At 30.9% G+C, this 72,089-nt stretch overlaps 5 protein-coding genes and 1 long non-coding RNA gene across 7 annotated transcripts; 5 read left to right on the top strand and 1 right to left on the bottom strand.

Annotated features, from left to right (window-relative positions):
• Positions 1-2,785: 2,785 nt before the first annotated feature.
• On the top strand, positions 2,786-3,989 carry LOC146918404 (uncharacterized). Its single transcript, XR_015016182.1, has 2 exons — positions 2,786-3,540; positions 3,656-3,989. It is a non-coding gene; the product is annotated as an uncharacterized LOC146918404 (long non-coding RNA).
• Positions 3,990-28,643: 24,654 nt separating this feature from the next.
• LOC146918403 (putative chlorophyll(ide) b reductase NYC1, chloroplastic) lies at positions 28,644-33,671 on the bottom strand. Its single transcript, XM_085720051.1, has 10 exons — positions 33,236-33,671; positions 32,462-32,540; positions 32,157-32,292; positions 31,826-31,900; positions 31,529-31,724; positions 31,064-31,132; positions 30,756-30,895; positions 30,131-30,253; positions 29,714-29,906; positions 28,644-29,167 (listed from the first exon to the last, which is right to left on the bottom strand). The coding sequence occupies exons 1-10, from the start codon at positions 33,590-33,592 to the stop codon at positions 28,982-28,984; spliced, it is 1,554 nt and encodes a 517-aa protein (XP_085576177.1). The 5' UTR covers positions 33,593-33,671; the 3' UTR covers positions 28,644-28,981.
• Positions 33,672-34,804: 1,133 nt separating this feature from the next.
• On the top strand, positions 34,805-38,951 carry LOC146918402 (uncharacterized). Of its 2 annotated transcripts, none has more exons than XM_085720049.1 (15): positions 34,805-35,128; positions 35,245-35,293; positions 35,473-35,497; positions 36,051-36,196; positions 36,311-36,578; positions 36,662-36,752; positions 36,835-36,959; positions 37,048-37,138; positions 37,236-37,398; positions 37,557-37,714; positions 37,805-37,925; positions 37,999-38,169; positions 38,258-38,299; positions 38,402-38,455; positions 38,552-38,951. In XM_085720049.1, exons 4-15 carry the CDS (start codon positions 36,056-36,058, stop codon positions 38,723-38,725), a joined length of 1,599 nt encoding a protein of 532 aa, XP_085576175.1. In that variant the 5' UTR covers positions 34,805-35,128; positions 35,245-35,293; positions 35,473-35,497; positions 36,051-36,055; the 3' UTR covers positions 38,726-38,951. The 2 variants fall into 2 exon arrangements, with proteins under 2 accessions (XP_085576175.1, XP_085576174.1); XM_085720048.1 differs by having other exon boundaries at positions 34,913-35,128; positions 35,245-35,269.
• A 909-nt stretch (positions 38,952-39,860) lies between these two features.
• On the top strand, positions 39,861-41,460 carry LOC146918401 (uncharacterized). The gene is made up of 2 exons (XM_085722051.1): positions 39,861-40,869; positions 40,949-41,460. The coding sequence occupies exons 1-2, from the start codon at positions 39,861-39,863 to the stop codon at positions 41,458-41,460; spliced, it is 1,521 nt and encodes a 506-aa protein (XP_085578177.1).
• Positions 41,461-41,533: 73 nt separating this feature from the next.
• On the top strand, positions 41,534-45,738 carry LOC146918400 (uncharacterized). Its single transcript, XM_085720050.1, has 7 exons — positions 41,534-42,156; positions 42,202-42,424; positions 42,517-43,404; positions 43,453-43,731; positions 43,890-44,108; positions 44,212-45,069; positions 45,158-45,738. The coding sequence occupies exons 1-7, from the start codon at positions 41,554-41,556 to the stop codon at positions 45,736-45,738; spliced, it is 3,651 nt and encodes a 1,216-aa protein (XP_085576176.1). The 5' UTR covers positions 41,534-41,553.
• Positions 45,739-58,626: 12,888 nt separating this feature from the next.
• Positions 58,627-60,258, top strand: LOC146918399 (uncharacterized). The gene is made up of 6 exons (XM_085722050.1): positions 58,627-58,646; positions 58,749-58,817; positions 58,909-58,953; positions 59,182-59,254; positions 59,343-59,882; positions 59,989-60,258. Exons 1-6 carry the CDS (start codon positions 58,627-58,629, stop codon positions 60,256-60,258), a joined length of 1,017 nt encoding a protein of 338 aa, XP_085578176.1.
• The last annotated feature ends 11,831 nt before the right edge of the window (positions 60,259-72,089 follow it).

Here is a 72,089-nt window from a genome sequence, read left to right as displayed (position 1 = left end):
CTCTATGACTTGACTCTAAGTGCCACTCACATTTGTTGTCTATTCATTCATTAGCCCCATCATTAACCCCCGAATGGATTAAGTAGTTAATCATATAGGAATGATCATCGATCATCGACATTCATCGTATAGCTGTGTTATTTCTTTATTGCGTATATTTTGTGCCAAGGGTATAATGTCATTACAGTGATACTAAATGTAAATTGCATAATTTTATTAAAAAAAAATGTAAATTGCATAACTGAAATGAATTACAAATAATAGAAACTCTAGAATCATAGGAGAATGATTATGATACCCTTCAAGCAAATAATTGATGCCTACCGAGCCCTTGTCTCAACGAGCTTATTTTATCAGCTGGCCCAATAGTGTTGATATTATTTGATGGGAATTTCTTTTATCACTAATTAATAGGTCTGGTTCTGTAAAAAAGAAATATATATATATATATATATATAGACACACACACACACATTTACACCTGGTAAATACATCTTGAGGGTTAGGGAGTTATCTACCGAAAAACTGTTTTATGTAATTCTAAATCTTTGTCCCGTGTGACACACGCAAGTTAACTATGATTTTGGAGTGAGAATTCTCCAAAATATCTAAATGACATCTAAAGATAGGTTTGTTATCAAACCTGCTTTCAACTACCATCAAACAAACATCAGTGAAGCAAAATTCAATTGTACCATCCATAGGTGAAAACCCAATGACAACTGTGTCAAGTCAAATCAAGACTCATGAACTTCTACTGAATTATTGACTGGCTAACGGGTTTTCGCTGCATGATCCGTACACGCTGCTTCCAGCATGAGATCCGAATGCCATTTCTCTCAACCTTATCATGTCTTCTTCGTGTTGTTGAGTATTGTATTCTCTGCTGTGTCCAGGTGTAACCCCTGCATTAAGATCTGCTATTGACACAGCTCCTTCTAGAACTCGCACAACCTATAGTATGTATGATTTTTAGACTAAAAAATGCTCAAATATAGAAGGATATAGTTGTATAGCATGAACTCAAAATTAAAAAATTGTCCTGACATTAATGGAGAGGTATAAAAAAATGTTTGGCAATTGTTTCTGATGAAATTAATTGTCTTTTCATTCCATTCACTGTTTATTACTCTTATATAGTTTTATTACATCTATTTCTCTACCGAGAATCAGTAGAAAAGTTTATTATTGACTAAACAACATGTTTCGAAATGAGTATTATTTAAAAGAAGAAAAAATTATTTTGAAATGAATTTAACTTTTTTTTTTCTTTCCTTTCCAACTATATCCTTCAATTAATAACTATGTACACAACTTTCAAAATAACTATGTCCTGATCCTGATAGAGAAGCATGAGGCGGCGATGATGGCGGTGACAGAGGCGGCGATGATGGCGGTGATTGACGTCCTGATAGAAAAGCATGAGGTGGCGATGATCGCTGTCCTACACGAGACATACGTCCTGATGGAATTGAAGCATGAGACAGCGATGGCGGTGCTACATGAGACGGCAATCCTGATGGAATTTGAGCAAGAGGCGGCGGTATTGAGACCGCATGATGAGGTGTGCCAGCCTTTTTGGATAATGCTTTAAGAGCTATTATATTATATATTATATTTTTTTGGTAATTATTATATGTTATATTTTTCTTAAGCCATAGCTCATGTCCTGGTTCAACTCTGAACAAAGTATTCACTCACTTGCTTGAAATAAAAATGTTTATGTTCTAGTGAATATAGAAATTCTATCATATAGGAGTTACACGCTGCTTCAAGCATGCGATCCGAATGCCATTTCTCTCAACCTTATCATGTCTTCTTCGTGTTGTTGAGGATTCTCCCTGCTGCGTCCAGGTGTAACCCCTGCATTAAGATCTGCTATTGACACAGCTCCTTCTAGAATTCGCACAACCTATAGTATGTATGATTTTTAGACTAAAAAATGCTCAAATATAGAGTTTATATTAATAACTTCATCACAAACGCTTAAATCATTTTTCTTTCTCTCTTCAGGACACTTGATTAGAAGTTAAAACAAGAAACTTTTTCTTAGAAATTGTGTATTCAACAAATTGAAACTTCATAAAGGAACTTTATTTACATAAAATTTATAAATTATTTTCTCTTTTAAATCCTTAACAAGTGCCCTAAGGCTAAGGACACTCGTTAGCATAAACCTAATTTTAACTACAACCACATCTTTCATCATCACAGGCTAGGCTTTTCTTCATGCGTGCTTCAGAAGGAGATTATAATGTATATTCTCTGGTTGATCCAAGGCTTCATAATGAATTTGACCCTAATGAGATGGCTCTTATGGTGGCATGTGCTGCAGCTTGCACGCGCCATTCATCAGTGCATCGACCAAAGATGAGCCAGGTAATGAATTTGTTTTATCGTTTACCCCACCTGTTCATTTTCAACCGTCGTTCCTCTTTTCAAAAAGGAAAATGCTCAATTGCACGACTAAAACCATCGTGCGTATCCCACGAATGCGCTGGCAACTAAGGTCCCCACTCTTTTTCATACAAAATGCTGAAATTAACCTTGGACTTGTTTTGTCCATATCTCCGAAATTGTTCTTCGTTTATTTGTAGTTTATTACTCCGTTTCAAAATGAATAGTAGTAATATTGTTTAAGATTTTTACACATATATTAAGTAATGCAATGATTAGAAAAGCATCACACCGCGATAGAGAAGCACGTCTTGGTAGAAAAGCATCACACCGCGATAGAGAAGCATGAGGCGTATGTCCTAAACATACCCCTAATTAATACTACTAACTTGTTTTGAAATATAAATAGTCAAATTTAACACACGTAGAAACAAAGGACAATTTGGTAATATTAACACACAAAACAGACACATTAATTACACTGACAACTTTTCTTAAAAAATGTGAAAAAAGCAAACGGGGCTAGATATAGGGACGGAGGGAGCAGCAAGTATGACATTTGTCATCTAATTAGAGTGTTTACTTTTTCTAATCTTTCTATTATTAGTAAGTTTTCCCTTATTATTTCCTTAATCTATTTTTCATTTTAATTTTGACTACCGATATTTTTTTTAATTGTTTGGAACTTGGAAGGGCAATAGATCCTACGTGTGTGTTAATGTCTTTGACCTTATCAACATTAACTCTCCCAATCACCCATGCCATCCATTCATTTGTTCCCTTATGCAAGCTAACCTTGGAACTTTAATTTCTAGGAACTTCAATTTTTGGCTCATCACATTTTCACTCCCCCAATTTATTTTTGCCTCATCCCATTTTCACTCCCCCATCATCTGCCGTACTCTTTTGAGACAACATTAGAACTCTGCTTTGAATTGGTAGCTAGCTTTTCTTTTTATTGATTTTACATGCACTCTTTTTATAGACACAATCATATTTTGACTAATTTATTTTTAAGTTTCATAAAGGTCTGGAGACAAAAAGGTCTGCCTAATTTGGAAAATAAAGCAATGTGGTTGAGATAAGTATATTGGCTTCTTTGTGTTTGTGATCACATCATTTCCTTATGGAAGTAATCTTGAGGTATGGTTCTCATTTATGACTTTAGATTCTTTTTAATAACTATGCCTGAGTTCTACCATGTTTGACTATCATTGAAATTTGAACTGTAATGTTTCTTTTATGGTGCAATCTGTAGGTAATATGGTGTGCAAGCCAAGGGCAGAGAAGTGGTTACAAGGTTATAGCATATTCTTGCCTTTATGTTCATCCCAGCTGGAACTACTTGAGTTGGTCACTAGGAGGTTTATGGTCTTTTATTTTAGAAAAATGAGAATTTATATGAAAATTCAAACACTAACACTTACACCAGGGATGGATGTATTCATATCAATACGTGGGCTAGTGCCCCCACTAATATTTCAAACATTCTCAAGCATATATTAATATATTGGCACTCAATTGTAATTCTTGCTCTCTCTATATGTTGTTTTTTTAGAATAATAAAATGCAAAGTGCCGTACTTCATAGTATAGTAAACAATATCATGAATGCTACTGAGTATGTTTATCTTATAGTAAATAAAAGTATTATCTATACTTTAATCGATTATGACTGATTATTCTTACTTTATTACTTATGTGTTTGATGATGAATGAGTTCATGCACGGATCAATAAAAATGCTATAATATTTATTTATTAATTTAAAAGCAGGAATTGTCTAATATAGATTCAGTCTAACGGTGCACTACCTAATATTTTAACAGATTTTAATAAAATATTTTTTATCCTCCATTTTTTATTGTTATAAATTTCATTTTTTTATTGAAATAGTAAAGGTTCACCTTTAAACCATTTTTTAGAAATTCATATTAAACACACTCTTAAATAAAAAGTAAGATATTATATTTTAGAAATTCATATTAAACACACTCTTAAATAAAAAGTAAGATATTATATTTTGAATAGAATTTAATTGAACCAACATATTATTATGTAAACAGTTTTACGCATAACTTTACCAAAATACATGGATTTCCAGGTTCAATTCTCCTTTAATCTTGATTTGATAATATAAATTTATCCAAATACCTTGACGAACGCTAGAAAACAAAAAACTCTCACCTTGATTTAGTTCAAATTCTGCTTCTGGTTCCTGAGGTGGCATATTTGATGATGAAGGTGGTTCCAGAGGTCGCATATTTGGTGATGTTGAGGGAGTTTTTGGTGGTGGCGATGAAGTTGGATATGGTGAAAGTGACGGTGCTGTGGTGGTAACAGTTGATGTCCAGGTGTTTCTCTCTCAAGAAAGATTGGAACGGAGAGAGCAAGTGAGACTTTGATGTGAGTGGGAATTATGAAGTGATTATGAAGTGTGAAAGAGAGAGTGTTTTATTGACTAGGGTTTTAAATCACTTTTAAATTTATTTTTTATATATAGTTTTTTAATCCTAATTCTGTTTAGGCATGTGAAGCCATATATATATAAAGCCATATATATAGTTTTTTAATCCTAATTCTGTTTAGGCATGTGAAGCCTCGATACTTCAAAATGGATGACGTATTGTATCATCTGCGTATCCTACACTGATACCTGTCTGATACTTGCCGATACGTATCAGGAAAGTATCCGAAGATTAAATTTTATTTTTTAAAAAAATAGTTATCTGATACTTCTCGATACGTATCAGGAGAGTATCTGACTGATATCCGCCTTGATATTTCCCAATTAATGTTAACTAAAATAACTTAAAATGTGTTCTTTTTTGGATCGATGTAGTATAGCACTAATAATGTTCCTTTTGGATTTATGCCCCGTTTGGTTTGAGCTTATTTTGAGCTTATGAAAATAGCTTATGTAAATAAATAAGCTTTTATTTTAATTTATAAATTCTCACTAGCGAAAATTGTATCTTCATAAACTGTTTTTTCATAGACTACCTTTTTTTTTTTTTTGAGCAATCATAGACTACCTTAAAAACTTATAAATAATACAAAAAAAAAAACTTATTTACTTGCATAAGTTGTATTGTATAAGCTCTAAAATAAGCTAATCCAAACGGACCCATAATATAGCACTGATAGTGCTCTTTTTAGAATATATTGCGTATGTAATTGATTAATTATCACTTTCTTAATCGTTAATATTTTTTATATGAACACTGCTATACAACACGACAAACTCAACACACGAAAGCCACACGACATGTTGAACAACGCCCAATTCACTTTATTAATGGATTTCTTTTTGGTTATTGATGCTTTTGTATATAGTAGTATATTAAAAAACAACGTTAAGCAATAACTGACATACATAACCCACTTCCAATGTTATATATTAAAAAATATTGTTACCAAAGCAATGGTGTGGTAAGACACGTATTTAGATAACCGAATGAGAAGTTTTTATGATTTCTCATAGGAAATATACAGCACAAGCAAAATTTATCATTTCTTGTTGAATTCAAATTGAAAAAAATAGCAAATGATAGTTACAAACTTGTTCGTGCAAATTACGCGACAAACATTGTCGTGTATTTCAGCATTTTCCTTTTTATATTTATGTTGATGTGCTACGAGTCTATGACTAGTTTCTTTTGTTGGTTAATATATCTGCATATTAAAAAAATGGTTATAATTATATTGTACATTTAATTATATAATTTTTTTTATTAACGTGTCCAAGTCGTATCGTATCTTGATTTTTGAAATTTTTCCGTATCGGCGTATCGGTGCAGTATCGTATCCGTATCGTATCTCGTATCCGGACTTCATAGGCTATTGTATTGTAGATTTAAATAAGTATTTTATCCTTATAAATATCTCAAATTTGAATTTTAATCTCAAAAATTTCACCTAACATCCAATAAAATAACTTTCGAATGATTTTATCAAAATCGATAGTGAAACATGATTTAATTACTTTTGTTTTAAAGAAAGTAATCTAACCGATGAAAATTAACATTAAAGAATTGAAGTTAAGAATTTGAGATGAGCAAATTTCAAGATCCTAAGATTTAAATTATTTTTTTCAGATTTTTTCTTAAATGTCTAAGAAAATATATTAATAAACTAAAAGAAGTCTCTCTAGCACAAGGTGTATCAGAGAAAATTGACAATCCACAAAATTATATTACACAACAACGTTGCCCAAGCATAAAAATCAGAAAATTGTCTTTAAACACGACCTCCAAGTGAAACAATCAAAATCAAACAATATGTAATGCGATTTTAACCATCGATACGTTTGAACTTTGACCTTTTCAGTTAAAGAATGAAGTTTTTTCATATTTTAAATTTACAAAACTATTAAGGTAACCATAGTTATATTGATTAGTTTTAGATATATTTGCTCCTATATGTTTCTACTAACACTGTACAGGCTTTGTATATAAACTTCAGCTGAGATGAATAATAAGTGAAGTTCATTCTTACCATTTTATAGAATTGCTTTTAAAAACATGAACAATCAATACAATAAAATAGGTTGGTGGTCTCGTTTTCTAACAATTATTTGGTCAAAAAAATATTTAATTCTCTTATTTGATGATGATAGTGACAATGCCCAAATCATGGAAACAGGTTTTATAGGATATTTCCTCCAAAAAAGCTAATTATAGGACATGTTAGTCCACGTATATTTTTTATTTTTGGTTCAAACTACCTAGTACCAAACCCCAGAGGTATTCTTGCATGATCACAGGACCAAATCAATAAAATTTGGACACACACACATAAAAAGATTCCCTCAAAATATTCAATCATCTTTTTTATCAATTTTCTACTTATTATTAAAAAAATATTTCTTTATGTGTATGTGACCAAACACTATTTATTTGGTCATGTGACCATATTAGAATTTCTCCCAAACCCCAATCTGAAAACTGACAATATGGAACCTTATGTCCGAGCCCACCTGATGTAAGAGTGTGAGAGTCACACTGTGTTTGGTTGAGGTGAAATAGGAAAGAGAGAAAGAGCAGACAGAGAAGGAGAGAAGTTCGGAACTTCTCCTGTTTGGTTGCAAAGAGAAAGAGAGAAGAGAGATAAAAACACGTGGGACCCACGCCTCTTTTGTCTCAGCGAAGAAATAGAGAAGAAACCCACTTTTTATTTTTATTCCACTAATGCCCCTGTGAAATTGTTGCAAGTTTGCAACATGGCACGGAAAAAAAAGGGAAGCATTGGTGTGATTAGTGATAATGTGTTCCTTTCCTAATATACAGTGACTAAGCAAACATTTTAAATTTACGTAATAATTGAATGATTGAATTACATAAAAACTATAATCAATTTAACTTAATTCAGTTAAACTAATTAGTTTAATACAGTGACTAAGCAAACATTTTAAATTTACGTAATAATTGAATGATTGAATTACATAAAAACTATAATCAGTTTAACTTAATTCAGTTAAACTAATTAGTTTAATTTAGCGAAAAAATAATTAATTTAATTGATATAAAGTTAAAATAAATAATTTAATTAATTAAAATAAATTTGAATAAAAGGTTAAATAATTTAATTTTTGACAAAGATTAAATAATTTAATAGATTTTTTTATTGTAGGGGTATCTTAGTACTTTTATAAATAATCAACACTTCTCTCTCTTCTATCTCTCTTTTCTCTCTTTTATACCAAACAACACATCAAATCTACTCCATTTCTCACATATTTCTCTCTTCTCACTCTCTCTCTCACCTATTTCTCTCTTCACAACTTCTCTTCCAAACCAAACACACCCTCAGTGTGATACAAAACAAACCCCACCTATACCGAACCTTCTTCCCAAACCTTTCTCAGTAATCATAATTCATAATTTGTGCCGTAACATGGTATGGTAACATGGTTATTTCAAAAAAAAAGGAAAATGCTAACAAGTGCCCTAAGGGCATTGTTTAAGCATCTAAAAGTAGCAACTTTTGCATTGGAAATTGTACGATTATAACTTTAACAAGTGTTTGACTTGTATTTTCAAGACATAATTTCCTTTTGTGGGTTCCTTAAACAATGCCCTTAGGGCACTTGTTAGCAAGACCAAAAAAAAAATTATGGTATGGTAACATGGTATATATGATCCTTTTGACTATGTGACATTTACCATGAGACACTTTTTTCCACTACGTGAAAGTCACATTTTTACCGCCACCTGACAGTTAATCAGGTTGTCAATGATATTATTATTATTATTAGGGCAATGCTAGTGCCCGCCGGGCACTAGATAAGGAACAATAAATAGACAATAAATAAATAGATATCACTTGCTTTACCTTAATTAGAGTGTAAAATATTTCAAATAATTAAAATTAATAAAAGCTATATTCAATATCTCTCTACCATCATCAATACTATATTCAATTATGCAGGTACCATATTCAATCTCTCTCTCTCTTTTTCCTATTTTTTTTTTTTTACGATGCGTTCAATTTATTAGGTAACTTTTTTTTTTTTTTTACGCTGCGTTCGATTTATTAGGTATTATCCAAACCTTTTTTTTGTCTTGTTTTTATATGTTATTTTTTTTAAGAAACAAAAATGATATATATTAACACAGGTGTTTTTATATGTTATTGTTTTTACATCTTGTCTTTATGTTTTTTTTTTTTATATTATTGTTTTTATTTGTAGATGATAAATAACATAATTGATGATGTTAGTGCTACAAAGACAAACAATAAATACAACTATTTCTTATTTTAATTAGTTGACTTATATATCACTTTAATTTAGGTAAACCAAATGAGATCCATTTATTTAATGTCTATTTAGGTAACATAATTTTGAAATATTCTTGGTTAGCAGCACCCTTATTATTATTATTATCTTGGTAAAGTTACATGTACAATTGTGAGTCTATATATATATATATATATATATATATATATATATATATATATATATATATATTTTTCAACAAGATCAGCTACATATTTTTATTATTGTTTCGATTCATGAACAAATGGATCTTAGTAAATACAATACATTATACATGTAAGGTGGCGTTTATGCTGGGAAAGCCATTTAATTTTCCCATGATTGGAAAAGTCCAATCCCACCTTTGATATATTATTTAGACAAAAATATATTATTGACTAATTTGCGTCAAAAAAATATATTATGGACTAAATTTTTATTTTGCAAATTTAAATACTAAATGAACCAACTTATGTAACATCTTAGTCCATAAGATGTTTTTTTACGCAAATTAGTCTAGCTCTTTTAGCATCACAAGTTTAGTCCTTTTCTCAATTTTCTGTTTATTACAGACAAAAAGAAGAATGTTTGTCCTATATATATGTGGATTTTAGTAACTCTTTCTTTATACCTTTTTTATGAAATGAGGATTTGTTTGTTGTGCACGTTGTTGGATGAACATGGAAAATATATTTATTTAACTTTGTTTTTTCATTTTAATTATGTCTTTATTTTGCTGCCAACTTGTATGTCATGTCACGCCGACATATGGATGAGCCTGCCGTCATAGCTGAAAGGTGTGCCAGCCATGGTATCCATTTTTTTTTGGATAATGCTTTAAGAGCTATATTATATTATATATTAATCTATTTTTTGGTAATGTCCTGATTAAACTTTGAACAAGAGTATTCACTCACTGCCTTGAAATAAAAATGTTTACGTTCTAGTGAATTTAGAAACTCTATTAAATAGGAGTCACCAACATAGCTATAAGTAAACATAAAAACTTATAATAAATAATTATTAATTAGAATTTAACTGGTATCATGATATGTGTACTTACTTGTTTTTCCACTATCAAGCAATCTCAAATCATCTTTTTTAGCATTATATTATTTGATTAATAACAATGTGTTTAATACAAATAGGAATTATTGTCAAAGAAAAAAAATACAAATAAGAATAGGAATAAAATCGTAAATATGGGGACTAACATTCAACGTATAGCCAGTTTAGTAAATTTTTCTCATGTAACATAAAATAAAACCCAGATTCACTGCCCCTTCTTTCCCTATAAAAAGACCGTAAACTTCAGCTTCATGAGCTTTTAGAAGACGTGAAGACTACAAGGTTTTAGCCAGTAAAATTTTACCCTAGTTGTCTAGTAAATAGTATATACGTCCCATAATATGTTGTGTCACAACAAATAGGCACAAAACCGACATCAATATTACACTTGATCCAAATTTTAGGAGGCTTTTTCAGTATACTTTATCTCTTATAATTGAATCAAAATGTGCTTAGGCAACATCACATCATTTTATGTGATTAGTTTTGTAACCTTAAGTTATTCAGTCGAAATTCGCTTAAAAATAACTATAAAATGATGATTAATGTCACTTTAATTAATAAAATAATCTCAACTATCCCAATTTTTTATTTAAAAAAAAAAGACACACATTGAAGGGTCCAACCAACACTCGTTTGATTTGGGCACACCATACCCTTTACTTGGACCTAAATACAATTAAGCAAAGTGATTGGCAGAAGAAAGCAAAAAACGAATGCAATTCAGTCTTCAATGTGGCGTTCACACGTGACTCTAAGAATGGATTAGGTTGTAAATCATATGTGATATGATCATGATTGACGTTCATCTTTTAGCTGAGTTAATTTCTTTACTGCATGGATTTTATGCCAAGTGTATGATGTAATCACAGTGATATTAAATGTAAATTGCATAACTGAACGAAATTTACTAACAACATGTAAAAATTGTACTCCAACATAATTTCGTAATCATCCTTATTTAAACTCATGATCTTATTTTTTTGTTACATGAGAAAAAGAGAAAAGGAAAAGAAAACAAAAAGGAGGGAAAAAAACTAGGTCTCCTTAGAAAAGACACACCTAAGGCATCATCCATTAAAGCATATGATAAATAAGAGGGATGCTCATTGATCGTGACAAGATGGTCTGAACTATTAACTCCTAACTTAGCGAGAACGTTTGCACATGAATTTCCTATTCAAAGGATATGGTGAATAGTAACTGTCCAAAGATATTTGCATAGTGATAGAAACATGGAGTGTTCTTTGACACCAATTGCACCACATGAAAAGAGTCAGAGTAACACATAAGTTTTTTATAGTTTGCCTCCCATCACAACTTGATTTCAATCCAGAGAGCTTGAACTCAGCATGAAGGATATTAGAGATCCCAACACTCCCGAAAAAACAAGTTGGAAACTGCCATCGTGCTTACGAATTAGACCACGATAACCTGCTTTTCCTGGATTCGTCAAAGCACTTCCATCAACATTGAGGATCATGGTGTACTTATCTCCATACTACCAACTCACCATCTTTGGAGTAAGAATATGAGGCACTGAAGGGTCAGTCCCAAAGGCTTGGTGGGTAAGTTGAAGTTGGGAATAAATAGTTGCAATTGTCGAGTGCATTGTTGGTCGTACATTATCAAAAAACTAGCTTGTTTCTTATGCTGCCAACTCATGATATTAATAATTTTATGTGTCTAATGATCATTTTGCAAACTATAAAACCCATTTTTCCTCTTTCTTCTCCTTATTATCTAATGCCCTTAAATATAGAAAAAAAAAATATGTATTACCGCATAAATATAAAATAGTAAATAGTAAATAGGTCATACTTACCGCCCACAGGGTCAAACATTAACAACAAGAAAGCCAATTCATAGCGCAAGGAGGATAAAGGAAGGGTAATGGGATTTAATTTTTTTTAATTACAATTTAAAACAATATTATTAAAAGGATAAAATAGTAAATAAAATAATTTAAATGAAGGGTAAAATAGGTAATGAAAAGGCCAACCCAAACTCATTTATTTTAAGCCTATTTTCTTTGTGTATAGTATACATGTACATAAAAATTTGTATATATAAGATAAAAAGATTTAATAGAAACATTAAATTAATTAATAATAATTTTTATTTAATATCTTTAAACATTCAACAATAGTAATAATTTAATTATTTTTTATATAATTATCGAAATATTACGTGATCCGTGCTTTTACTGGATATAAATAAAATAGAAATTCTATAATAATATGTGAATGATACCCTTCAGCCAAATAAATGACCTACTGAGGGTTGAAAATTGCTCTTCTCCCATACACTTTTGCTCATTCTGTAACGCCCCAATATTTTATAAAATTTAGGGAAAATTACAAAGACCTCCCTTAAGGTTTGGTTAAAAGACACATACCTCCCCTCTAGTTTTAAAAATTTAGTAACCTCCCCTCAATTTAACTCTCTTAACCATTTGTTAGTTTACTAACATTAGCTTGCCTTAATGCTATGAATTACCCCTCTCTATATGATTGAATGCATCTGCAACACTGATTCAACCCACCAATATTAATCCAAATCTTTAGACATGGCAACATGAAATGATGTGATGACACTGTATTCCTCTTCTACTTGTTTTCATTTATACTAATTAGTCGTAAGAAATCGATTAATATTCTTTGGTTAACTCAATGTAAAAATCTTTCATAACTCATAACAGACTAGTACCAAAATAAATTGTTGATACTTGAAATGGTAATCATGTTAACAATTTACACTTGCTCCCCTCTCTATTGCATCAGAACTCTTTTCGCTCTTTTCTACGAAAACTATTTTGTTGCTCATCAGATTATATAAATTATTTCTACATAAAACTAGAGGTCATTCAATTAAGGCATAAGATCATTCAATTCATTGATATAGAAACCAGATAAGTTTGAAAATGAGAAAGAGGGTAAACATTCACTTCTGAAAGATAACACTGTTAAGACTTAAGAGAGTGTTAAGAGAGAATGGAGGAATCAATCTATTTAATGAAAACTTAAGGGAGGTTAGTGTCTATTTTAAAACTAAAGGGGGTGTCTCTGTCATTTAAAGAAAACTCAAGGGAGGTGAGTGTAATTTTCCCTAAAATTTATATATATTCTTTTTAGTGATTTTCTTGATATTTATTTATTTAACAATTTATTTAATGTCTAAATGATATAAAAAAAATATACTGCACCGATTTAATTGAGGATTGACCCATTTATTCTTTCTTTTAGCCCTGTGTAACTTTCTCTTGAGCTTAACGTGCATCATTCATGATATTTATATACTTTGAATTTGGCAAGACAATTCTCATACTAAATGTAACCATTTTTAGCAAGAATGAGAAGTAGTTAGATGCTGAATTAAACCTTATAATATTGAGTAAATGAAATCAAATAATTTTTTTTTGAGAGCGAAATCAAATAATTATTATAGTAAAAAAAATAAAAATAGAAATAAAGACCAAATGTGTGTTGCGCTGATTGTCTTTAGATTTATATGCATCAGTTTTGATTCACAATTAGTGGTATTGTCTAAGTTCAATGTCATCTTTATTGCCATGGTTCTAGCTGTCAAACATAATGCACTTATTTAGATTTGTATGTTTCCTTTATTTCTTTCCTTTAAGCTTCTGTTTTCGATTCGGTTTGAGAGTTTCTAATTAGTGTCAATTAATTAATTCTCCTTTTGACTATTTATCTCTATTTGGTCCTTAACATTTTACTTTTTCAAATTCAATGTCTTTAAATCCTCATGATTATTCCTTGGTCAAAGGTATGTTTTTTTATTGTACTATTTTTTATTGTAAATAAAGAGAGGTTATTTTTCTTTAGGGTCTTGCTAACAAGTGCCCTTAGGGCACTTGTTAAAGATGTAAAAATAGAAATAATTGATAAATTTAAAGTAGAAAAAGTTACTTTTTAAAGTTTCCATGCATTGAATGCACCATTTCCAAGACAAAATTTCTTCTTTGGTCTTCTTAACAAGTGCCCTTAGGACACTTGTTAGCATTTCCCTTTTCTTTATGATGAATTTGGAGCATGCCTCTCTATTCGTCTTTAAATTCATTCCTTTCATCATCTACCTCACGCCGAACTTAACTCATCCAAAATAACTTTCAAGTCCATCAATCCATTTTGACAAATCATCTTGCCAAATGTTTATCTTTATTTCTTGTAAGTACCTCGTGGGATCTAGATTGAGTTTTAGCTAGGAAGTAAAGCCGTCCAAGGTAAGAGCTTTTTCCCCATACGTTCTTACTAAGTGCTAGGACTGTGTTTTGGAATAGTGGTAGAAATTCTTGTCGTTTGAAAGAAGATAATAATAATAATAATAATAATAATAATAATAATAATAATAATAATAATAATAATAATAATTAAAATATATAATTAAGAGGTAACTTTTATAATGACCCATATGATATTTTTGTATGAGGGTGTGTTGTTGATTTTTATTATGTTTTATGTTATTTGTGATGCTTGAGAATAAAGATGTAAATTGTTTACGATTTAATTGTGTGGTTGCCTTAGTGGCTGGATTTTATTTTGCATTTGCCTAAGTGACTAGAATATATTTTCTTTGAAATAATTATCATGGCATGACATCTGCATAGCCTGTGTGGCTTGCTTCATTATCATAACATTTGCATAGTCTGTGTGGCTCGTTCTTAGCCTGTGTGGCTTGTTTATATCCGGATCACGTAGTGATTAAGAGCATGCATCTCATGCATAATTTCATTTGAGTTCTTTTAAAATATGGCTTGTGTATTTTTATTTCTTTTTGATCGAGAAGATTTTATGCTATCTATTTTAGAGCACTGTTTCTTGTGCTTTGAGTATGAACCAATTTGGATAAGGAGATTGACCATTACATTAATAAAATGTTGTAGGTACCAAAGATGAAATATGAAGCTTGATGTGTGATGAAACGCGTACGGGGGCAAATTGGGTTTTTCAATGAAAAAGAAGACTAGTTTTTATTCAATTGTAATTGTAATTTAATTTTTTTGAAATTTACTATAAAGTGATATTTATCCCATTAAGAAGACAATTATATTTTTTTCTATAAAGCCTCGTTTTTCAAAAGAATAAATAATATTTAGGTAATGTCTTGGATTAAAATCCGGGACGTTACACATTCCCAAATGTTCTAACCAAAATACCCTCAATTCTCCCATACACTTTTGCTCATTCCCAAATTTCTAACCAAATACCCTCAATATGCCTTAAGTCATCTTCAATAGCATCAACGTGACTTCATGTTGAGCCAACATGCACGCGTGTTAACTCACGTTGGTTGCAACTTGTTATCTTTCACCAAAGCATCATGATGGCCAAAGAAAGTGTTGGTAAAGCCAAAGAAAGGCCAAAGAAGAATAAGAGGTGAACACGTGGGAACCATGATGTCCACTTCATCATGCTTCTCTTCTCTTCCTCTGCCTTCTTTCACCAAAACCAATTCACAACCAAGCAAGTAAGTAACAACAATAACTACCTCGTACCATGTTGTTTCAGACATCAACAATAACTGCCTTCCTCATGTCACTATATTTAACAAAGGTGATAAGCTTTGGTGAAAATTAAATTCCAAATTTTTACTTAGAGAATGATTTTTTTAGAGGACTTGGAGTTAATAAGTTAAAATCAAAGTTTAACTATAATTCATTTAAGTCTTATTTTTTCATTTCTGTCATATATTTAGCACCTAATAGGAAACCATATGTCATATCGTACATCGAACTTCAACAAATTAAGTTTGATATGTTACTACGAGCTCATTAAGACTTAGATTAAATACTACTATTCCATGAAAAACATCATAGAGACCTAAATCTACTAAGCACTAAAATGAGTCAAAAGAACGAAGCACTAACACATATAAGCTTCCCTAAAAAAAACACATATAAGCTGGTTTGTCCCATCTTGAGCATGTCATATAGAAGTCACTATTCTTGATTATGGAATCAATTAAGAGGTCTTACAAAAGGCATAAATACTTAGGTTCACAACATATATGTGTAAAAGCAAATAAAATCACAAGTTGCAACCCAACGTGAGTTAAATCATGGTTAACTGATGTCAGGGGAATTTTGGTCGGTTTACGTGGGAATGAGCAATTTTGTATGGGAGAAGAGCAATTTTCATTGAGGCCTTGTCTTGATGGGCTTATTGGTTCAGATGGCCCAATTGTGTTCATATAATTTGATGAGAATTTCTTTTTAGACCCTTCAATATCTTTTAGTCCTTTCAAAATTCTGTTTTTACATCTCGAGGGTTTGAGAGTTATCTTTTGGAAGACTCTTTTATATGATATAATAATGAGTAAAAATGTCGGTTACGTTAATTTGGTGTTTCAAAGTTTTCAAACTAGTCTATGTGCTCTTTAAACCTACTTTTCACTCAATTCTTGATGTCAAGCTATGTAATTTGTTTGGTTTCTCTAAAGTTATGTTGAATATTGTTAATTTGTAGGCAAAATTTCATTAAAAATTTGAATTTATTTTAAAATAAATAGAAAATATGATTAATTAAGAAATCTTCCCACAGTTGTTTTGCTTCTATAACATCAATTTATAACTAATCAATTTAGTTTCTAGAAATGGTCTCGGCATGGGGGTTTTTAAATTTTAAATTTTCTTTGTCCAATACAAAAAAAATTTAGGCGAGAGATATGATTGAGCACAACCATATAATTTACTTGAAGTTTCAATTACAAACATAATACTAGTGGCGGAGCAAGAAAAAGAAGCTTGGATGGACCACTAAATTATGAAACTTCTTTTTAACAGTATTGTTAATTTGAAGAGTTTTTAGTTGACACAGTTTAAAATTAAAACTCCACTCCACAAATTACAAGGTTCGTAAACATCAACTAACCGGTCAAGTGTAAACATGACAAAAATCACGCATATGCAACTTTTGAAACCACCGAAAACTAAAACCATTGAAAAGTTGTTTAAAATCTTGCAAAAAGGATCTATGATTTTAAATTTTTAAATTTTTCCGTGTGACCCACTACACAACTTTGTGGGGATTTTGGATGTGCCAAAAACTAAAATCATCGTAAAATTGTTTAAAATCTCGCAAAATAGATCTATAATTGTTACTTTTTTTAAAAAAAAAAAAAATTGGTGGTCGTGGCCCACCCCAGCCCATGTAGGGCTTCGCCACTGCATAATACTCCTAACGATAAATTTGGTTGTGCTGAACTATCATGGAACCATCCAATATGCTAGGAATGGTTGATATGTCTAGTGTGAGTTATAAATTTTACATTTGATGGAAAATTAGATGTTGAGAGACATATAAATGAGATGATCAATATTTATAATACGTTGAAGTTTTGGGTGAAGATGTAATATGCCAAACTACTCACATGTATGGTTTCTAAAGGCCAATGTGATGATTCCCAAGCCACTCTCAAGACCTAACAATGATATCAAAAAAACAATTCTTAAAGAATACAATAGACGATCAAACTGTTTTTGTAAAGGATACAATAGATGATTTGGAGAAGGTCTATTATCGTATGAATTGGGATTTTGTAAAGAATACAATTGACTCTGGCATGCCTTCCAATTTTGTTTATCTTATTTGACATTGTATTTCTTCTTCTTGAATGAGAATGGTTTGAAATGGGGAATCACTTGATGAATTATGTCATTCTTGAGGTGATGGTAGTATCTTTTTCATCTTGTTAATACTGCGGTCAATGAAGATCTTTACAAAACGATTCAACTTACCAGCGGGGCAGTAAATATCACTCATCTTGCTTTATCGGATGATATTGTTCCGTTTGTTGAAATTGGTGTCGAACAAGTTTAGATGATTTCTTGTTTCTTCCATCGATAATGGTTATCTTAGGTTTAAATATGCTTTTACTATTTTTTGTGTTCTAAACACAATTCAAATTATACAATTCACAGTTCAAATTATATAATTTGAAATGTGTTTTCATCCCTTTTTATAAGACTCTCTTACTTTTTTCACATATATTAAGAGAAGTGGATAATATTAATGTATCTATTCTGTATGTGAATTTTCCTAAAATATCCTTTATGTATTAATGTGTGTAACTTTAACTTTTCATCTTTAAAATATGACCGATATTAATAATGGCTATGTTTTGGAAAAAAAATTGAAAATGTATAGGTGTTTTTATTCAGGGACAAGATTTTTTTTTTTTTTAAATAAATAGTTATGATTAGGGATTTCTGGAGAATATACTAAAAATGAGATTGATCGAGAAGTGACGTATTGTTAATCCATGATGTTTTAGACGTCTAAGTGTAACAACTTGGCTTAAACTCTAAAATAAAATAAAAAATTCAAACAATATAATTAGTTGAGATGTGATATCTTGTTAATTATAATTGAACACGCCTCAGTTGTGATAACTTGATGATCTTAAACTCTAAAATAATAAATTAAAAAAATCAACAACAAGATCAGTTGAGATGTAACATCTTTTAAATCTCAGTTTGAAACGCCTGAATTGTGACAACTTGCTAATCTAAAATTTTAAAGATATTTGTTCTTTGATTATTTTGTGGCAGCGTAATGGTTCTTAGAATAAGGGTTTTCTGTCACTTATTATTCGTTGTTGTAACATACTTTTGATGCACCTCTGCCTTGGTTTTTTCATAAAACTTTCTCTGGTTTTTTCTTTCAAAAACAATCGTAATTATGTTGCTCTATCTTTTAGTTGTAGTTGTGTGTTTTAAGTGTTGTTTGATCAACGAAATGAAATGATAATTTTATTTATAAAAAAATTAAAATAGTTATTTTATTTATTTAAAAGGAATGTGTTTCAAATATTGAAACATTTGAAATTAACAAATTGACACTATTGTCTTCATAGTTATGTACTAGTTATAATATATTTTTTTAATTGTAGATGTGTGATTTAAGTATGGATTTGATCAGTGAAAATAATCTATTAAGCGTAAGATTGTAAGAAATGAATATGTAATTTATTTGAATGAAAAAAGTAAAGTTGATGTTTTTTATATGTAAAAGGAATGTGAAACAAACAATGAAACTTCTTTTTGTTTTTTTGACAAAAATATTGAAACTTCTGACATTAACAATAGTTGTGTACCAATTATCACATTTGTTTATATAGTGTTTGGTGAGTTGCCAAAATTTTGAGTGAGCATAAAAAAAACGACTTAAATAGTGGTCGAATAACATAACCATCTAGTTTTAAAATACGGGTATGGTGGTTTATATTAGTATGGCTAAATGTTTGTTTTTAGTTCTAATTTTAATCTCACTTTCTATAACAATATGTATGAGTTATGTTATGGTATTACTCTAGTTATTAATCCACCTCTTCAGGAAAGACTTATTATCAACGATGTTTTTGTTTGGTTATGACATCAGTTCCGTGTATGAAAACCGAGTTTTCTGTTGCATGTAATATATATATATATATATATATATATATATATATATATATATATATATATATATATATATATATATATATATTCTTCTTCTTCGATCTTCTCCTCATATCTTGTCCCCTTCAATTCAACCCTAATCCAAATTTTCCATTTTCAATTTTGGGTTTTTCTCTACGCATCTACCAATAAACAATAACCAATTCCCTTCAACAGCAAAAAAAAAATCAATTTTTTCTTTTGGGGTTCCGAATTTTCGATGTGTGTTTGTCCAAGCTCAAGTAAGAATTAGTGGGTCGTTGTTGTTTTTTGAAGATATTAGATACAAGTGATGATTTTGGTCATTCTTCAGAGAAAGATCAATGATTTTGAGAAAATAATATGTTGTATTTGAAGTAACCAAGGTGAATTATGAGTGTTTTGCATTGTGAATTTTGGTGATTTTGTTTATTGCATGTTGTTTTGGTAGTTACCCTTGAACCACCAAAGAGAGGGAGACTTGGGGGATCTCAACAATATATATATATATATATATATATATATATATATATATATATATATATATATATATATATATATATATGAATAATAGTTATGCATATCTCATGTTAATTTTTTTTTTGAAAGGATATGCATTAATTAGATATATAAGTTGGTGCAGTTAAAAATAACAATGTATGATTTGTCATATACTAACATTAAATTAACATGTTAATTTTTTTTTTGAAAGGACATGTTAATTTAATGTTAGTATATGTGAAATCATACATAATTATTTTAATGGACCAACCCATATTTCTAATTAGTGCATATCACAATAATAATGAAATGTATTATCACTATAAATCGAATATCAACAATTGTAATTAATTGCATTTAACAGTTTTTATTTGTAAATCTTTTTCTCTATTATGAACAATCAAATTCATTTGTATGACATATTTTTTATTTATCTATTACAGCACAATCCATATTATATTCTTTTGTAATTGTAAATTGTAAATGCATCTTACAATTTAGTTCTTAATAGCGCTTCTCAAGCGCTAAGAAAGCTCCTGCTTTCTGCAAAGTGCTATAACAAGTTATGAGTTGCGTTTTTAATAGCATTTATCCAGAAACGCTATTAATATTGTGCTATTAAAAGCCAAAATTGTGGTAGTGAAATGCTTGGGACATTCTCATAGATGTAAGTTAAATTTTGATTAATATTGATCATTATTATATGTTTTACTCTATTCATATTATCTTTAACCTCTATCGCTCTACTTGGGTCCTCTAATGATTATTGATTAGAATGAAACAGAATACACGTGAGATTGTTGATGTGGTAGCTCATGCGGACGTCAAGGGCATGGATTTAATACAAAAGAATATCAAAGAGGTAGGTTGTGTTTGGTAACACCTATAAGTTAGCTTATAGCTTACTAAATTATGTTCTAAGCTTGTTGGATCAAAACATGATGTGTTTCGTAACAACTTATAACTTTTTTGAGATCGTATTTCAAATAGCGTTTGGGCATATAGTTTATAGTTTTTTACATTTTATTCCATTTTTAACCTTATTGTTTTAATTTTAACATATATTTGAAATTTTTGTAAAACAAATAACCGCCCACTAACCCCACTTAAACTGCCAACACGTCTCCTACGAACTTCATTTGATGATGAATCATACAAATTTTTATCACGTAAGTATTGTTTTTTTTTAGGAAAGCATACTTTGAACATAAACATGGAATGAAATTAAAAAATGCACAAACAACACGTCTGATACAAACTTCTTTTGAAGATAAATCATACAAACTTTTTTCACGCAAGTACTGTTATATAATCCGGAAAGCATACTTTGCACATAAACATGGAATGAAATTAAAAAATGCACAAATAAAATGAAATCCAAAATTATGTTCAATACAAAATCCCAATAACATTTCAATGTAAAAATATCAATTCTCTTTTTAATTGACCTCTTGTTTTTGTATTATTTATGAGTTTTTTATTTTTATTTTTAATTAATGTAATTCAGTAAGCTTTGATTTTAGTTTCAAGTGGAGGAGGACTATGGTCTTGAGAAGGTAGGTAAAAACTACCGCCAGTCGATGACCAAATGGTATGCAGAGCGCAACGAAGTAACACAAAGTGTTAACAAATTTTGGTTAAATGTAGAAGTATCTTTTTTTTAAGGGAAATGTGGTAAATATCTGTTAATTTATTATTGATGTTTATGTTTTTTTTTTGGTTTTTTTATTGGAATTGTTAGTAAATGTCTTGTTTACTCTATTTTTATCTTGTGGAGTTTTTAAGTCACAAGTATTTTAGTTTTATGTTTACAAAGAAGGGTTGTCTTCTTTTATTGCGTGCAATTAAATTTTTCTTATTACCGCAACAACATTTAGATTTCCTTTAGGATGTTGTGAAAATAACTTGTTTGATGCTTCTTTATACATTTATATTTAATTTGCACTACGAACTTGTTAATTGATAGAAACCAAACTAAAACGTTTATATATATAAAACTAATTGTTATGCATATCTCATGTTAATTTTTATTTTTTTTGAAAGGATATGCATTAATTATAAATATGGGTTGGTGCAGTTAAAGATAATTATGTATGATTTGTCATATACTAACATTAAATTAACATGTTAATTTTTTTAAAGGACATGTTAATTTAATGTTAGTATATGTGAAATCATACATAATTATTTTAACTGCACCAACTTATATTTCTAATTAGTGCAAATTACAGTAATAATGAAAGGTATTATCACCAACTTGCATTTAACAGTTTTTATTTGTAAATCTTTTTCTCTTTTATGAACAATCAAATTCATTGTATGTACAATAACAATAATAAAAAATTGTTTTTATAATCACTTTAAAATATCAAAAAAAAACTCAATGGATTATACACGCAGTGATTGCATAAAATTAATCATGAGTCAACATATGGGTTTAGGGTTTTGTTTTTACCAATTAATTTAAAGAATATAGTGAACCTAACCATCAAAGAACTAATGTTGAATAATAGACAAGATCCAAACTAGATTATGTATTCGTGGATGTAAACAACTACCCAAATTTATCCGTGTGTCGGAGAAAAAATGTTTTATTAACTTTCTATTAATACATAATATTGTCTTGTTGTTAAATTGAGTCTAAATGTTGTACAAGTTTGTTTCAATTGTTGATTTTATTATTGAAAACAATCTATTAAATATAATATAACTACAAATATAATTCTTTTAATTACAAAGAATAAGATTGTAATGATATGATAGATTGAGTCAAGAAGTTGTTGTCATACGTTAATAATAATTAAAAATATATTTTTATTGCTTTATTTTTTGAATTATATCAATGTTAAAGAAAAGATCGTTAAAAGTTAATAATAATGTGTTGGAGATATCCAACTTACATTATTTACCAAATTTGAAGATTTTAATAATTGTTTTTGATTTTAGGATTTGAAAAAGAAGGAGAATGAGTTGTGAAGCTATTGATGACTGCATATGAGTTAGAAAAAAAAAAACAGAATGATGTTTGCATAACTCATATCCCTTCAATGTCTAATTTTTGGTTGAAAGCTATAAGTTACTTCATCCGGTCCTTGTTTAAATGTTGTTTTTAAGTTATTGTGGTTAGAATTTCTTACTCTAACTGTAAGAAATTTGTATGAGATGTCGTGTTGTAATGATTTGATATTTATTAAGTATTACTATTACAAAAATTATAAATTATTGATGTGTCTAAATAACCAAAATTGGGTCTATATACGGATTAGGGTTTAACCAACAACCATGCATAACATCGACCAGTTGAGAAAAAATTTATATGTTTCTAACCAATAAGCAAAAAGATTGTTAAAATTTGAAGATTTTAATTTTTTTTTTGTAGCCTTCAATTTAATTAAGATGTTTTGATTTTAGGATTTGAAAAAGAAGAAGAATGAGTTGTGAAGCTATTGATGATTGTATATGACTTAAAAAACATAGTATGACGTTCACATAATTCATATCCTTTCGATGCCTAATTTTTGGTTGGAAGTTGTAAGCTACTCTATCCGTTCCTCTTTTTAAATGTTGTTTTTAAAGTAGAATTTTATTATGGTTATTATTTTCTAACTCTAACTGTAAGAAATTTGTGTGAGATGTTGTGTTGTAGTGATTGACTGTTTATTAAGTACTTCTATTAAAAAAATTATAAATTGGTTATGTGTCTAAGTAACCAAAATTTCGTCTCCAGACGGATTAGGGTTTAACCAGCAACCATGCATAATATCGACATGCTGAAAAAAAAGTTGTACGCTTCTAACGAACAAGTGAAAAGATTGTTAAAAGTTAATAATAATGTGGTGGAGGTATCTAACTTTTCATTATTTAGCAAATTTGAAGATTTTAAAATTTGTTTTTTTTTTGTAGCCTTCAATTTAATTAAGATGTTTTGATTTTAGGATTTGAAAAAGAAGGAGAATGAGCGTGTAAAGTTATTGATGACTGCATATGAGTTAAAAAAAATAGTATGACGTTCGCATAACTCATATCTCTTCGATACCTAATTTTTGTTGGAATGTGTAAGTTACTCTATCCGTTTCTCTCTTAAATATTTTTTTGAAGAGGCTAAAATGAAATTATATTACCACCACAAAAAGGCCTTCCTGGCACAAGATGTGCTAAGGAAGAAACACCAAAATCCAAAACATTGTCAATACATTTACAAGGCAAGGCCAAACCGCTAAAGCGGACAAAACACAAAAAAAGAAACTAATAATTAGCCAATGCCTAAGATGGTAAACGGACTAAGCCACCAAGCATGGTAATTGAGAGGAAGATTGACATGCTTCCCCTTCAACCACGTGAAAGTTACCGACTTAATCTTATCAACCACTTGCTGGATTGAGCAATTTTTCCCATTGAAGACTCTGTTATTCCTTTCTTTCCATATTTCCCACACCGTTGCATGCCAAATAACCTGTAAGATAGAACGCTTCGACTTGGCAACACGACCAATAAAACTAAACTGATTAAAATGGCTTATTACATCGAAAGGCATAACTGAATAAACACCCAACCACCTGAAAATAAAATACCAAACAGCCCCAAAAAAATCACAATGAATAAACAAATGAGATGATGTTTCCATCTCCCCACAACCTCCAACGCAAGCCTGTGCATCCATAGCAATAACCTGACGGCGGAATAGATTGTCCTTGGTAGGAAGTCTATTCCGAAACAAACGCCACGCAAAAATTGTTATGGTTATTAACGCAAGCCTGTGCATCCATAGCAATAACCTGATGTTTCTCTCTTAAATATTGTTTATAAAGTAGAATTTTATTATGGTTATTATTTTCTAACTCTAACTGTAAGAAATTTGTGTGAGATGCCGTGTTGGAGTGATTGAATATTTATTGAATACTACTATTAAAAAAATTATAAATTGGTGAATTGTTTAAGTAACCAAATTTGGGTCTCCAGACGGATTAGGGTTTAACCAACAACATGCATAATATCGACCAACAGTGATGAATACTATGATCAAAATGAGAAGAAGAGGAATTACCTTGTTGTAGCTGATCAAAAATTTATATACAGTAACTTCAACAACACATCTTAATCTCAATAAATGTATAATTTTTTTTATTTGTGACGTAACTTGTGCAAATCACACCTTAGAATTTTTTTTTAACAAAATACCCAAAGGATGCAACACAACTATTATTTATTATCGATGCTTCTTTTGGCGGAGGATTTATTGAAATAGCCTACAATAAGGTTGTATTATTTATAGCTCACAACCTAATAAAGATTCAATTGGAGGGAGTTTGTGTTCAATGTTTATCAATTTATTTATGGAATATATTCAACCTACTCTCAAATAACTAATAGTGAATTGATAGTCAAAATCCAAATTAGACTATGTTGTCAACGATGCAAACAACTTATTTATCATATTTGTGTGGTGGAGAAAAAATGCTATATTATTTTTCGACAGAAATATATGTAGATTAGAAGAAGTTTATTATCGACGAGTTTCTGAGCCATGACTAGATTGGGTCTAAATGATGAAATCGTATGTTTCATCTGATTTATTTATTTTTGGTGTAAATCGTGTATCTTCCACGTTCAACTGTGGAGTCTAATCCCTCAAGATTTGTATGACCTAAATAGGCGACAAACTTTCCATAAGAGTTTTAATGGTGGTGCATGCGCAAGGCTAAATTCAAATCATGACATTGATTATGTTATAAGAGACCCGTGATATCTTATCTAAGTGCTCGTGGATATAAAAAGTAATGATGTTTGCGCTATTATTCCTCGAAACCTTGGCATTCTCCATACCTAACCACCTCATGTCATCATGGCCAAAATTAATCACCTCAAACTCTTTCAATTTTAATATAGATGATACTTTCATTTGGTTTGACAACTCTAATGAGATCTATACAACCAAGGCATGCTTTACCTAGCTTTTGAAGAAGAGGGGAGATAATGCTCCCACGCTCTCATTGTTAGGAAAGTCAACTATATTCTATGATTCTTGTTATTATGAGAGTTAATTGTATCCCTGATTCTAGCTGTAAATATGGTAACAGTTATACTAGTCATATTAGAATAGCTTGATTGTAGGAATAGATTGCTGAGTTATAGCAGCATAACCATCAAATTAGAGATATGTATTCGTGCATATATTGCCTCTATGTTTATGAATAAAATCACAACCAAATTATTTCCATCTTCTCTTTTCATTTTACACTCATTGTCTTCACATGATAAACTTTTGTATTTGGCTGAAAACGAAAATCAAGGTTTTGTATTTTGCTCTTCAAATTTGGTGCCATAGTGATAGAACAAACTAGAATAATATGAAAATTGAGAAATGTGGAACTTGAAAGAATTTGGGAGAATAACAGAAAAATTCTTATTGAATGGTGAATAGAATACTTGCATACAATCACAACTAAGGCATAGAGTACTTATATACAAATCTGTAACAAACTCTAACTAACTTGATGAGCTCTAACTAACTGAATTATTAAGCTTCTAATACATAGTCCAATTGTTTGTATGAGTTTTGTCACATAGACATGTGCTCTTTTCTTTTGTTTTGTTTTTAATTTTCATATTATTGTACTTCGATACTTTAGCGTCGTTTTCAAGCACGACATGTTGGTTTTGACACTTTGCTGGTTTTGACACTATAAAGTCAGGATGTCCATTGCCCAATCTCCATTTTGAAGGATCTTTTGCGAACGACTTACATGTTTGTCAGAAAGTTGAAGATGTATGAATCGAAGCCGGATTGTGGAAATTTATACATGACAAATTGGAACATCATATGGTTTTATGACATTATTGTTTTTCAGCTTCTAGAATACAACATACTTGTTGTATGTTTGTCATGACTTTGTGGTGTATCTGAAGGCGGAGAAACAATAAGCATTGGAATGATGTTGGAATACTCCCTCATGTGGCTGTTAGAACGACGCACAACACTTGGATGGAATGGAAGCAGGTTCATAAGGAACACGATGCAACAACTCGAGAAGATTTCGGATTAGTTGCAGACTGCAACATCAACTATAGAATTCGATGGTAAAGACCCAAAACGGGTGCTCTGAAGTGTAATATATATGCGGCAAGTTTTAATGAGCAAGAGTGGTATGACATAGGGATGTGCTTGAGAGATGATAAGGGTGAATTTATAGCAGTAAAGACTTCTTGATTTCGAAGATTACTACAACCTTGTGAAGTGGAGGCGTGGGACTTAAAGAAGCCAATTGGCCTGGTAGCATGAGCTTAACTTAGATGTGTACTGAACTTGACTTTAAACAAGTGGTTGATAGCAACTATAACAAACTTAGTGCCAATTGTAATTTTGGTGTCATTTTAGAGATTCAAAAAATATTTAAATGCTACTCTTCTAAAAACCACCTTTTAAAATGTGTTCACTCTAAAGTCCACCTTAATGTATAAGTTTACTCTGTCTCATCCCTAGATTCTAAAAATGGAATTGCACTTCCGTGACATTGGTCAATTCAAATGTGACGGTTGTAATACAATTTTTTTAAACAGAAAAATATGTAAAAGAGATAGAGAAAATAGTTTTGTAAAAAAAAAAAAAAAGATAAAGAAAATAGTTAAATTGATTTATGTGTCACAATTAAATCGGACAATGTCAGTGACATTCCCGTCTTAATGATACACATGTGGAGACTCTAAAAATGATTTTAAAAAGGAAAACATGAAATAAAATTTTATTTTATTACAAATTCATAAAGGCGATTTTAATGTTTTAAGAAAATATGAGTTATTTTGTGCTTATTTATCAAAATAAAATGATATTTAAAAGCTTTAAATTGTATCCAATCTTCTAGTTTTTTTCTTTCTTTTTTTATGTTTTCCATAAAATATCTTTACTAGTGTTAATGTTACTCAAGACGCATTAGACACTAAATATAGACACATCTCCCAATCATCGACCTCTGAGACTTCACATAGTAGGAATCTAACTTATTTTGGTTGGCCAATCCTTCACTTTTTAAAAAACCTAAATGATGCCTTGTATGCACACTGAAAGAATTTCATGTTCTCAAAAATTAAACCAATTAGATTCAATGATAAGATACGTAATCAATTAGAATATGATTATCACAAAGATAAGAAGGCTAGTCTCAAAAATCACATGCTTCACATTTGTTCGGTGAAACAATCATTGTACTATGATTAATTCATTATCCATACACTTGTCAGACCACATGTGCTGCCTTAACATAGACACTACAGTGACATCCAAGCATGAAAATGAAATCCTTATTTATCATTTTCAGTGACAACAATAAGTTTTTTGATAGCTTGGATAAAAAAAATATATTGATTCAACATTGTTGATATATTTTTTTTTTTTTTTTTAAGAATTTTCAACTTTTATCTTGTAAAAAATGTCCAATCTAAACATTCAGAATCAAGTTCCTGATAATAAACATGAATGTAAACAAATAAACTTGGCAAAAAGTATGAAATTTCATATAATGTCTACAATTTTAATGAAAACTATACATTACACAGAAAATACTATAACTATAAGCATCACAATGGGGAATGCTTGATTACATGGTGTCACGTGGAAATCTATACATGAAGCTTACACAAGAGACAAACCACAAAAGATTATACAAACAACTAAAAAAAATGTTAAAAGATAACTGTTTGAAGAAGTTTATGTGGACATGTTGGAAAAAATGATCCACTTTGTTTTATGGTTTAGGTTCATTCTATTTTGTTTTTGATGATTTAAGGCACAAATTGCATGCCTCTTCAATAAATTGCATGCATCAGGATATTATGTTCCAGGCAAATTGCTGCTAGTGCTAGAAAGAATTATGAATGCACAAACAACTGAAAGTGAGAAGACTGATAACCATGTGTTCTCTGTGTACATTTCCATTGCATCGGTGAAGGAAAACCGTGCGCGGTTTTCGGCCCAGTTTCTAAGTCGGTCTGCTTCGGCTGAGTATAATGCTCTTCCCTGAAACATGCATATAACTCTTAAGAATTACATTGAACCACTTCTATTTTTAAAAATTACTATCAAACACTATGTGTCTGTGTCGTGTCCTGTGTCCGTGTCAGTGATTCATAGGTAATTAGTAGCCTAAATTTCACTTTTGGTCCCTTCAGTTATTTTTAAGTTTCATTTTGGTCTTTTCTATCAGTTTTATGTTTTAGTTCGTAAAATGTTTCTGTCTTCTTTTTGAGTTAGGCGCCTAATCAGCAAGGTACAAAACATAATGCCGCGTATGAAACATTTGACGGACTCAAACAGAAAACTGAGAGAAATGATGCAAGTGTCTGATATTTGTAACTTAAGGGACTAATATGAAACCAACAAATGTCAATGGGCCAAAGTGACCAACGTTTGTAACACAAAAGGACTAAAATGAAGGAAAATATTTATGTGACCAAAAGTGTAATTTAGCCTAATTACTATATTCAAAGATGAGCATTTATATGATAGAATACCAAGTAATTAAAGTGTACTGGTTTCAGCCTCAAAATTATCGCCATTACATACCTCATCATCAAACCAGCGACCTCGCCGTAACCAAGCAGTGACCAAGGCAAGCAAGATTCTAGGAGGAGTCAAGTAATTGATGGCCTTGCCAGTTCCTTTAACGACTCGCATCCGTGGAACTAATGTTCTAGCAACAGTTTCAGGAAGCTCACATATGATATTGAACATTTGCTTGTTTTGGATAGTTGAACCACTGCAAAAAAAGCCACATTTCTAAGAATTATTAAACAATATAGTAACTTAGATCAGAGAAAGTTACACAAAGAAACACAAGAATGCTATTCGTTATAAGATTAAAAAGGACGAGCTGAAAATATAGTTGACGACAGAAAAAGAAGTTGGTAATTCCTACACAAGAAAATTCTGGAAAGCGGTCCACACGAAAAAACAATAAACGTTTGCAAATAGAGATGTTACCTTAAAAGAAGTTCTGTGAGAACCATGCCTGGAGATGCTGTATGGACACCTACTTTCGATCGCTTGCACTCCGTCAATAGTGATCCATGAAATTGTCTAAGGCCGCATTTTGTAGAACCATAGCTACACAAGAAATGAAAAGGAAGTAAGCATCATCATCAGGAATCATTATCCGCCATGACTTTTGAAGAACACTCATTCATAGATACACGCAATCACGCATATTTCGAGTAACATATAGAATGTCTCACTTAGTTTCAGAAAACATTTTCAATTTTCACTATCTTAAATTTGTGTTCATTTTAGACTGTAAACAACATGATAGAAGGCTCATGTGGTGAATATATGTGATAGAGAGAAGATAGGAGGATAGTTGGGGAGAATTCATTTTCAAAAACAAGGAAAAAAATTTGGCATTCTCAGAATTTCTTAAAAATGTTGAATCTGTTTTTGAAAATTGCAACAGAAAATAGTGAGAAAAATATAGATCCAATAATCAATCATGTTTATTGATTGAAGTGAAAACACGAAAAAGTGCATGAGCCCTAAAGTTAAATAAAGCTCGGTGGAATGATTAACATCCTCCCATTCGATAAGAAACTACTGTTGTCAAGAGAATACTCACACGGCTGTCAGAGGTGTGCTAGACCCTCCGGAACCTGCACCGTCCATATTAAATATATGGCCTGGCTTGGTTTGGTTTCTCATAATACGCATGGCTTCTCGGGTACAAAGGATAGAACCTACCAAATTTGTCGAGACAATCTACAGAAGAAAAAAAAACAACTTTTCAAGTTAAGGATGAAGATGAAAAAACAATCATTCATGAGAAGAAATTTTACAACATCTCATTCTTAGACGGAATGAAAGAAAACTTAACTTAACGGCCTTTATGTTTCAACAAAATAAAAAAGAAATTATGCAGTTACATACCTGTTTGATATCTTCGTCACTGAATTGAAGCAATGGTCTAAAACCTTTATTTGTTCCAGCATTGTTTATCTGTTGAGTAGTTTGAATAAAAAAACAACATGAAAAATTAGATTAGGACCAAAAAGCAGAAACCACACTCAGCAAGAAATAAGGAATCCAATATAAAACTTTCATTGAAGCGATAACAAAATTGATAGTAGGGTCCATTAGCACAACAATTTCCTTGTGCAAAAAACTAGCTCATGTGATGCTCAATCTATGCTAATGCTCAATCTATGCACAACAATTTCCTTTATGCTAGTGTGCAAAAAACCACACTCATGTTATGCTAAAGTGATTGAATGTAACCACATGTGTCAGTATCTTGTTGGTATCTAATACCGACACGTGTCAAGTGTCAAAGACACATTCAATCTCAAGTGTCAGTGGTACATAGTGCTCAATAGAAAGAACAGCCACACTTACCCAAATGTCAATATAACCAAGTTCGCTGACCGCAAAGTTTGCCAATCTCTGAACATCATTAGCCTCACAAACATCACAAGCAATGCCTACAACTTTTGCTTGAGAAAGCTTTGTCAAAGATGAACCAACTGCATTGGCAATGCCTTCCTTTAGATTTTCCTCAAGCTCTTTGACAGTTGCTTGCACAGACTCAGGGCTGCCTTCACAAAATTTGAGAGTGGGAGCAACAACACGTTGTGAGAAACAAAATATATTAATTTCATCGTTATAAAATGTTCACATAGTTTGTGATACCACCTTCGTGAAGTAACAATTACACAATCTCCCGAAAGAAGAAACTCCCGTGCCAATGCTTTGCCCAATCCCCTTGTACTGCACACAAAATTTACAAGATGCAAGAGTCAATATTATGAAAGAAAACTTAGATGTAATCAACTTTAATCGGTATGAAATATCAGTGTTAATTTTTTTTTATACATGCATCCAAATACAGCGCACCACGTAGATAATCGTGTAGATATTTTTGCAAAAAAACTGAAAGATACTACATAGAAGAGTGCATAGGCTCATCAAAAAGCAAAAAATGTTGGAAATCGATTTCTAGAATATTATCGGTGAGTGAATTTACCTTCCAGTTATGACAACATTACGTGGACCTTCGCGACAATAATCTTCCAACACCCAGTTAGCACCTATCATTGTCCCGATGATAACTCCTCCAAGCCAACTATACCATATCAGTGCATCCATCTGACTATCTCCACCTTCACAAAATTTCCAAAAAATCAACGTCACATATGATATGAGGCATCTTGGTGAGATATGATTGAATGTTAGTGTAAAACTTGTTTACACTATTGTCGGAAACTTGACTATAAGTGCAAATATTTTCATATACACATTCTAAAATAGGAAAGTAGAATATATACCAACCTGACATCTGAAATCCAATTGCAAGGATGACACCAGTGCTCATCATGGTCACAATATATCTTCCAATTTGTACAGCAATCTTGTTTTCACAAATACATAACCACACAGTTATATTCAACATTCAATACCACACAAGATTGAAAAAAAGAAAGAAACAAGGAAATAACACAAGGGCTTCAATACCACACAAGATTGAAAAAAAGAAAGAAACAAGGAAATAACACAACAAGGGCTATTTGGATTTGCTTATTTGAGCTTATCTACAAGATTAAGCACTTGTGAGACTAGATTAAGTACTTGTATGCGAGACTAAACTAAGTACTTGTGAGACTGTTTGGTTGGAACAATTCATGAAAACAAATTATTTCTGTAAGCTATTTTCAACTTACTTTCTGTAACTCTCCGAGATAACTTAAGAAAACAAGTTATGGATAAGCACTTATTTTATCTTTTGATATAAAAATAAGCTATATACATAAGTTTCCAAACTCTCCAAGATAACATATGAAAACAAGTTATAGATGAACACTTAATTGTATATCTTGTTTTAGATATAGCTTATCCATAAGCACTTATATCCTAAAACCATTCAATTAAGTTGTTAATCCAAACAGAGAATCAAGAATGATAAGTGCTTAACAAAAAACTAATACATAGAACCTCATCAACCCTAACAAATAACCAATACATATATGATAAGTGCTTATGCTATATAAAACAATTAATTATCCAAACAGATTAAGAAAAGATATAACATCAAAAACAAGAACTCACCTTAGATAGAACTTCATCAACCCTAACAACAGCTTGTCTATACTCATCATCCAACTTAGAACCCATCATAAAATTCCCCAACAAAACATTTCTAAAATTACTCCAAAACCCATTTTCTATTTGAAGTTTCACTTCCTTTTTCTTCAAATTTCTCCACTTTTTCTCCTTCAAACCACCACCACCACCACCATCTTCACTCTTGAAAGCCCTACACTTTCTCAAACACAACCCACCAAAATTTTGTCCAAAACCAAACACCCCAGATGAAGAATTTGAGCTACCAAATCCATTTCTTAGCTTATGTTTATTCAAATTACACTCTGGAAAAACTTGAAGCTTAACAATTGTAGTAGCCATGTTTAAGATTAAGATAAAAAGTTCATAAAAAAAATGTTAAAATATTATTGATGATATTTGATACATACATAAATGTGTTGAATTAATGTAACATGTTTGGTTTATTTATTGTTGTGATTTTGGTGAGAATTGATAACTATGTTTTTGTAATTTTGTGTGTTGTGAAAATATCTGATTCATTGGAAAAATGTAACATAATAACAGTAACGTAAGAAGGAACATTATGGAATGTGATGACCACACGTTAAGGAACCTCATCATTATCGGTTATGGACACGTGGCATTGTGGGTCTTTAGACACGTCACTTTTTTCTTTTGTTAGTGTGTGAGGTGAAAAATGAACACTTTTTCTTTTATATTTTTATTAGATCTAAGATAGAAAATAGAAAATAAATTATTGTTTTTTCATGTTAATCGTTCGTTTTGTATAGAGAGAGTCATTAATTTGTTATGTGAACTTAACTTAATTGCTAGAGACATTGCATAATATATATAGAGACCGAAGTTCAAACCAGATTTAAAATATGTGAGTTTCATCCTTCAAAAACAAAAAAATATGTGAGTTCCAGTCACTAGAAAAGAGTTTAATATTTTAAAGTTCAATTGATAGATAAATAAAATCTTATTAAAATTATTTCATTTAAAAATATAATTTGAACTCTTTCGAACGAGAAAAGAAGTTATTTTAGATTAAGAAAAGAAAAGATATATAAATTAGGCCATTTAAAATTTTTAAGGGTTAGGGAAGGTATGGATGTCATATTTTAAGCACTTTTTTTATTTTATTTTTTAAATCGTGGCCAACTATTGAAATTAGTTAATTAGTTTTGTTTTTTTATTAACAAAAACGTTAGTTAAAGAAATTGTCTTAAATTAGAGAAAAGAGAAGAATATAAGTTAGCCTTTAAAATGTTAAGGTTAAGGAAATGCATGGATGTTATTTTTTTAAGCATTTTTTAATTATTTTAAATCATGGCCAATTATTGAAGTTAGTTTGTTTTTCTTCTTTTTTGGCAAAAAAAGTTAGTTAAACGATAAAGTTAGGGGAAGAAATGCATGTTAATGAATACATTAATCTTTTTCGGTTGTTGAGGGAGAATTCATAATCTAGCACAGATGTAGCCTGATGGTTTTCTTTTAACATGAAACTTATACGAAGCTTCCATCAATGTTTATTAGCTACTAATCTCTGTCAAGGAATTTGTGGAGCAATCTCTTATAATATAAGAAAGGAGTGCACGCTGCACCACAAGGCGACATTTGGCTGCGGCTTTGCTTGGCACATGGATAGCTTCATTATATGCCACGTGTCCTGTTGGGTTTTGACTGTTAGCTTCCAAAGAGAAAAGGGTTTAGCTCACGTGAAGAGGGAAAGGAGGGAAATATTCACAAAGATTTTGAAAAGGATTTGGAAAAAGCATATGTCACTTCATTGGGGGGAGTGGGTTGTACTTTGCAGAGAAATGTATACTCCCTAAACTTCTATTCCTTCCAAACACACTTCATTCACTCTCTCTCTTCACAATCCAAAATCTGGTAGCTCTCTCTCTATCTCTTTTCATCTCCATATTTTCCCATTCATTTTCGATTTCTATCCTCAAGCATTTATTAAATTCATCTCATATTGTTCTTATTTTTTTTTCATTTTGCAGGTTCCTTCAAGAATTCATCATCCTGGTATATATTTTGTACATTTTCCAAGTAACAACTTCTTCTTTTTCTGCTTGAAATTTGTATATAATCATGTTCTTCTTTTCATTTTTGTTCAACCTTTATTTGAGAACAACACTTCCATAGACCGGTTGCATGCAAAGGTTCTAACCTGAAAGAACATGTTATTTTGCATTAACTAATACAAACTATTTTTTTTCATTTTGCAGGTTCCTTCAAGCATTCTTCATCCTGGTATATATTTTATACATTTTTTCAGTAACAACTTTTTATTTTTATGGTTGAAATTTGTATATAATCATGTTTTCATTTTAATGTTTGTTCAACATTTTTTTTAGAACAACACTATCATAGATCGGTTCCTGCTTGCATGAAATCAGTTTTCCAAAGTAATCTTTTGGGAAAATTTCCCTCCTGAACAGAGCATATCAAACATGTAAAAGTTCAAAATTTGGTTGTGTTACATGTTTATTTTTGAAAAATATTGCAAATATACTTACTAAGCACAATGCCAAAGTCAAACTTTGGTTGTTTTACATGTTTATAATTCAAATATTTTACAAATTATATCAATAATCACCATGTAAAAGTCAAAGTTTGGTTGTGTTACATGTTTAACTTTAAAAAAAATGGAGTTGGGTGTCTAACATTATGTAGAGACAAAGTTTGGTTGTGTTTCATGTTTAACTTTCAACGTGTTATTCCTGCTATATCATTATAATAGATGTATTCATAATCACGTTTTTCAAATCATTCTGTTGCTGTTGAAAACATGTTTTTTTTGCAGCAACAATGGCTAGGCCTTTCCAAAAGATCAAGAACCTCAATGATTCCAAATCTCTGTGGAAAATTGCAGTTCGAGTTGTTGACATGTGGACTGTTGCAAATTCAAAGAACAAACAACATATTGAGATGGTGTTGTGTGACAAAGAGGTGGTTTTGACATCACTAAACTAAATTGTTACAACATCACTCATCTATATTTATTATTTAATACAAACTATTTTTTTTAATAAGTATGTATAATTCACTTCTAATTGTCATCAGGGTGATCGTATTCAAGTCATTGTTCCAGCGGAATTAAAAGATCAGTTTAAGGGTAGAATTGCTGAGAACACTACCTTTACTCTGCAAAACTTTGATGTCGAGAAAAATGAGATGTCCATAAAAGCAACTGATCATCCATTTAGGTTGGTGTTTAATGGTGGAACAAGTGTTGACAACATTGACAAGCATGACATTCCCAAACCATCCTTCAACTTTAAGGACTTTGATGAGATCAAGAAGGGAGAAGTAAGGCCAGATGTCCTGATAGGTAAATTGGACATATTTTCCCTTTTGCAGTTTGTAAAATTACGACTAAACATTTTTTATTAACATTAATTATGTGTTTTATAGATGTCATTGGAGCCTTTCATGAATTAGGATACACTCAGACTCAACAAGGATCTAGGAAAATACAAATCAATTTCTGGATGAAAGACCTAAAGTACATTTTTAATCTTTTTAATGACATTACAAGTCATTTAGTTTCTATAACAAATTTTCATCCATATTGTCACTATGTACAGGGGAACATTATTAAGTTGTACATTGTGGGAAGACTTTGGTCTTCAATTCCTTAACTTTACCAACAAAGCTGAGTCTGGACCAACTATCATTCTTATTCACAATGCTAAGATTAAGGAAGCCACAGGTTATTAATAATGAAGTACTCAATAAATATTAGTCTTGAAATTCCTTACATGATATGCTTTGTTTTTAATATACTTATCATTCTATAGAAAAGTATGAGCTCGGGGTCTCTAATGCATGGAATGCTACCAAGCTTTTTTTCAATCCTGATTTCCCCGAGGTCCTTGAATTCAAACAAGGGTAATTAATATTTACTATATAGTGGTTTACCAATTGAATGATCAAAGTACTTACTCTTAATGTTTATTAACTAAAAATTTATTTATAACCTGTATAGGTTGCCTCTTGATGACCCAGCATTCTCACAGACTCAGCAACTAAGTCTCTCTTCTCAAATTGCTAGCCCCTCTTCGTCAAGTATGACGCAATACTCATCTATTGAAAGGTTCATTGGCAGTGCTGTTGTTCTACCACTGAAAGAGATTATGCAACTCACGGAGGTATTTCATATTCTTGCTTAATTCATAGTCAATTCACAGGTTAGAAATAAATTGATGTTTATTACATTATGTAATTGAGTAACCTGTATATACAATGAACATTGTTATTTGATTAGAACTGAAGTTGTTGCCTTTTTGCTTTTGTATATATACCGAAGACAACTGTGTGTGTGACTGTTGTGAAGATCAATCAAGTGAAACCTTCCAAGAATGGGTGGTACTACAAAGCATGCACCAAATGCAACAGGGCTGCAAAGGGTGATACTTTACCACTGTTTTGTGACCAAAAACATGAGACCAATGCTATCAATCTAAGGTACAAAAGAGTAATGTAGTAGGTTAATTCCTCCATTATAAATATTTGTAATTAGAACTGCGTATTCAGTTATTGGAATTTGTTATGCAGATTTAAGTTAGAAGTGGAGGTCGAATATAATGGAGTTGCAACTAAGTTTTTCTTCTGGGATCGTGAGTGCAATGAATTGCTTGGAACTACTGCTGCTGATCTTCAGAGGGTCATGATTGAGGTATTGGTTATCACCTTTGTACCTTACAGGGAGATTAAATACTGATCGTATCTTATGTATATGTTGCATATAGGCCGGTGTCACAAATCCCTTGGAATATCCAGTTCATCTGGACCAATTGGAAAACAGAGAATTTGTTTGTAAAGTTAAGTGGCAGCCAACTTGGGACAGCTGTTCTATTCAAGCAATTAAGGAGGATGAAGGCTTGGTTGAAAAGATCAAAGCATTGTTCCCAAAGACTGAGGTACTCTTCTAATATCAGTTTCACAACTTTCATTAGTGTTAACAAATTTCAAAAGTAGTATCATGACAATGATTTTATTTTACATTAGGAGGATGATATTCTGGCTGTTGAGAATGTTGAAATTGCAGAGGTACTGTTAAGTTAGCTTTCACAGAGTTATATATCGCTGCCACAGGGGAACCATATACAATGTTGGATTATTTCTAACAATTGTTCTTCGATGTTTCCACAGATTGCAGACACAACCACTCTTTCTCAACTTCAGACCATGTCAACTATCCCAACTGTAAGTTGTGATAATTGTTTGACAATTTCTTAAAATTATACATCCTTTTTGTTTTGTCATTCATTGCTAATTTCATCCTCATCAATGTAATTGCAGCCAACACCATCTACTATAAATCAGAATGAAACTGAAAGCCAATCTTCGCTCACACCAGGCAAGAGAGTTGCAGATGAACTTCCTACCAAAGATTTCGAAAGCCCAGATACGTGCTCAACCAAACAATCTTCAACTAAGATCAGGAGAAATATCAAGAGAGAAAAGAAAGATTGAATTATCATATTTGTCATGCACACTTCTATATAACTACATCAGCAGTACTTATTATCTAATTAACTTATTATCTAATTAATAGCCGTATGTGGCTCTAAGTACTCTATTATTTTGATTGAATATCAGTTAATCTGATATTTCAGCAACCTCAAACATTGTTGCATTTGGTCTTATCTTACCTAAGAACAACTTCTATTTAACATATACGTATCTCTGTTTAAACCTATGCTTATTTATCATATAAACCTTCTTTATAAGTTAATTTTGAATAATTATCTATCTAACAATTTATTATACCTTTGAATTAGCAAAAATTGTTTCATTATAGTTAATTCCATACAAGTTATTTCATAAAATAATATTCAGCTATATCATATAATAAAAGTACGAATATGATGTTATACCAGTTAATTATTTAGAGGAATAGGGAACTTTTCATAAATTATTATCATTATTCATTTAAATTTTTGTATATAAGGAGATTTTCAAAGTCTATCAAGCAATTACATTAATCATTTAAATTTTTTATAAACATGTTTATGAGAAAATTATGATAGTTATTTTAGAAGTTTATATCCATGTTGTTTTTCCCTTACTGTAGATATCTTATCGAAATTTCTTTCTTTGCCTCATAGACTTATTCAATCATTCATATTTCATAGTTCATGTTTACTAACTACAACAATTATGTTAATTGAATTCTAACTATGTCTGCAAAACCATGACCAAACATCTTTGAGAGAAATGATGAAATAGTACAATGACCAATACAATCCATACCCAACATATCAAATCAGACTTATGTGTAGCAATATATATAATAGAGTTTGTCATCATCAATAAACCTAATTGAACAGTAATGTCTTATCCTACTTTCTCCTACATTATATACTCTACCAAAATCTAACTGTCCTTTCCTTCTATTACTATTTCCAAGAAGGTTTTGTAGTACAGTTGTACCATTTTATGGGTAAATGTCAAAGTCTCTTTTTTTAAAACAAAAGATGTCAAAGTATATTGTATTATAGTTTGAGTATTCCAAAATCGTGGATATTATGTAGTCATAGAACAACATCAAAACCTTTATGGGATCACTTTTACTAACTACACACAAGTTCTTAAAGTACAATACAATATGGATCCTCTTCAAAATAGTCAACAACAACAACAGTCGAGTTCAAGAGAAAGAAGGAAGAAAGCCTTAGAAGGAAAGAAAATATGTGTGACTACTAAAATTAATACACATACTTCTGCAGTCATTCCAAAACAAAAACTCATTAAACCTATTAGTTTGGCTGAATCATTGCTTCAACAATCAAATGCAGCAACAGAAAGAGAAAATAGAAAAAGGGTTCTATACAAAAATAAGGCACTTGCTGCATCCAAAAAAGTTTGTGTTCCCTCTCCTAAACAAGCTATTCCAAAACCTTTCAATGTCATCAAAAATCTACCCGAGGTCGCAGCTTTAAGCAGAGAAAAAAGAAAAAGAATTATTCAAGAGAACAAGTTAGATGTGCCATCAACAGGTCCTGATAATCCTTACTCTATATCCAAACACTCATTACAATCCAATGTTATACACTCTCAAAAAGAAAACTCTACCGCTTCAAGAGATAATAGAAAAAGAGTTTTTGATGATAAAAGTATTTCACCATCTAATTCCATCCATAATACTCCCATTACATCAAAAAAAACCATTGCGTACACTACTCCTTTATCAGATATTACAAATGCTCAACAATTCTTTTTTCCTGAGCAGACTCATGTTACCAAAACTCTGTCGCAGAATACATTTACTCAGCCCAACGATCAAAATCATAGTAAGATGTCTCGACAGTCTAAGAGTGGCATAAACCTTCTCAGCAAATTTGCAGCTACAGCAAATCCTATTCCAACCTCACAAGTCGAACCAAATGATGTCATTGCCAATGAAAAAAGTCCAGGAATTTCAATTCCATCTTACAGTGCAGCTTCAACTTCAGCACATGAATCATTTGATTCCAATATTTCCTCTGACTCAGACACAGATGATAGTGGAAGTGATTCCGAGGAACTTACGGAATCTGATTCAGATTCTGAATATGATATATCTGAAGAAAATACAAATGCCACAAACATACAAGGAGGAGAACCTTCATTACAAGGTAATATGATTGTCAAGTCATTCATACATTCTTCATTTATTTATATGACATATCCACTTATGTTGAATTCTATTTGTAGATTATTTTGATGTCGGAGATCCTGATTGTATTTGTCAACAATGTGGAGCAGAAATGTGGTATTTAGAAAGGAAACATAAATCTAAGTCTACATCAACACCCTTATTTCAACTGTGTTGCGGGAATGGGAAAGTCCAACTTCCTCTTCTAAGACAACCTCCTCCTGTGCTTCAACATCTACTCTTTGATCATCAATCAGAAGATACCAAAAATTTCCAACAAAACACAAGAATGTATAATTCAATGTTTGCTTTCAGTTCAGCAGGCATGAAATTTGATGATAAGGTTACTAAAGGTAGAGGGCCACCAACCATGAGGATACAAGGACAGACATGTCACAGAATTGGTAGCATGTTACCGCCAGATGGAGAACTACCCAAATATGCCCAACTTTACATATATGACACCGAGAATGAGATACAAAACAGAATTAAAGGATTTGGGTATATATTTATTTCATGGAATCAAAGTTATGATAACATGGTTAATATACATAAATCATATACCTCTTGATCATTGTATTTATAAACATAATCATTGTCATTTCATTTTTTCAACAGGAATACCAAAAATATTTCTGAAGACATTGTCAAACGATTGTCCAAAATGTTGGATGAGAATAATGTTCATGCAAAGTCTTTCAGGATGGCACGTGAAATCTTAAAGGGAGGACATATCCATGATTTGAAATTAAGACTTATATCAGAGAGGAAATCTGATGGTAGGATTTACAATGAACCTACGGTATCCGAAGTTGCTGCTTTCATAGTAGGTGATGTTGATACGGCCGATAAAAGAGATATTATTTTGCATCAAACTAATGGTCAGCTCCAGAGGATTGATGAATTTCATGCTGCTTATTTAAGTTACCAGTATCCTCTCATTTTCCCTTATGGTGAAGATGGTTATAGAGATGGTATATTGCATAAATATAGAGCCGAGGTCATAGTCACAAGTAAAAACCGTCTCACTATAAAAGAGTGGTTCTCATTCCGGATTCAAAGCAGGAAAGGAGAGGCTCGAACTCTGCTATGTAGTAGGAGATTGTTACACCAATTCATGGTTGATGGTTTTACAATGATTGAAGCAGAAAGACTCAATTGGTTGAGAAGAAACCAATCAAAACTCCGAGTTTCCAAATATCATCGGTTAAGCAACAAAACTGGCAATGATGGACAAACATCTCAACAAAAAAAAGGTAAACGGATTGTTCTTCCATCTACCTTTGTTGGAAGTCGAAGATATCTGGATCAGTTGTATTTTGATGGTATGGCTATATCTAGCAATGTTGGTTTCCCAGACATATTTATCACATTCACTTGCAATCCAAACTGGCCAGAAATTCAAAGGTGTCTCCTCAAGGATAACTTGAAACCTCACGATCGACCTGATATCATATCAAGGATTTTCAAGATGAAATTTGATGCATTAATGAAGGACTTAACAAAAAATCACATTCTTGGAAAAGTATTGGCATGTAAGTGATATATTCCATTCCCATGTGTTCCTTTCATTTGTCAAGAGTTAGATTAATTCAGATAACTGACAACCTGTTATATTATTTTACAGATTTGTATACTATTGAATTTCAAAAGAGAGGGTTGCCACATGCTCACATTCTAATTTTCCTACATCCATCTAGCAAGTATCCAAACCCTGCAGATATCAACCGAATCATTTCAGCTGAAATACCAAATCCAGATACTCAAAAAGAGCTTTATCATTTGGTCAAAACTCATATGATTCATGGCCCGTGTGGATTATCAAAGTTGTCGTCACCGTGCATGAAGAATAACAAATGCTCTAAATTTTTTCCCAAAAATTGGCAGGAAGAGACAATTGTTGACCAGGATGGTTTTCCGGTTTATAGGCGAAGAAGTTCAAATGCCCACACTGTTACAAAATGTGGGATTACCCTTGACAACCGGCATGTTGTACCTTACAACCCCATGTTGTTGCTAAAGTACCAAGCTCATATAAATATGGAGTGGTGTAACCAGCGTACATCAATCAAATACTTATTTAAGTATATACACAAAGGTTATGATCGTATAACTGCCAGGGTTGTTCCATGCAATCTTAATCAAGAAGTTGAAATTGATGAGATCAAGCAGTATTTAGATTGCAGGTATGTTTCTCCAAGTGAAGCAAGTTGGCGAATGTTTTCTTTTCCAATTCATGGTAGAAGACCAGCTGTTGAACGCATGTTCTTTCATTTAATTGGCGAAAATCCAGTGGTGTTCACAGACAATCAGAGAATGGAACATGTTCTTGAAAAACCAAGTGTTACCGAATCGATGTTCACTTCCTGGTTTAAAGCAAATGCAAACTATTCAGAAGCGAGGAAATTGACATACGGTCAGTTTGTTTCTAAATTTGTATATAACAAGAAAAACAGGTGTTGGACTCCAAGAAAGAGAGGGTTCACCATTGGTAGATTGATTTGGGTTCCACCATGTACTGGAGAGTTATTTTACTTAAGAATGATGCTCACGGCTGTCAAAGGTCCCCTCACCTATGACCAATTAAAAAATGTGGCTGGCGTGCAGTTACTTACTTTTAGAGAAGCTTGCTTTGCACTTGGCTTTTTAGGAGACGATCAAGAGTTCATTTCAGCCATTGGAGAGGCCAAAGATTGGGGATCAGGTCATGCATTACGATATCTTTTTGTCGTATTGTTATTGTCTGATATAATGGATAGACCTAAGCATGTGTGGGAAAAGACATGGCATTGGTTGGCAGATGGAATACTATATCTACAGAGAAGGATAGCAAATAATCCAAGTAAGTTGTTACTACCATGTAGTTTCTCAATTGAGTCTATAACCATATAATATACGGTTATGTAATAATCAGCTCATACATATGATTTTGCTCAACTTTACATTGCTATCATTTGAATGTTGTCAACCTTTCATAGTAACAATATATTATTCAAACAGATTTACAGCTAACAGAAGAAGAGTTAATGAACTTAACTCTTCTTGAAATTGAGAAGATCTTGGAACAAAACAGAAGGAGTTTAGCAGATTTCAAACCTATGCCTTATCCAAAGGATTATATCACAGCTCAATTAGGAAATAGACTTATATATGATGAGAGAAACTACAATGCTCAAAAGTTGAAACAAGAATTCGAGAATCTGTACAAAGCGTTGACAGGTGGCAATCTTAATTAAAGTTACTCTCTTTTTACTAATATTTTGGTGAAATTAGTTTTATTACTCAGTAATGTAATTAATGGTTATTGTTGTTTATGTCATAGATGAGCAAAAGACAATATTTGAAAAGATAATGAAAGCTGTTGATGAACAAAAAGGTGGAGTATTTTTCCTTCATGGATATGGTGGAACAGGCAAGACTTTCATGTGGCAAACTCTTGCCAGTGCATTAAGATGCAAACTTAAAATTGTCTTGACAGTTGCATCAAGTGGTATAGCATCACTTTTACTCCCAGGAGGTAGAACTGCTCATTCAAAGTTTAAAATCCCTGTTCCAACAGAAGACAATTCAACCTGCAATATTGAATTTGATAGTGATCATGCTGAGTTACTGCAACAAACAAAGTTGATAATATGGGACGAAGCTCCAATGACTCACAAATTTTGCTTTCAGGCTTTAGACAGAACTTTGAAAGATGTTATGAGTGAATACAGGGACTCTGAAAAAATATTTGGTGGAAAAGTTGTTGTTTTTGGCGGCGATTTCCGACAAATATTACCTGTCATTCCAAGAGGGAATAGGTCTGAAATTGTTCATGCTTCCATTAATGCTTCAGACATATGGGATCATTGTCAAGTGCTCACTTTAACAAGAAACATGCGTTTACAGTGTGGATCAAGTGAGTCGGAAAAACATGAAATGGCCGAATTCTCGAAGTGGATTTTAAACGTAGGTGAAGGAAAGATAAATGAACCAAATGATGGCATTGCTGATATAGAGATTCCAGATGAGTTGCTAATCAAGGTTTTTGATGATCCAATTACTGCAATTGTAAATAGTACATATCCTGATTTATTGGATCATTATCAAGAGTACGACTTCTTGAGTTGCCGAGCAATCTTAGCTTCAACTATTGAAGTTGTGGAAGAAATCAATCAATATGTTCTTGGATTAATACCAGGTGCTATATTTTAATTTGTCTTTTACTACAACATCATATATATATATATTATATTGTTCATACACTAATAAATCAACCATTATTGCAGGGGAGGAAACTGAATACTTAAGTGCTGATTCTGTTGATAGATCAGAGGCTAATGATGGTAATTTCTATGAAGTACTTACACCTGAATTTTTAAATTCACTTCGTACTTCAGGTTTACCAAATCACAGAATTAAACTAAAAGTTGGAACTCCAGTTATGCTTATGAGGAATATAGACCAAGCACAAGGTTTATGCAATGGTACGAGGTTAATCATTGCTAAGCTTGGAAAACATGTTTTAGCGGCAAAGGTTATGTCTGGTAAACAAAAGGGGAATTTGGTCTATATTCCGCGTATGGAATTGTCACCTTCACAGTCTCCATGGCCTTTTAAATTGATTAGGAGGCAATTTCCCATTATTGTTTCCTATGCAATGACCATAAACAAGTCGCAAGGTCAATCTTTGGATTGTGTTGGTCTATATTTGCCTAAACCTGTGTTTAGTCATGGGCAGTTATATGTTGCTATTTCAAGAGTTAAAACCAAAAAAGGTTTGAAGATTTTAATTCTTGATGAAGAAAAGAAAGCTACCAATATTACAACTAATGTTGTATTCAAAGAAGTGTTCCAGAATGTTATGTAAGTACTGTTTTGTTGAGATGTTTGTATTTTGATCTCTCTTTCATGAATATTATTCAGAACAAGTGTTAATTACATTTTTCAATATGTGTACCAGCTAAAACAGCCAGACATCAAGCTTGAACTGCAGCCATATGAGGCATATCATTTTCTGGACAGTTAACCAATCTTATGCATGTATAACATCTTATTGTATTATATGAAAAACTATAGTGATGTTATTACATGATAGCGTGTATCATCATCATAGGATTTCATCTATCATGTTTTATATCATTAGAGACCATTACAATTAGCTCCTGATTATTATTATATAATCAGTTATTATTCTATAGGTAATTATCATGTACAAGTTTATTATAATTATTATTGAAAACATGTCTTTGGATGCTGCTAGCATATTTTCTAAGAAATTTTAAGATTGAATAAGTCAAAGCAAAATATCAATTATTTTGTTAACGTGGACAAGTTAGTTTCACATAATAAGGTGTTGTGCTATAATTAAGAAACATTTTATTCATTCAGTTAGTTTCTTTTGATTTGTAATATAACATTCATTTTGACCGTATCATAAAATTAGTTTTGCAACCATATTCTCTATGTTACATTATATTTTTTCATATTACTTCTGTTATGATAAACTATAAAACTACAATTATACTTCCTTTTTATCCTAAATGGAGTATAATATAACCAAATATACACATAATATCATCAAGTAGTGCTGTCAATATAACTTCCATTTGGCAATTGAAGACAAGTTCTAAACTATTCACTTACATACGTTTGTCAAATATCCATCCACCTCACATACAAATGAATAAGATCCATGCAACACCATCATTTCTTTTATGGTTATATACTCACCTTATTCACCAAGCACTTCCACAACTTCAATCTTATACTCCTTCAAAGACCTTCCCTCAAGAGTTACTCATGTCTTTTACCAGCCAACATCAGAACTTAGGTAGCTTCTTCACTGCTCATATATCTGATGAGGTATGTATCATGCTACATCATTTAAGAAATCAACTACATCTCTTACATGTTAATTTACATTTTTTCAAAAACTTATGCATTATGTTTCATATCATGTTAAACAACACCTCCCTAACTTCATTGCAGCCATACGGTGAGCTCGACCCAAGTTTTGTACAACAACGTTATCACGAACTTGGAGTTAACTTTATTGTCATGAATAGAAGATGCCGAATTATGACTGTCAAGTTCAACCTGAGCTACCGTCATCCACTTATCACCGAAGGATGGTCTGAATTAAGATCTTTTTTGGGAATTCATGGCAACAAAATGCTTTTAATGACTTACCTAGGAAACAATCGTTTTCTTATAGATATAGCTCAGCCAACAGAACTAAACCCCTTGGAATTACCAGCTTATCACACCTATCGGAATGTTGCATTGGAACCTCGACCATTTGAAGTTACACTCACATCTTCTAAGAAATATAAATTAGTAAGTTTCTTATTATATGTCATTTAGAATCATTTTTCGGATTATTATAATTCACATACCATTATGACTAATTTGTTTGATTGTTACTACTTTTGTAAGACATTGAGGACAGATTTCGCAAACTATGTCAGAAACACCGGATATGATTCTGTGCGAATATATGGACCAACAGGAATTCCAATAATGTGCAATGTTCTAAAGAGGAACAAAGGCAGAAGATCATGGACTGAATTTGGAAGTGACTGGAATTTGGCTGCCACAGTTAATAACTTTGTCGATGGTGATGTTTTGAAGTTCCGATTTGTCGATCATAATCGTTCAAATCTGATAAAAGTTACGAAGATGTAATTTGTTTGTGTATTTCGTTCAAGTAAATTAGTTGAAGTCTGCTACCTAACTTATGTGTCTTCCCAGTTCTGTATGCTAAATTAGTCATGTTAAGTTCTTTTTGAATATGCCTAAAATATGTATTAAGTGTTGCATGTATGATAGATGTTCTAAAAAAATAGTTTATGAAGATTATATAATAAATAATGACTTTAAGTTATGTTGATAAAAAAAAGTATATGAAGATCATACATTTCAGTTCGTGATAATACCTTTCATTACTTATTATCACAATCATAATAAATAACACTATCATTAGTTCAAGATATTAATCCGTGACAATATTAAGTTATGTTGAAAAACCTTTATTTAGGTTGTTGTCCTTTTCCTAAATTATGTTCAGTCATTTTTCTAAATTATTTAGCAAATGTAGCAGCACAAGTCTATGTATTAATGAATGATTCATAATGGTTATGTCGTAAACAAATTTGTGAACTTTAATTTTTATTCTTAATATAATTTTAAGTAGTTGTAGTTAACATATTTATATGTTTGTGTATTTATTAGTACAAAGCTTATTATGGTATTTGCTATCGATATTTGTCAGTATAATTACATATATGTGGACAGCTTTATTAATTGAAAAACCCAATTGATTTTTCACTGGAAAATTGACGACATCTTTATAGTTATATAAGGCTCATATAATGAACAAGAGTTTGTGTATTTTACATTGTCTTTTATGGTAGAAGTTTAAAGACGGAAACTTCAAAAATTCAATCCTCCTGTAGCAGCTTCATGATATGGGTTGTTCAATTATATGCCAATAAATAATTAATATTTGCATCATACTATCAATGTATAGCAGATTGGTTAGTTCCAAAGTAACTAATGAAGAGACATGCTACAAGGAATATCAATTATAATAGGCATTAGCCATGACAAGTTTGTATATATGCTTTAACCATATCTTTTTATGTGATATGATCTAATAGAAGATTTGACATAGTGATATCAGTCATGTCAAATTTGCTTACAAGTTTTATATGTGGTTTGCTTTAGTCCAATCTATCATTCAATATTTCACATGGTCTTAATTTTTCATGTAATTTTGATTAATTGGTCAATCAAAAAATAATTGTAACGTATCAGAGAATGCATTGGCATGTTAATCACTTCTATTGTATCATTTTTGTCTAAAATGATTAACTCCCGGTTTTACCACCGACATCTTTTATATATCACATTAAACGTTTACTAAATTTATTTTACCTTCTTTCAATTAAAATTTTATTTATTTCCAATTTTTAAATTATTTAACAAATACGTCAAATATAACACTATTAATAATCCAATTTCTAAATTTTTTTCCTTATTTAAACTTTGTCTTTATTAAGTATATATTACTATATTCTCTATTAATAGTTATCTTTACAAGTTGTACAAAAATTCATTCCTTAGTCCTAATATCCATGTAAAATTATTAATTGTTTATGCTTGAAAAATTTGCATTTCAATCACATTTCACAACTTTATTTATAAGATAAATTATAACTATGATAATAAGTATATTATTTACTATTAATCTCAAATTTAGTATTAATAAGTGCCAACACATGTTGGCTCAGTTGGTAAGGAACGAGCCACTTCTCAGATGAAGGTTGTGTGTTCGATTCCCGCTGCCGATGTGATGACGGTGTTGGTGGGTAATCTGTAAGTTCTTTAGTAAGTGCCCTTTGGGTCCGGATGCCTGCCCTGACCCTGGTAGTTACCGGAGCCGAACCCACCTAAAAGATTTTTTAACTAGCAAAATTTAGTATTAATAAGTTTGTTTAAACGTTTTTTCTACCACAATATCCAATACAACTTAATTTTAACCTTTTTTTTTTTATACTTCTTATCGAGAATATTGTATCCAATACATATACAATTTAACTTTAATATATTTATGTCACAACTCATATAAGTAAGCAATATATTGGTTATAAAATCTGCTTATTCTCCATCTACTTCTCAAACTATAAATTTTCTCAATTTTACCTTATCTCTTTAGAACTGCAACATGTATTCAACATGGCAACCAAGGAACTTTGGATGTTTTTTAACTGCTCATATCATTGATGAGGTAAATGCATTATTTTTTTTTCAAGTACTTTGTATATATTCATCTTTTAGATATGAATCCTATATTTTTATTGTTCAATACACTATAAACTAACATATCAATTTCCTTTGTTCAATTCAATGGCAGCCTTACGGTGAGATTGATCCAACTTTTGTTCAACAACATTTTCCACAACTTGGTGCCACCTTAACTATTATGGATACCAGAGGCCGTTGCATGAATGTCGAGTTCAATCAAAACTACAATCATCCATTAATTACAAAAGGATGGATTCGTTTGAGATCTTTTTTTGGTATCAATGGCAACAAGTTTCTTTTGGTGACATATCATGGAGACAATCTATTTGGTATTGATGTAGGGCAACGCCAGTTCAATCCATTGGAATTACCAACTTATCATAGCTATCGATACAGTGCCCTTGAGCCGGGACAATTTCAAGTTACCCTCACCAAGTTTTCTGCCGAAAAATTTAAATTAGTAAGTTTCTTTATATTTTGCTTAAAAATTCCAATTCATTAGTTTTTGTCAACATAAAACAGGATTAATTTAACATCTTTTTACAACTTTATTTAGTCATTGAAGAATGATTTTGCAAACTATGTGAGAAGCACTGGATATGACTATGTGCGAATTGTTGGACCTGACGGATTTGAATTCAGTTGCAAAGTTCTGAAGAGGAACAAAGGCAACAAATCATGGACTGAATTAGGGAAGGACTGGAATTTGTTTACACTGTTGAACAAATTTAAGGAAGGAGATGTTTTGAAGTTTCGATTTGTCCATCATAAAATCTCAAATATTATAATGGTTGCAAAAATGTGATTTGCTTATGAATCTCTGCCAATTAGTATCTTTGTGTTGAAGTTATGAACTTTCCTTTATTTCCATCTTATTAGATTGTCTCATATATATGTTATGTTAAATTCTGTTCGTGTTTAAGTACAATGGTATGTATTTCAGATATATGTGTTTACATCTATCTATCATTGTCTCTGTAACAAATATAATGTTGAACAATTATATGTAATTTGTTTAGTATTATAATGCCATTTTTATTATGCCTCCAGTTGATAAGTCATCCATACCAACGACATTTGCTTAGTATTGTATACATTATGGTAAGTATTATTTTATTCATTGATTCATATAATTAACTATAGTTTTTTTATAATACAATATTATAGAAATATAAGAAAACTAGATATACCATTGTAATTTGCTTTTTAATAATATGAAGGATTCAAGATACATACTTTCCTATACTCTAATCCTACTTCTAATCGTATATTAAAAAGGACGTATAGTTATCTTACAATTTGTCATATTTTTAAATAATATTGCTCATTAGATCTATGTTTTTACTGCACTTAATTTTAGTCAATCAAAAATCATAGATAAACAATTGTAATTTATTTAATTATTTAGTAATATTTCAAGGTTGTTGTATCTATCTAAGGTTTTTTCTTTCACATTGACTTATAAAGAAAATTTGTTTCACTTCATTATATTTTATAACATCACTCTACCATCTACTTAACAGATCATCAATGACCACTATTAAAATTATATCCTGAATTCTTTTCATATTTTTGCCAGATTCACTATATTTTTTCCTCAATTTGATACTAATTTCTTTTCACATGTCCTGAATTCTTATTTTAACTTCGATCCCAAACAATTAAAATTTTATTAACATAGATCAAAATTTATTCTTTTAACTTACACTTTGATGATATACATTTATTGGGCCCAACCCATGTATTACATTATACATTGATAGTGTTTATAATATAAAAGAAAATATCAATTCTATTTATATTTTACAATGTATAAAGACATTGCAATAGAGAATGCATTGCCAAAAAAATCGTATAACATTATAATCATGGAGATAAACTTCGAATTTTACACCAACATAACATGTAAATCACATTTAACTTTATGATGGAAGTAAAGTTTATTCTCTTATTTTAAATAATGCACATTTTACACCAACATAACATGTAAATCACATTTAACTCTATGTCTCATTTTTTTTACAATCTCACTTTGTACTTCCATTTTTAGATTATAAATTAATTACATAGTCCCTCAGTCCCGAATTATAAGCAAAAAAATTTAAAAAAATCACACTTATTAAAAAAACTAAACCCAAATGTATTTTAATTATAGTTTTTTGTGTTTTTATTCGAAAAACTTTTATAAGAATGTGTAAACATAAATTTCATTGACTATTGTGTTTTTATTCAAAGTATTATTTAATTTTCATTACATTTTAGATTGAGATCTTTTTTTTTTGAGAACCATTATATTTTTAAATATCAGTATTTATTTCCTAAATACATCTCAGTCTTATAGTTCCAACATTGTTATAATAAATTCATGCAACCACATTTATTTCCTCATCTTTTTCCTCCTAAATTTATACATATATATAATTCGGGGAAATTGTGTGGAACATTTTTTTTTTATTATCATGTGAATGAACTATATACACCACACGCCACTTTAGAGCATCAAATGCAATTTCAAACTATTACAACTCTTTAAAGATGGTTACTATACAAGTTACCTTTATTAGTTTCTTTACTACTTGGATTTCAAAGGCTTCATCATGAAAAATTCTAAGATTCTTCTTATTCCCAAGGCTATCTAAAACTAAGCTACTAATAGTACTGTCATAGATATAGTAGGTATTATAGATATGTACTTTTCTGCACTAACCTATAAAATAGATATATTCATTGATGTTACCTACATCATATGGTCTCATTCTCATTGTTTAATTGCTCTTCTAATATAGTCCATCTGGTCACATTTATAAGTAATGTCTTTTTTTATACGCGTTCTATAATTTGCGTCTGTTGTCGATATATTAACCAAATACAACCTCCGGTCACTAATATAAACAAAAGTTTGATTTTTAGGTTCATTCATTAAATGACGTATGTAGTATATAATAAAGACTAAATACATCATTTAATCAATTAAACTAAAAATCACACTTTTCCTTATATTAGTCACCGGATGGTGTACATTTTCTTCATATAAATGTGACCACCAATAACGTTTTACTTATATTTTCCTGCGAATTTCTTCATCGGATTTTTTAAATTTTTTTTCATTACAATAACAAACGAAATATATAGATCATTTTCTATTATTTATTTATTCAATAATTTTTAGTGGTCAACACATTATTTATTTAACCCATTATGTAAAATCTCTTTTCCCTATTCCTTTATTCCGATTCCACTCTAAATTATAATTTTTCACATTCCTTTGTTTACCACATCTCTATACTTATCTACCTCTGCTTTATTCTTACACAAATAGTTAACACAATCAATACAAACACTATTGTTGATTAAACATATCAAAGGCAATCAATCAAATTTCTTTTTTCTCATGAAGATTCTACATATCAAACACCATTCTCAAAAAAATTATTCCAACTACTCTTACACTCTACAACCAACATTTATATCCTCTTTGACCACAATCTTTAATCCATCTAAATATTTTCTACAATCTTTTTACGGAAATTTACCATTTAATCTCCTCCTTAACTGATATCCACTATATACAATATGAATAAAAAATAAGAATTTTCTTTAAATCTTCAACACTTTTTCTTTGTAGTTTTCCAATATCTTAACTTAAGACTTCATGTCTCATAATATATACATCATGTCTTATAAATAAATATCATTTTAACTACTTACATATTCCAAGATTCTCAATCACTATGTTATATATGTTCTACCATACATCACGTTAAATACACTAATTAATATTCAATATACCATTTTCCAAGATTAATCTATATCACATCATTCAACATCTTCTCTATATAAGCCACAAACTAATTACAAAATCCATTATTATCCATTGCAAACTCAACAATTAAATTTCTTCCTACTCATTTCAAGTTCCTTTTGATCAGCATCACAATGAATCATTCCATGGTTACAAGACAAAAATTCTGCCCAAAACCCCCCATATTAGATGTTTTCTATCTATGTCATGTTCCAAATCAGGTAGTTTTCTTTATTTTTTTTGCCTCATTTATATTATTTTTAATATACCTTTAATGTTATTTTGTTAAATTATATCATAAAACATTCAACTACACTTCAAGAATTTATAGTTTTTTTTCATATTTCGAATTTATCAACTACAACTTTATAAACTACATCAAATATTTAATATTTATGCCTTTCTTATGTAGGACTTTGGAGAACTATGCCCTCATTTTTTTATGAAACGTAAATTCAAATTGGCAAAGAAACTAAGATTTTTCCATGCAAGTGGAAGAATACATATCATTTATTTCAATCAATGCAGCACTCTCCCTCTCCTAACCAAAGGATGGACTAAATTAAGAGATGTATACAAATTCAGAGGACATAAAAATTTGTTCTTGCAATACTTTGGTCGAAACACATTCCAATTTCATATCTGCCGAGGTTATACATCTCCAATCTATATTCCAAGGTTCCATAGTAGAAGCACATCAGATGGATGTGCACCATATTATGATATAACTATCTCAAAGTTTCATGTTGCAACTAATTATCAATTGGTTAAGTTCCTTCTTATACTACTAACATCATAACTATTCAATCAATTCACATATTCTAACTTTGCTATGTCATTCTAAAACAGGAACTTGACAACCACATTGGAGGTTATATTCATAACATGGGTTTTAAGGAACTATTATTGATAGGAAACAATGCAAAAACAACTAAATGCTCAATTGAGAGAAGTAAATACTCGAAAAAATACAAGATCACAAGTGGATGGAAACAATTTTTCAAAGCTAATCACTTCAAGGAGGCAAACGAAATCAGATTCAAGTTTTCTATTTTTCCACATATTTGTACTGTCCATGTATTTAAGAAAACCTACTTTCTGTGTTTGGATTAATGTATTAAATCAGAATCATATGATCTATTGAATGTAAACATTGAAATGTATTTTTGAATTATAACTTTTCCTATTTTATATTTAATTACCCTATAATTCTTATATCAATCATAATGTTAACCAATTCATTTTAAACACAATGCTTATTTTGATTATACAATTTATACTTCATTTTATATATTATACATTATAATTTACCTACCTAAGAATAATTTTAATAATTTAAATTAAATATGAACATTGTCTTATAACTATATGGATTATATTTTTTAAATTATAATCATGTCAAAATAATCATTTTTACAAAATATGGTTACTTTTACTTTCGGACATAATGACTTTATAATGAATCACAATTATAGTACACGTTATATTATTTTATACCTAACATAAAAAATATAAAATATTAGACTTTGCATCATTGTTTTCTGTATATATACATCTGGCTATACTAACCCAAAATCATACAATTTAAAATGGAACCTATAACAAACTTTCTTCAATCTGATCCTATGGACTATGTTCATATTGCACAACTATATACACAGGTCTAACATCTTTTTAACCACTTCTTTTCATTCATATCAAATTATTTTTACTATAATACTAACTCTGTTTTTTTTTTCGTATCTCATAGACATATGCCGAAGTTGATCCAACTTTTGTCGATAAATATTATTCTCGATTAGGTAACAAGTGGTGTGTTTGGAATGATGAAGGTTTCCATACTATCAGATTCAACCAAGATTTCCACTATCCTCTGTTAACAAAAGGATGGAACAAATTAAAATTACATTACGATCTCGCAGAAAATGTCATAGTTGTTTTAGCTTATTATGGAAGTTGCTTTTTTACACTTAAATCTTTCAAAACTCTGAACTCTTCATCACCAATTCCACGATTTCATAGCAGAAATGTAGACCCAACAATAGCAATTTACTTTGACATTAGTCTCAAACACACTACACTCGCCAAGATGTCTTTAGTTAAGTCCTTCGCATTTCTATTATCACTACCAGTTTTTTTTATTACATTTATATGCATAACTAACAATATCCTTTTAGCAGACTCTTCCAGAAGATTTCGCGAACTATATTAAGCTACATTTTCCTCATCTGATGATTACGTTGTGCGGTGAGAATGGATGTATAACGCTGTTTGATGTTGTCGACAAAAACAAAGATAATGAAGTCAAGACTCAGCTTAAGTCTCCAATGGGCTGGAAAATGTTTGCAATATCAAACAATTTTAAACCAAACGATATAATTAGATTCAACTTCCCCCTTATTAATCCTGTACATAAATGTCAAGTCTACAACGTTTATTCAAGCTGATCGATTTGTATAGCCGGATTGTATTTATGTATTTCATGGACAATAATATTAGTACATATAATCCTATGCTATTTTTTCCTTTTCAACTTAAAATTACATACCATGCAATTTTATACTACTTCCACTCAATCCATAATGACGTTTTATTATACAAATGTAACATTTCCTTCACTGAACCGTTTATTATTCTTTTCCTAAGCTCAATTGTGGAGATTAATTACACCTGCTAATTACATTATCAGTTTTATTATGTTGCCAAGTCCTTCCATATGCATTACTTTCCGTTGGATTAAAGACACCTACAAAGAAATGTGAAAAAGTGTAAATATGGAAAGCTTATCTATTTGGTTCACAGTTCAATGGATTCTACTCTAAATTTGATAGACATGACAATGCTTTATATCCTATCACACATAAACTACTATCTAACTCACTTAAGATTCTTAATAACTAGCTAGGACCTAAATCTTTCAACCAGATTTTGTTCTTCCATGAATCTTTACACAGATTCCAATTTAATCCATTCCTCAAAAAATTCTTTTTATCAATTATTACTTTGAAACATTCCAATAACCAATCCATCTTAACTTTTAAATTACTTATTTAAAAACTCAACACACCTTTTCTATATAATACTCAATCAAACATATCACTCCAACCTCTCAACTTTGCTTAACATCATGGCTGGATATCGTGCAGTCTCAAAGAGAAAGGTTTTGGGAGGCTTTGGAACTGTCCATTTACCAGACAAGGTTTGATCATTTAATTTCTGCTCTTTACTCTTATGAATGTTTTTTACTACCAACTTATGATGAAAAGTATTTATCTGATATAAATATATATGAATCTATAACAAGACAATATTTACTCATTACATATGTACAATGTGTATGTAGGACTTTGGAGAAATCAACCCCAAATTCGCTGATGAATTTCATGACTTGGGTCCAGTCTGGAATTTAATTGATGCTGAAGGGAATTCTCATCAAGTTACTTTCAACAATTCAGCTACTCTACCACGGTTGACTGATGGCTGGACAGACTTAAGACAATTTTACCAGTTTGAAGGCATGAAGCTGATTATGTTTAGCTATGTTGGTCAAAGTAGATTTGTTATCACACTTGGGAAAACAATTGTCAACACTGCTGATATTCCTTCATACCATAGCAGAAGCACAAGATTTCCGAATAAGAAGTCTTTCTTTTTTGACATCACTTTGACTCCTATGCAAATGGATTTCAATTCAGAATTGGTAAATTATAAATCTATTCCAATCCATGTATTTATTACAATCTTCAAATGGCTGTCAATTACAATCCTTTTTGCATCAAAAGCTAATATTTATTGTTGTCTATATGCAGGTCCTTCCACCTGATTTCAATGAGTTCATATGGAATGGTGACTTTGATTATTTGTATCTCTCCAATGACAATGGTCAAATAGTCAAGACTACTATTGATTACCAAGCAGCTGAAACACTCACCACCAAACTCATTCACGGTTGGGAGGATTTCTGCACAACCAGTGGATATCAAACTGGAGATGTGCTGCGTTTCAAGTTCTTTGATGGGAAACTTAGTAATTTTGTTCATGTCTTTAAAAACAATGCTTAGATTTCCATCCAATTAAGTTGTATGTTTTCGTCCAGCTGTTATTATGCACCTCTACTACGTATCCTTTGTTTTCAAATGTATTTATGCTTCTGTTAGTTTCCAACCAAGTGCTGTAATGAACAATTAACTTCTATTTTTGTCTTATGTAACAAATTCCCTTATATGTTCCTATTATGCAGTCAATATTTAACTTCTTTTCAGTTATATTTAACATATAACATACATAGTAATTATATTTCAAATATCCAACCAACTATATTCAATCCTTGATTGTATACCAATTCAATCTTTAATCATCCTATTTGTTGTATGTCTTTGAATTGATGGACTTTAAGTTGATGTTAAACCTGTTTTATTTTTATAATTAGTCTTAGTTGTTAAGTACCATGTCAATACTACTACTATTCGCTAATGCTAAGTACCATGTTGAATGAGAATATTTTTTTTAATTACATTTCATTTATTAAGTCAGAACTTTAACATCGGAACCTTGCCTCCTATTACTTACTCAACAAGCTACAATTAATATCAATTTATTATTATTATAAGTTGCCAAAATTTTACTTATTTCAAAACAACGTTAATTGACTACCAAAACAATATTCTGTTTATCCGTATATTAATTTAACAAATATTTTAAATTTCCAAATCCTATCAAAAATTCTTGATTTATATTTCAAATATTTATTCGACATATACGTAACTACCATAACTCACTTATTGATTTTCAAAACACAAACCAAATATATGCATTTATTCCAATTTCTTACATTATAAGTAATATAATGTAAGAAGATATCTAAATCTCTACATTATTACTCAACAAACCATTTTGTGCAATGTTTGTCTATTTACCAAATACAATCCACTCAAATATATACACTACTCTAAGCCCAACTTAAATGATTTGGGTCGAAATTTTCATTCAAGCCCATACCCATGTACATTTCACCGATCCAAGCCATACCCAGTTCCAATGCTTTTATGTCCACTTTTGATGAAGGTAGGATTCCACTTTCCCTTTTCCAGTTAAACATCCCTTTAATTTCGTCATTTTCATCCTATAACAACTTTCAACAATTCAACAATGGTGCCTACAGAAAGCAGGTTTGTCTATCTTACAATAAATCATTATATACAATCTTCTTCAAGGACAAACAGTTTGATTTTTCATATTATTATACATTAGTTTTTATGTTGTATTTTAAGGTTTACATTGTCTAATGTTCTCTCTTTTTATAGTTATGTTACAAGACTTCCTATGAAGCAGTTTGCTCTGTATGTTTTATTGTTAACATCATGTTAATTAATAATGTTTTTTTACTTAAATTCATTCACTCTTATATGTGTTTATATGCACTGAACTCAGATACCCAATTTGGGACAGATCAACCACGGACCCTGCAAAAAACAGGTTTGTTTCAGTTCAAATTTTATCAACTCACTAACCTATTTGTAGATTGTAATTGGTTGACTTACTCAATATCAATTTTCAATAATATTCATCAAATATCAAATTATTTTCATAACATAGGTTTACTGAACTTTTCTTTAGATTAATTATAATTTTATGCTTATTTAATAAATTATTACTAAATCATCTATTAACTATCTTTTCTAAATACCAAAATTTTATATTTAGAAACTTTGATACTGGTGAAGGAAGTTCTTCCAGACATCCAACATCCTTTCAAACAATCATCACACCAGATCAGGTCTTTTATTTCATTCAATTTCTAAAATCTTTAATTTATTTGAACCAATACACTACTATCGTAATTTACTGAATCCTTTGCATTCCAGGCTGATATATCAATACCATCTGTGTTCATTGAAAATTGGAAGTATGAAATTGGGATGGATATTTTTGGGTCAATCAAGGATCCCTGTGATAATTTTTTTGAGATTGATACTTCAAAAATATTGTCTGAAGGTGTTATTCGACCTGGAAACATTATTGCAACCTATTGTGGTTTTCAAGAACCACAAAGAGTCATTCTTGATTATCAACCACATGGTAATGTTTACAACATGAGGATAATTGATATTGAAGGAAATGATATACCTTATTTTGGTATTCACCATCCTATTAACTATCATGCAATCAAACTGGCTGATCCTACTAAACATGTCAATCCGATATATGTTGGTTTGGTCAGAAATAATGGAAAACGATTCATATCAAAAGGTTTTGCCATGAAGCATATGAATTGCAAAGCTATTATCGATGAACAAGCGACAGATAAACCAGAGGAAAGTTTATATGTTAAAGACCATGTTGAATATCCTTTCGAATGGTTTCAAAATGTGTCAACCGCTACATCCCAAGGCCAATGTACCCTGGTAACATGTTTCAATTTAACCTGTCATCCTTGCCATTTTTTAAATGACTCCACATATATCTTTTTCTTACCATGTTATAACAAATTTCATATATATTTTCTTGCAGCACTTTCCAAGGTGGGTTGCCAAAGCTGCTGGGTTATCAAATGTGTATAACATGATTCTAATTAATGAGGAAACTAATTTTAGATTAAAATGCAAAGTCAAAAGGTCTAAAAGGAAGCCTGTTGCGTACTCCATAGGATTAGGTTGGTATCAACTAGCTAAAGATCTCAACCTCAATCTGGATGATCAGCTCTTATTTGGTCTGGAGCACCCACCATTGAATCTTCATGTTCGAGTTATCAGGAATGCTCTTCAAAATAGTGTTCAATAATATGAAGCTTATTGACTATCATGTATTATATTGTAACATGCTTTTGAAACCACCTATCTTTTGATCTTTGGTTTATTTTGACATGTCAATCCATGACAATCACGTATGTGTTCCAATATATGACTTTATGTGCTATGACTGTGTCTGAAATACTTTCTGTATGAAGTGCCTATCCTTTAATCATTTTGTCTACTATATGCCATAATCAAGTGCACCGCATGTTATAACATAGTTATCATAAAAATATGATCTTTTACCAATGACATTATATTACATGTGATTTACCCAACTTCACATTATAAATGGTAGATTTATTGTAGTTTCTCTATGCATTGCATCTCATAAAATGCCATTTACTCCTTATATCGTAAATTATAATATTATACACGCTACGATTAGGACAGTTTTTAGGTTTATCTTTTTCAATATTATGTAGTTGTTGAAGTACAAGTTTTACCTGCATCATCTTCAAACAATTAACGTTGTTCCCATCAATTGTTATCACAACTCCAATAATTACATGTCCTGCTTAACTATTTTATTCGAGATGTCTTTTGATTGTTATGTTAATGCAATGTCCACCTTCACTTTTTTTTGTCCCTTTGTCTATTATTAATTGTCTTGAATTGAATTTTTTTTCTTACTCTATTTAATCAATTACATATATCATGGCTGAACTTTATATCCAGCCATGATATTTACAATATTTCAGTGTTTAGATACTAGGTCGTTTCTCATTGAAGCATACAAATGACTTTATGTACAAATTTTGTTTATAACTTTGTATGAGTAATATGTTTCTTAACTCCCTGTCAAAGTATTTTATATACTTTGACTAAGATATGACAGAGAAACTGAGCTTGCATGTGGTTTGGTCTGTAGTAAACCATATCTATATGCAGTGACGGATCCAGGAAAACTTAATAAGTGGGGTCAGTTATATCATAATTAATTATATAAAACTTAATAACTACTTAAGCGTGCGAATTATACAAGTATATATTTTTAATTCTCATGAAATGGTGATTTTTTTTAAAAATTTTGCCCATCTAAAAATATAAATACTTTCAATATTACTCTCCTGAATTAAATTATAAACATTGACAAAAAAAAATGCGCCAACGGCGCAACCCGTGCGTATGCACGGGTACAGCACTAGTTAAAGTGAATTCTCTTCTCTTAATTCGATATATTTTTTTTTCTTCATATATATGAGCAAATTGAACATGTGAGAATATGTTTCAAGAACTATGTCTTTTATCATTTGAACCGCTCCATTATTAGTTCAATAAAAGAAACTTGGGAACGAAGGATATTTGTTCAAATAATCAACTTGCGTTAGATATTTGTTCCAACATTTTGTATCTATTTTAGTTTGAAAAAAAAACAAATTGTATGTAAATAGCTTGGCTTAGATTTGGGCTCAAATCTAGTTTTTATTTTACAGTTAAATTTGGAGTTTTCTGCAATAAAAAAAAAATCCAGGGTTTTCTAGTATTTCAAGAGCAAAAATAGTTTCTCGTCCGTAGGAGATATTTTGGTCCCTAAAAATATATTTGGGGACAATTTGGTCACCATTTTTTTTGAATCCCTTGAAATCACATAGTTTATTTTAAAATATCTAAATAAAAAAAAAACATCTTGTTACTACTTCTTTCTAGTTTTTACTGGTTGGATTATGTTTTAGATTTTCTTCATGTTTCATTGGTCGTATTTTGGTGGTACCATAATATTTTGGATTTTGAAGTTGCATTTATTTGACCATTGTATGTTAGACTTGCGGGTGCTCTTGAGTTTGATAATGTTATGCACTTTTAATTTGATGGTAATGATGGATTGGGATGGTGATGAATCGATGTTTGTTTGGTTATATTTTTGTGTTTAAATAAAGTGATAAGCACCATAAAAAATTCCCGCACACTAAGGGATGATTTCGGATTCAAATTTGGGTAGTCACGAGAAACGTTAGGTTTAACGATATCGGCATTTTGACATTGGACTTACAAACGATGTTTGTTTTGTTCTTTTTTTTTTTTTGGTACAATGTTTTGTTCCATTTAAATGCAAATATTACTTTTGTGTGTTACAATTAAAAATAAGAAAATCTCATTTTAGTCTCACATAAAAATATGATAAGTTGTTCCCGTGAGCATAACTCAGTTGGCAAGAACATGCATTGTTATATGCAGGAGCCGGGGTTCGAACCCCGGACACCCCACTTATTCTCCTTGAAAAAAGTGAATTCTAGCCGCTAGACTACTTGAAGAAAAAAAAAAAAATATGAGAAGCTAGTTTCGTCCCTCCCAAAATAAGAAAAACATTTCAGTCCCTCACAAGTAAATAAGCTGATAAAATTAAGTTTTCATCAAGTTTAGGGACAAAAAGAATGAACAAACTGTGGTTTAATTAGCAGCGAGTTAGGGGAAGATGGAACCATAAACCAATTCATAACAACTAATATAATTTAGACATTTAACAAGTTAAGGAAATGCATGGATGTCAATTTTTAAGGATTTCTTATCTTAAATAATTGAAGTTAGTCAAAACAATTATGTTAGGGGGGAAGGAAAAACATGTCAATGAGTCCATAATAGTCTAGCTGTAACTTGGGTGTGTGGGCTATGAAGTTAGTTCAAATGAGATGGTTGAGAGATATACCCTTGTTCCAACATTTTGTATGTATTAGCTTAGATTTGCTTTCAAATCATGAGTTTTGTCATTGGTATTTAACCGTCAACATGACTATTATGTAAGTATTAGTAGCCACTTAGTGATGCCTATGTATATATATTTTTGGGTTAATAGGCTTTTACCCCCCTGCCATTTGGGGGACTTTTGGTATACCCCCCTGTCGAAAAAAAACTTGGAGATTCCCCCCTGTAAAATGAAGATTCTTTGGTTTACACCCCCCAGGCCATCTGACTGGATTAATGTGCTGACGTGGCATGCTGAATCGTTGATGACTGTATAAAAATGATGAGGTGGCTCACTGACTTGGCATTTTTAATTCTTTTCCATTTAATTAATTTATTGCACCTATTTTTTTATTAATAATAATTTTAAAAAAAATCAAAATTAAAAACATCATCATCTTCATCTCTTTCTCCTCTCATGTTCATCATCTTTCCAAACATAAACTCAAATCCTAACAACCAAACTTTATTCCCCCAAACTTTGATCACAAAAACTCAAACCCTAACACAACAACAACACTTCCAGACCAGATTTGTTCAACAAGAACAATACCACAACAACAACTCAAATATCAACAACACAAACTTAAAAATTCTTAAAAAAATAGAAACACAACAACACAACCACAATTTCCACCCTCCTCCTTCCTCTCTTCTCTGTTATTGTTTTTTCTCCCTTCTCTCGTCCTCCCCATTTCCTCCTTCCTTTTCTCTTCTCTCGTCTTTTTATTCAAACCCAATTTCACTTCCAATTCTAGAAAATTATCAAGCCACAGATTCCAATTTCAATTCCAATTTCAACACCACAAACCATCGCCGCAATCCACCACACCACAACCCACAGATTCGGATTTAGGCTTTGATTTTTTTGGTTTTGAATAGTATTCAGATTTGGGGATTAGGGTTTTAATTGAAGAGAATGAAGAAGAAAAGGAAGAAGAGAGAAGATAAAGAAGATAAGAAGAGGATTGTTGAATGAATTCAGATTTTGCTTGTTGTTGTGTTGTGTTGTTGAGGAGAGAAGAAGAGGCTTGCTGAAGGAGAAGAAGAGGAGAATTTTTTTTTTAGATTTTTACAACAGATTCCAAAAATGAGTCTATTGTGTTGTTATTTATGGGTTTGAACGAATTTTGTTTTATTTTTTAGGTTTGGAAAATTGAATTTTTGGGTTATGAGTCTATGTTAAGGAACCACTCTAGATGAACAATAGCAGCTTCCTGCATTATCAGTTGAATTCCAAGTTTTTTTATTATTATTGTTATTGTTATTTTTTAAAAATAATTAGTGGAAAATAAATAAATGAAAAAAAATAAAAAACCTATTAACCAAAAAAAAATTGGGCTACTAATAATTGGAATATTTAGAAGATTTTTTTAATAATTTTTATTTTAAAAAAATTATTGACATATTATTCTTTTTAAGTTTTTTTAATAATCTTGTTTTTTTTAAGTTATTTTTTAATTGTTTTTCAAAAAAAATAATTGTAAATAAAAAAAATATATATAAGTGAGATGTAATAAAAAAATTAAAAATTAAAATAATTATACAGTCAGCACGCCACATAATCAAGAAAAGCCGACTCAGCACGCCACATATGCACTGAGGGGTGTAAACCAAGGAATCTTCATTTTACAGGGGGGAATCTCCAAGTTTTTTTTCGACAGGGGGGTATACCAAAAGTCCCCCAAATGGCAGGGGGGTAAAAGCCTATTAACCCTATATTTTTGGTTAGAGATTCCTATGTACTGTGGTAACTACATTAGAATATAATTTTCCATTTGTAATATCTCTACTTTGACCAATAGATAATATTTTCAAAAAGTTTATCTTTTTTATGGATGTTATTTTTCTTAACGTGGTATCAGATATGAAGCCCATATATATGATATGATACGGATACAATACGATACTGATACACTGATACGGGAAAATTTAAAAATTTAAGATACGATACGGCTGTGATACTTCAATAAAAAATTAAATTTAAACTACATATTAAAACTCAAAATACAAAATATGGACTGAAAATTGAACACATGGCACTGTGGGTCTTTATACACGTCACTTTTTTCTTTTGTTAGTGTGTGAGGTGAAAAATGAACATTTTTTCTTTTGGATTTTTCTTAGATCTTCGATAGATTAATGGAAATAAATTATTGTTTCTTTTTAATCATTCGCATCTTAAGAGTCCAATAATCTATCATTGCGAACTTATCTCAGTTATCAAAGACATTGCAAAATATAAGTAGAGATAGATGTTCGAACTTCAAACACTCCACTTCTACACGTTTAAAATGTATGAGCTCCAGCCACTATATTACTTGATTAAAAAAAAAGAGTTTAATAATCTAAAGTTCAGTCGATAGATAAATAAAATCTTTCCCTCAAAAAAAGATAAATAAAATCTTATTAAAAAATTATTTCATTTAAAAATATAATTTGAATTCTTTCGAACGATCCATCATAATTTATTTAGTTGAAATGAAGTTATTTTAGATTAAGAAAAGAAAATATATATTAAGGGTTAGGGAATGTATGGATGTCATATATATATATATATATATATATATATATATATATATATATATATATATATATATGAGTTGAGTTAGGCATTTAAAAAATTTAAGGGTTAGGGAATGTATGGATGTCATATTTTAGGCACTTTTTATTCTATTTTTTAAATCATGGCCAAGTATTGAAGTTAGTTAGTTTTGTTTTGTTTTTATTGACAAACATGTTAGGCTAGTTAAAGAAATTGTCTTAGATTAGAGAAAAGAGAAGAACATAAGTTAGGCCATTGAAATTTTAAGGTTAAGGAAATGCATGGATGTTATCTTTTAAGCATTTTTTAATTATTTTAAATCATAGCCAATTATTGAAGTTGGTTTGTTTTTCTTCTTTTTTGGCAAAAAAAGTTAGCTAAGTTAAACGATAATGTTAGGGGAAGAAATGCATGTTAATGAATACATAATCTAGTTTTTTCGATCGTTGAGGGAGAATTCATAATCTAGCAAAGATGTAATTTGGTGGTTTTCTTTTACCATGAAATTTGTACAAGTTTCTATCGTTGTTTATTAATCTCTGTCACAGAATTTGTAGACATATAAAGTGGATTCGCCTCTTTTAATCGGATTTTTTTTAATACATACGAGTAATAAATAGAATCTCTAAATGCATGTTTTAAAATTACATCTTTTATCATTTGAACCAACCTTTTTTTTTGCCGGGGTTCGAACCTCGGACCTTGTATATCTTATACATTGTCCCTACCAATAGAGTTAAGCTCACGAGTATCAATTGTGGCGGCAAAGTCCTTTAGCTTGCTTAATGTATGTTTTTTTAGCGTGTTTCTTGTTTCTTCTATTTCCTTTTTACTGTTTTCTTTTCAGTTCGCCTTTATGGTGATTGTACAGTTTGTTTGAACTCTATTTTTGTCTTGGCTCTTTGGCATTCCTTCTGCAAAAGTGTCTAATGGTGTTTTATAATATATCATTTTAGCTTTTTCAAAAAAAAAAAAAAAACTCACGAGGACATTTGAATCAATCCATTATTAGTAGAATAATTTTTTTTTTTTTAAACAAAGATGCAAAGAGCATCAATTCATTAGATAAACCAAAAAAGAAGTACAAAAAGGAAAAGGGGGACTACACCAAAACCTTTTCAAAAGGTAGAGAATCTAAAATTGCCCATTCCCAACCTATTCCTAATGTACTCCCCCCTAATGAATTCGGGGATGTCATCAGACCAAAACTAAACATTAGAATCTAAAGAAAGACCAAGGTTAGCAAGTCTATCTGCACAATTGTTACCTTCCCTATAAATGTGAGAAACAAAAAATCTCATAGATCTAATTCTAGCAAGACAGTTTTGCCATCTATTACTTAGGCACCACGGAACCACATAATTGGATTTAAAAGCTAAAATCACCAACTGAGAATCGGATTCCAACCAAAGGTTTGTGAAACCTCTTGAGGAAGCAATCTCAATTGCTGTCATGGCAGCAACTAATTCAGCATGAAGAGCATTAACATTACCGAGAAACTGAGTGAAACAACCAATGCAAATTCCCTCAGAATTTCTAAAAATTCCCCCAGCAGAGGCTTTGACTGGATTCTTTGTAAAGGCCCCATCAGTGTTAACTTTGATCCAGGTATTAATTGGAGGAGACCATAAAACTTCCTTGATGCTTGGAGCCCGAGGTGGATTTACCATGACTTTGCGAGATTTCAAAATTGTAAACTCAAGCATATCACCAGCAGCTGATTTATTAGTCTTGTTACCGGATACAGATACATTTGCAATAATTAAATTAATGGCAGATTTCCAATGCATCTTCTTGTCCTGGAACCTAGCTTGATTTCTGTTAAACCAGATCATATAAATGAGATTGATAATCAAGTTAGTAAAAGAAGTTAAAATAAAAGAAACTGGGGAATAAAGTTAGTAAAAATATGTTACCAAAAAAAAAGTTAGTTAAAATAATCAACTTGCGGGAGATATTTTTATTCAAAAAAACGAAACTTGCGTGAGAATTTTTTGTTCCAGCATTTTGTATGTACTATAGTTTTAAAAAACAAATTGTAAATAGCTTAGCATTCAAATCTAGTTTTTATTTTACGGTCAAGTTTAGAGTTTTCTGCAATAAAAAAAAAATCCAGGGTTTTCTAGTATTTCAAAAGCAAAAATAGTTTCTCGTCCGTAGGATAAAATATTTTTTTTTAACGATATTTTAGTTTTTCCATCAATTTCTTGTCATGTGGTTGATCACGTATATTTAAACTGAAGTTGGAGATATTTTGGTCCCTAAAAATATATTTGGGGACAATTTGGTCACCATTTGTTTAAATCCCTTTAAATCACATAGTTTATTTCAAAAAAATTAACTTAAAAAAATATATATATCTTCTTACTATTTCTTTCTAGTTTTTACTGGTTGGATTATGTTTTAGATTTTCTACATGTTTTGTTGGTCGTATTTTGGTGGTACCATATTATTTTGGATTTTGAAGTTGCATTTATTTGACCATTGTGTGTTGGACTTGCGGGTGCTATTGAGTTTGATAATGTTATGCACTTTGAATTTGATGGTAATGATGGATAGGGACGATGATGATGCTTGTTTGTATATTTTTTTTGTCTTTAGATAAAGTGATAAGCACCGTAAGAAATTCATGCACATTGAGGGATGATTTCATATTCAAATTTGGGTAGTCACGAGAAACGTTATGTCTAACAATATCGACATTTTCAATTGAGATTGGCCTTATAAAAGATGTTTGTTTTGTTTTATTTGAAAGTAAATATTACGCATGTTAGAATTAAAAATAAGTAAATCTCATTTTAGTCTCACATAAAAATATGAGAAGCTCGTTTTAGTCCCTCCCAAAATAAGAAAAACACTTTAGTCCCTCACAAGTAAATAAGCTGATAAGATTAAGTTTTCATAAGTTTAGGGACAAAAAGCATGGACAAACTGTGGTTTAATTAGCAGCAAGTTAGGAGAAGATGGAACCATAAACCAATTCATAAGTTTAGGATGTCAATTTTAAATAATTGAAGTTAGTCAAAACAATTAAGTTAGGGGGGAAGAAAAACATGTCAATGAGTCCATAATAGTCTAGCTGTGACTTGGGTGTGTGTGGGCAATGAAATTAGTTAAAATGAGTTGGTTGAGATATATACTTATTCCAACATTTTGTATGTATTAGCATAGATTTGGTTTCAAATCATGAGTTTTATCATTGTTAGATAACCGTCAACATTGGAATTCTGTAAGTATTTTTTTTTTTTTTTGACAAAATTGGTATTATGTAAGTATTAGTAGTCACTTAGTGATGCCTATGTATTTAATTTTATTTTTTGGTTACAGATGCCTATGTATTGTGGTCAGGGCCGTCCCTGAGAATTCGGAGGCTCGGCTCAGGGAATGAAAAGAGGCCAGTGATAAAATCAAAACGTATTTTTTTTTAAAAGAGCAATAGATAATATAAAACGAGTTTAGGCGAATACCTTCAAAAAGAGTCTTCATTCGCACTAAAACGAGACTTCCTACGCGTATTTACTGAAGCAAATTCATCAATCAACTCTTCGTATTGTATATTTGGTGAGGTTAGACATGTAAGATTATTAAGAGGTCAATTTGGTGATAATTATCTAGAGTAGATAATGTGGCAACACTAATGCTTCTTGTTCACCACCTCTGTTCTTGTTGCCTTGGATTATGAACAAGAGCTTGAGACTGCAAAGAGAAGTTCTTCAATTGAGAAAAACTATGAACGGACAAGTTATCATAATTGGGGCTGAGAGGTTCCGTTGCCTAGAAGTCCTTTTCCAGCCATCTATGATTTGAATGGAAGTTGCTGGAATGGAGGGGGCCTAAAAAGCAATACTCATTTTTTTATTGGAGGATACTATTACTACTGGGTATAAAAAAAATTGAGGCCCATCCTTGAGGGAGACCCAGCTCGTTTGAGCTGTTTGCACCCCCTCAGGGACGGCCCTGATTGTGGTAACTACATTATTATAATGTAATTTTCCATTTGTAATATCTCTACGTTGACCAATAAATAAGGGTTCCAAGAAGTTTCTCTCTATCTTTTCTATGGATGTTATTTTTTATGACATGGTACGAGAGTAAATTCAATTTTCACCATTTTCATTTTCTCTCTTTTAAATTTTCCTTTTCTCAATTCATTTTTTCAATATTCAATTTTCATCCATTTTCTCTTACTTTCTCACCATTTCCCGTTCATTTTCAATTTCTTGATTTTTTTTCTATCGATTTCGTTCTAGATTCGTATTCATCACAGAGAGTTATCTTCTTAGCTACGACTTTGTATCACAGGTACAAACTTAATTATTGAATGTACCCTGCCTAGTAGTAGCAATCTTGTAAAAGTTTGGGGAGACTTAAAACACTTGGCATAATTTGCAAAGACTCTAAACATCGGTTTTCACATGTGTGAGATGAAGGAGTAGACTCATCTAAGTCATGATCATTGTTGGGTAACTCATCATAGTTGGCTAACCAGATAAATGATGAGAGGGAAAACCACTTTGAAAAGGGTGACCGGACTAGCCAATATGGTTGATAGTGAACCAAAATAAATTTGATGTGTCGTGTACCTCTTCTTAGGTCAAGTACTTTATGGTGTAACTTCATCATATTTGTATTGTTTTGACTCAAAATTAAGTGTTTTGATAAAGAACTATTGCATTTAACCTTCTGTCAACAAGCTACCTCAGTGGTAATGAATTTTTTGAGGTTAGTGGCAATGGTTAATAAGTAAAAAAAGTTTTGACTTGATAAAAAAAAAGTTTTGAAACCCATAAACATAATTCAAACACCAAATTCTTGTGTTTTGCACCCACCTTCAATGTATGTGTGACTTGGAAAATTTCTATATAACCCTAGTTTTACCCGTAAGCTAGGGGTAAGGGATCCAAATTTTGACGGCTCTGAAGCGTAAGGTGAGATCCAACAACCCTAAGGTGGCATTTTTTTAGGGGTGCAGATCCTCTCCAATTTAATCTTAATCTCTTTAAATTCTTCTGTTGTGATTCTTTTGTATTGTGCATTATTAACTATTAATCTGAATCTCATAATCTTCTAGTTTTTCGTTAGATTATTAATAAATCATTAAGATTCATAACCAATTTGGTTAAACTTGAGATGGGATATAAACAGATAAATTGACATCCATATATGATTTAACTGACATAGAAGAGAAATTAGCGGCGGCAACAAGAAGAGCCTCACCCCCCTACGACGGCGACGACGACGACATAACAACTTGAAACAGCAACCGCAACACAAAGACAAGTAGGGAGAGAGATTGAAACCTGAGAAGGAAGAACATGGTTTTCTCTGGTTTGTCTATTAAAATAAGATAAAAATGAAATTATTTTTTGAATAAATCAGAACCGTTGATTGTTTGCTTTTCCACGTGTCTCATTCTTATAAAAGGAAATTGAGATTGCCATTTTTACACAAAATGGAGAGGATCTGCACCCTTTTTTAGGGCTTGGAAACAAGTTGGAACATCTACACCATTGTTGATGTGTTTATCTTTTACATTTTGAATTATGTTGCTCGTTACTGTCATCATGTGTATTTAAACTCTAATCGATTTTGATTGATTGATTTATGAGTCCTTTTTTTAAATATAATTTAAGATATGTTTATGTGATATATCTTGTTCTTAATGTTTTTCAACTTCTGATCAATTTTCAATTGATTTTAGGTTACAGTTCACTATTAACATTAGGTTTTGTATCTGTACCTAGCAGTAACGAATCTTGACTTATTTTCTTGGGGGTACCTATTGTGGAATATATATTAAAATGATTCAAGGAAAAGCGAAATAAGTTAAGTGCTCTGGTGGTTTGATGTGCTGTAAACATTTGTGGTTTGTGCAGGTTCCAGTCCCCATGGGGTTTTTTTTTTTTTTGGATAAAAGATTAAAAATATATAAGAAATATATAAAAAAGACACACTTATGAAGGGTTGAACACACGACCTTCGGCATATTGAGGCACCCCCTTTCCACTAGAACCACGAAGAATTTGTTGTATATATAGGCATAATACTCTATATATATATATATATATATATATATATATATATATATATATATATATATATATATATATATATAGTAAATTTGGGGGATGCCATGGCCCCTGCCTGTCCCTGAAGAGATCCGCCACTAGTACCTAGAAATGTTATTCGCTAAGTTAGTTCACCTAGACATATGGTTTTGATTAGTATGACTTTGGGCCCGTTTGTTACGGATTAAAATAAAAGTGATTTTGATATAAAATAATTTAGAGATTATATTTTAGAGATTATATGAAAAATCAGAATCTATTTTGCGTTTGTTTACTGTAATAAAAATCACTTTTTTTAAACAAATAATCTAGTTTGTTTGGATACAACTATATAAAAGGGATTTTTTTGTTACAAAATTAGTTCAATCTTTTAAATTATATTTTCTCTCTCCTCTAAAAAAAATCTATTTTATTTTAAGCTGCTCCTAACAGCTTCTCATTTGAAGCTGTTTTTAGATTATTTTTAGATTCTGATTTTTTTTAAAATCTGTAACAAACGGATACAATACTCTTAAAAGTGATTAT

This window comes from Medicago sativa, chromosome 6, assembly GCF_051527215.1.
Source record: "Medicago sativa cultivar Bolivia chromosome 6, Bolivia_mono, whole genome shotgun sequence".
Lineage (NCBI taxonomy): Eukaryota > Viridiplantae > Streptophyta > Magnoliopsida > Fabales > Fabaceae > Medicago > Medicago sativa.
Note: the sequence above shows the minus strand (reverse complement) of the source record. Positions and strands in the feature narration are given on the sequence as shown.

Coding starts and splice junctions, on each gene's coding strand:
- LOC146918399 (XM_085722050.1), top strand. CDS start 58,627: ATGGTGCCTACAGAAAGCAG. Junction 58,818..58,908: donor CCTATGAAGCAGTTTGCTCT/GTATGTTTTATT, acceptor CACTGAACTCAG/ATACCCAATTTGGGACAGAT. Junction 59,883..59,988: donor CCCAAGGCCAATGTACCCTG/GTAACATGTTTC, acceptor ATTTTCTTGCAG/CACTTTCCAAGGTGGGTTGC.
- LOC146918402 (XM_085720049.1), top strand. CDS start 36,056: ATGGCTAGGCCTTTCCAAAAGATCAAGAACCTCAATGATTCCAAATCT. Junction 37,399..37,556: donor AGATTATGCAACTCACGGAG/GTATTTCATATT, acceptor TATATACCGAAG/ACAACTGTGTGTGTGACTGT. Junction 37,926..37,998: donor TTCAGAGGGTCATGATTGAG/GTATTGGTTATC, acceptor TGTTGCATATAG/GCCGGTGTCACAAATCCCTT.
- LOC146918403 (XM_085720051.1), bottom strand. CDS start 33,592: ATGGCTACTACAATTGTTAAGCTTCAAGTTTTTCCAGAGTGTAATTTG. Junction 31,725..31,825: donor GTAATTGTTACTTCACGAAG/GTGGTATCACAA, acceptor TTGTGAAGGCAG/CCCTGAGTCTGTGCAAGCAA. Junction 30,896..31,063: donor GTGACGAAGATATCAAACAG/GTATGTAACTGC, acceptor TTTCTTCTGTAG/ATTGTCTCGACAAATTTGGT.
- LOC146918401 (XM_085722051.1), top strand. CDS start 39,861: ATGGATCCTCTTCAAAATAGTCAACAACAACAACAGTCGAGTTCAAGA. Junction 40,870..40,948: donor AGGAGAACCTTCATTACAAG/GTAATATGATTG, acceptor TTCTATTTGTAG/ATTATTTTGATGTCGGAGAT.
- LOC146918400 (XM_085720050.1), top strand. CDS start 41,554: ATGTTGGATGAGAATAATGTTCATGCAAAGTCTTTCAGGATGGCACGT. Junction 42,425..42,516: donor TCTTGGAAAAGTATTGGCAT/GTAAGTGATATA, acceptor ATTATTTTACAG/ATTTGTATACTATTGAATTT. Junction 43,732..43,889: donor AAGGATAGCAAATAATCCAA/GTAAGTTGTTAC, acceptor TTATTCAAACAG/ATTTACAGCTAACAGAAGAA.